The following is a 52,712-nucleotide window of genomic DNA, read 5'->3' as shown; positions in this document are numbered from 1 at the left end:
CTAACATAAGCTAAATTCAACTCAAAATGACCTCGAATAACACAGACGACATCAAATTCGAAATCTCTGACCTAATTGGACCATAAAACATGTGTCACGTGACCGACGCATGATATAATATTTTCGTGACCTGTGATGACCTGACCTTGACCTGAAAATCAAAGTACAAGTTTGGTACCCTCAGGGTAACTAAAGCATCTGTTCCCGAGTGTGTGCTCAAAAAATGAGCCTGATCTGACTTGTAAGACGGCGGCCAGAGCCCAAAACGTGATCAAGCCAAAATGCTAATAATTTTTACTTTGACCTGACCTGTGACGTCATTGGTGACCTCGAGGTCAATGAAATTAGGTTTCGCTCGACAGTTTTTCCGGGGCTATCAGACGCCGTTTGAATTTTGACGATCGGCCCAGTAGTTTCGGAGTTAGGAGGGGGGGGGGCTATGAATAGCCCCCCCCTCCCCCCCCCAGTAGGGCGTGTTATACGCAGACCCCAGTGGGGCGCGGGTTAAAAAAAAACGCAATGAAGCTAATTTGACGAAATCTACACCAACCTTGCACCAAATCAAATGTGTACCAGATAGCCGTCTGTGAAAACGGCTATTACTTTCCAAGCTCTCTTCTTTCTGTCTGTCTCTCTCTCTCCCTCTCTCTCTCTCTCTCTCTCTCTCTCTCTCTCTCTCTCTCTCTCTCTCTCTCTCTCTCTCTCTCGCTCTCCCTCCCTCTCTTCGTCGGTGGTCGTTGTAAACGCATATATACCTAAATAAAAGTCACGACAAGCGAGACCGCACCAGAGACTGCATGTTTGAATGAGAGTGTAACACCAGTGTCCCGGTAGTGGTGACTGCAATGCTGGGTGGCACACTAGCACTGCTGCCGAAACGGCGGCGGGCAAAAACGCATGTCAGACGGTGCATGTTGAGGAAGACATGGAGGTAGGGGAGACGAGGGCTAAGCGGCTACCCTTCGTTTAAAGGTAGTGTGCCACCTTTGAAAGATTTCCCATTTTATTTTTCCTAGGATAAGAAGCTTCTGTTTTTACCTAATATCGCAAAGAAAATCACAAATGGGCCTGGAATAGTGCCTTTTTCGCCTAAAAGTTTATCGGTTTTTCGATATGTATAACAACTGTAGTGGGCTGAGCTGCAAACAGGCGTCGGCAACAATCGCGAATGCGGCGCACATGTGACAATAAGCAAAGGTCATTATAGAGTTACGACGTACGGGAATGAGTTATCAGCTGTCTAATCGTAGACAACACAATGTCGAGCCTTAAACTGTAAGCCTGTATTGGTATTGTTTCTTTTATTTGGCTGTCGAACATTATTTATGGTTTGAAATGTGATTTTATGTAAAATAATTGATATGAAAAAGCCGTCTCTTAGTTATGACCCCATTTCACCACACGCAAGTGGCAGAAATGACAATGATCAGCTGACGCATTTTTCTTGGCCGAAGTCAGAGCGCGCGGCCCGACGCACCACCACCGCACCACAAAGTATGAGCAGAAGCCGCGCCCAAAGCCAGGGCCCCGGTAACGTGAGGTAGCCGAGTCGGGGCAGCGTGCGCTGACCCAAGCCGGGGCCGCAGCTTTGGGCGCGGTCTACCGCATCCCCGCGGGCAGCCCCGGGCTATCACATGACACCGGGAGGACGCGCGGCCCCGGCTTGGGTCAGCGCACGCTGCCCCGACTCGGCTACCTCACGTTACCGGGGCCCTGGCTTTGGGCGCGGTCTACCGCACCACCTAACAGGCGTGTTCGAAACCGCAGGAGATGATGATGAACGGGTTTATCGAAACTTGATTGGATGAGCATATCGGTAATAGCGATTTCAGTGTGTGCATTTATTGTTCATAGTGGTGTGAAATGTGGTTGGGGTACGACCGACAACCCGTCGGGGCGAATTTCGCACTGGGGTACTCAAAATTTGAAGAATTTAAGACGTTTCCATGAGTTTTGAAGGTATGGATAAGTTCTAAAAATCCGGTTCTCCTTATCTGGGCCATTAACTCCATACGGTCCAGGAAAGCTGGCACACTACCTTTAAGCCCAGCACAACTGGTGTCAGCTTCAGTTCATGGTTGCCAATTATGCTTCTCTTGGTGGTTGTTCGAATGAGAACCGGAGCCTCGACCCGTTGCTATTTTTCCGTGACAGACGAAAAGGCATATTTTCTCAGGCTATTCTTTTCATCCCAATATTCTTACGCTTTTCAAATGTTAGTTTATGCCATAACCGTTTGGAAGCTTATTTATTTAAGTGTTCTCATTGTACAATAAGTGGTTATCACACATTTCTTCTGCCAACTTTAATGCGTTTTGTCCACAGGCGAATCTTTTAAAGTTTATAACTCAAGCGTCGGCATGACAAAGCAGGCATATAAGGAATTAAAGCAGCCCTAGCTGATAGCTACTAAGAGACACACTGAACCTAATTTGACCAAATTTGCACCTAATCTGCACCAGATGTGCACCAAACTTATACCAGATGGCCGTCGTGGAAACGGCTATTATCTCAATGCCCAGCTGCGACTTTCATGACACCAGTCGTAGGTCGTGGGACCAGCGGAGCGGGGGAAAGGCGGCGGGGGGGGGGGGCGGAGTGGGCTCGGGGGCGGGGGGGGGGGGGGGAGTGGGCTCGGCAGTCGGCGGCGGAGGTGGGGGCGCCACCCTGTGTGATCTCCAGTCCGCCCGCCGCCACCCTGAGTGATCTCCAGTCCGCCCGCCCTCTGCCCTGAGGCGATGTCGGCCCGAGCTCTGCTGTTGGTCGGTGCGTCGGACTGGCGTCATTCCTGCGCCGACCGCCGCCGACAGGGCACGAGTCCCTCTGAGTTCCCGACCGCGCACATCTACACTTCGAGGTGAGCTGTGAATGGTAATGACTCATATGTATACTCATATGTAGGGAACTGTGGAATATATTGGCCTTTTTTAGAAAACGGTAAATCCGCTCAACACTTCAAGCATAGTTCTGAAACTTCTAACGCTAGCGATTCGAATTTGGCCTTTTATTCATAAGCAATAACGCTTGCGGTAAGATTTCAGTTAAATTTGAAATGTTGGATGATTGCTCATGCTATTGGTAATTTTGACATTTTACAAGGGCTTGAAAAGTGGCCAAATAAACCCGCTAGCAAGATAATTTGGCCAATAGAGTGGGTCTATTTGGCCTGTGTTAATAACAATCCCAAAAGAATATATAAGGCACCATGTAAACAGGCTGTAAAAGTAACCATTTTAAGTACAAATTCATGCGAAATGATTTCGAAGAAAACTACCGAGGTAATTGCAGTTTTGACTTTTCCGAGCAGCGGCAATACTGATGGCAAAAGTTTGGCGGTAAGAGTCGTTTATCACTTGCGTTTGTATCGAGAGTACATGAACCTCCAGGCTCCACGAATCAAACTATTAACCCTCGCCCGCACATGCCATTTTCCCATCCTAGAACGCACATGGGGGGGGGGGTGGTTGCCACCCCCCCCCCGCGCCATTTCGTTCCTGTTGGAGATAGAGCTTAGCAGTAAAGACCAAAAAGATTCTTTGGGAAGAGACGAATCCAATGATACCCAGTTTTACCTTCTCAGGTCAGTCATTGACCTTCCAGGTCAGGTCAAACTAAAAAATGTTGCTGTTTTGGGTCACCGTTGGATATCAAGTGCGCTGCTTATCAAATACCGATGACGATGCTGTTTTCTGGTGCCAAGCCAGCTAGAACCTCTTTGTCACACTATCCGACCAGAATTTTGCTGCTGAGGTCATTTCAGGTCAAGTTAGGTCAAGGTCAATTATATGTGTTTGTATGTCTGTGTGTGTCTGTGTGTATACTGATGTGTGCACCGATTGTTTTTGGGTCCATATCACATGAAATCATGATCTGAGAAGCTTTTACCAAAAATGCAGTCAAAAAAACTTCACAAAAAGTAAATTCAGCTTGCCTAAAACGCAATTATCTTAGATGACCTAGGTTGACCTTGACCCTGACCTTGACCCCTGTACATCGTCGAACAACATGTTCCATGATAGGTGGGAGGTAAGACTGGCAAAAAAGGCCGAAATCAGGGTGTCAAAAGCTCACAAGGCCCATGGCAAACGCAAGATGTTGAGAATTGGCCATTTGGGTCATGACATGACCTGAAAAACAAGGTCATATCTCCGAAACCAAAAATCACAGAAACTTGAAATTTTCAGTGGACATCAAGAAAGGATAGACGAGCAGCTATACGAAAAATCAGCCTTCTAGCTCTAAAAATGTTGAGTGCAGAGCAGAAAGACTGCCTGGGGGGGTGGCAACCACCCCCCCCCATGTGCGGGCGAGGGTTAAAACAGTTACATTTAAGGCGTACCGGTTTCGTCTATTGACTTCTTCAGCGCCGTATAGTTTGATTCGTGGAGCCTGGAGGTTCATGTACTCTCGATACAATACTTGTCCATTTATAACTACATCACTTGCGTTTATTGCACATGTGGGAGCAGCCAATTTAAATTACCAATACCGGCCAATCCACCCACAGTCTCCCCAGTATGCACTCGCTCATGTGTCTGCGCCTATTGCTAGCCCACTCGATGTTTTTTTTTTTAAACATACTAATGAGGTCACCAGTCCAGTACCTTCAATGTTGTTACCCAGTACGCACACTTCAAAGCAAACATTAGCACCAGTGTAACATGCTAATTGTCATAACTTTTGATAGGCCCGGTTCCAGACCAGTGGTGTTCTTTTTGCGTTTGCAGATGAGAGGGATTCTGCTTTCCATCTGTCTGATTGGTGTGATCCTGCAGCTGGTGACCGCTCACCACGGACCAGAACATTTGAATGGTGAGTAATCAATCAGCTTCAATCGACAGTTACTTAGGTGGGGTGTAATAAGAGCTGACGAGTAATCTACCAACGTACCTAAAAAGGAGAGTGGTGAATATGCCTTGCCCTTATAATAAGTAAATTTGCACACACGGACAATGTTCTTTTTGTAGCACGATTTCTACTCGGTGGGTATTTTTATCTCTCTTGGATGTTGATGTCAAGATCTAGATCGGCTAGCTATTTCAAAGTTAATCGTATCTTATTGGTAGATGGAGATGATCACAGCCAGGAGGCCAAGTTTCTGCTAAAGCCGACGACAAAGACGCGCACTCGGACCCGTATCGCCACCACGACCACCGCGGCGTACTACTCCTGCGTGCCGAGTAAGACGAGCTTATCTGTAACTAATAGCATGTTTATCACATTTTAATGTTGTAGCATTAGCTCATGAGCCAAGTATCAACCTTTTAGCCGTCTTCACCACAGCCATCTGGAACTTACACATTTGGTGCAGATTAGGTGCAGATTTGCTGCCAATTTGGTAAAATTAGGTTCAGTGAGTTTCTTAAAAGTTATCGGTTTGGGCTGCACATATGCTTATATACTTCTTTTTAAAATATCAGACTTTATTTTTGATTAAAACACTACAGTAAATTCATGATACGAAGATAATTATTGCAGAAGAGATTTGGTGCAGATTTGGTCAAGTTTGGTACGTTCGCCAGATAGCCCCAAAAGAGATTTGGTGCAGATCTGGTTAAATTTAGTGCGTTCGCCAGATAGCCCGTCAAGCCGTTTTCACGACGCGCTATCTGGCGAACGTACCAAACTTGACCAAATCTGCACAAAATCTCTTTAACAACATATGTAATATATTCATATAATTAATTAATTTCAGTGTTTTAATCGAACGTAATGTCTAACAATGAGAAAAATCAGGTGTATATGCAACTGTGCAGCCCAAACGGATAACTTCTAAGAAATGCAATGAAACTAATTTGACCAAACCTCCACTAAATCTGCACCAAATGTTTACCAAAAGTGTATCAGATAGCCGTCGTGAAAACGGCTATTGTTAACTAGAGCCGTTTTAACGACGGACTATCAGGCGACTGGCGAGTGCACCTAATTTGACCACTGTTGCACCAAAACTCTTTAAAATAAATATCTTCGTATCATGATTTTTTTTTAGTGTTTTAATGGAAACTAACGTCTAAAAATTTCAAACAAAATGAAATATATATTTATATAAGCATCTATCCAGCCCACACTGATAACTCTTAACAAAGACACTGAACCTAATATGACCAAATCTGAGCCAAATCTGCACCTAATCTGCACCAAATATTTAAGTACCAGCTGGCCGTCGTGAAAACGGCTTATATCTACCGATCTAGGACTATCTCGCTTCTGGGAAGGCAATTGTGTTGGAAGTTTTTTTTAATTGTCAGGGTGCCGATCGCTAGGATGCAAAAAAAAACATAAGAATGTGCACTCGGTGTGGTCTTGATTCATTCGTGTACCGTTTTTTCTCTCTGTCCCCAGTAGCAACATCCGTAGGTTCAACCGCCTGCACTCGCCGTCGACGCCGCGCTCTGAGACCAGTTCACGTGGCTCCGTGAGTACTTCCCTGTTGGTTTTTGGTATACAACATTTCAGTTTTTAATCAGCTAACCCCGGCGAGCACCACGAACAGATGCTTTGAAAATTTGGTAATAACTTAAAACAAAGCGTAATTTACGCCATAGGGGAAGTTGGGGGAACGCCGAATACTTTTTTTCTGACGCCCGTAGCACGCAAGGTAGACAACATAAGCTATTCTTGTTGGCGTCATTCGAGAGGCCAGTCTTTTGCCTTTCAAACATACCAGGCGCATTTGATGAATTCGCATACCGTTAAGCGCACAAACTAAAAATATCAAAGAAGTGACTTTTTCGGCGTTGCCCCGGACTGCGGGGAAAGCCGAAAATGGGAGAAATGATCTACGGGGAATGCCGACATTGATGTTTTGCCACTTTATCTCAAACTTTATCCAGAATTTATAAAAGCTGACACGCGTTTTAAGAGCTTGAGGACGCTTGGTGCACACTGGAAGTTATAATTGTGTGATATAATAAGAAAATGCCAGGTAAATAATTCCTTATAGGTAACAGGCCGTTGTGTCGGTTGAAAGTGTAATTTGTGTGACTAAAAACTCGCGTTGCTATTCTACAGCAGTAAAGTCCACGTAGCGTGCTTTAACGTGCGTAATTGCACGTTTTCGGCATTACCCCAGCCAGCCATACTTTCATTTGCAGGCCCGCATAACTTTTCAACGTGCCGTATAAATTTCAAATAGGCAGCACACTTATGCAAAGACATGCTGAAGATTACTTGACCGAATTGGCCAGACAAACGGTAGCATAATGAGTAAGAAATGCAGCTTCAAAGGCGCATGTAGTACAAGGAACGCGTACCTTGAAAACGCTCTTGGCGCCCTCACAGCCGAAGTATTCCGAATGACGACTCGTAACAAACATGCGATAATTGTAGTCACTTAAGCCTCAGAGCATCACTGAAAGGTGGCATCCATGTCTTACGGTTTTCGAAATATCTCGAATTTCGGCTTTGCCCCAACTCCGGCATTGCCCCAACTTCCCCTATAACTACACAAACATGGAGGCTCATAAGAGATGAAAAGCTTCGAATGCTCATTGCTCACGAAGTACATCGTAAGCCGCTAGTAAGGCAAGCGTACATGAAATTGCATTTCAGAAGAATCCATCCTTATACCACTTTTTACTGAAGTTGAAAAATAAACTACGCCAATACCTTCCCTCAGATGCCATGCATGCAGGAAACCCATCATTGATTAACTCAGGTGTAGGCATGGATATAGATTTAAGATGTAAGCCAGCAATATTTGAGGCGAACCTGGCTTATCCAGACAAGATAATATTTAAATGCCTTTTAAGTAAACGTAAAGGTTAATTTACAATAGCTCTGAATTAAAAGTATATTTACTTATATTTGATCAAATATCTACATTCATTCTTTATCTGTGGTCTGTAAATATTACAACATTTTTGTAACGTTCTATCGTCTAAGAAATACAATTGCGAATACGGAATTATTTTCGTGTGATTTTATTTTTTTTCAGGAAAGAAGGACGACTGATGTCCAGCCAACAGGAAAACATTGACGTGAGTGTCGCATAGTTTGTGTCTATCTGCTTCTATTTCCCTCCCTCGCTCCCCCTCTATTCTCCCTCTTTCCCGTCTCTCTCTCTCTCTCTCTCTCTCTCTCTCTCTCTCTCTCTCTCTCTCTCTCTCTCTCTCTCTCTCTCTCTCTCTCTCTCTCTCTCTCTCTCTCTCTCTCTCTCTCTCTCTCTCTCTCTCTCTCTCTCTCTCTCTCTCTCTCTCTCTCTCTGTCTCTCTCTGTCTCTCTCTGTCTCTGTCTCTCTCTGTCTCTCTCTGTCTCTCTCTGTCTCTCTCTCTCTCTCTCTCTCTCTCTCTCTCTCTCTCTCTCTCTCTCTCTCTCTCTCTCTCTCTCTCTCTCTCTCTCTCTCTCTCTCTCTCTCTCTCTCTCTCTTTCTTTCTCAGGACTAGGTACCATGTAATCATACCGTTATATTGGCGTGTGAATATTTCACACTTTATATTACATTTTATATTTATATATTAGGCATTTCAAATATTATATTTTTCGCACTGAATATTGAAATTTTAACAATCGAGCGCAAATTTGACTCCTCGGCATCATGGTGGTGACATGTGCACCTGTGACCCTGAGGGTCAGCTGAGCAGTGCCGTGTGACCTGACCTGTGACCCACTCCGGTGTGATGTGCTGCTGCAGGAGGTGGACGGCGCGCGGGACGGCCGTCTGTTCCACGGGGCTGTGACCGTCTACACCACCGAATTTACCACGGTCACCGTCACGGCCACGTCCACCAACACGGCCTTCACCGTCAGCGTGTCGTACGGCTGCACATTGACCGGGATGGACCTACCGCCCAGCTGCTGAGCCAAGCAGAGAACCGCATACGGAGCACTGACGGATGGCTAACAGTACACAAGTATATCGTGCATACGGATGACAGCAAACAGATGATTGCAAAGAGAGAAAATGACATGCTGTGGAGAATGGAGGACTACACGCAATACAATCATGACTGCACAAGTGCACAGTTCTGGATACGGGTACGGAATGTTCAACATTCGGTCATATGGGTGTTGTTCGACATGTCACGTGCTGTCTTTTATAGTTGTTGGGTTTTTACGAGCTGTTTTATTGTTTTGTTGTTATTTGTTAATTTGCGAAATAACAAACGACCTTTATACTAACGACTGTTGAAAGCAGCCACTTAGGTGCCCTTTGTACATCGCAGTGTCATTTGTTGAGTGTTGATTTCTTTAATTTTGATAATACATCACATTTGTTGAGCTTGCAGCTGATTGTGCAGCTTGTATGCCTAATATTTTTCTTGGGTTCACCTAAGGTCAGTTCAGTCACGTGACCCCACCGTTATATATAATGGAAATGGGATAACCAAGCACCGTTATAAGCAATGGGAAAATATGAAAACTATTATTTTTACACCGAAAATGAACCAAGACTACTCAAGCACATGGACGCGTGATTTCATTTACTCCTGGCAAGACCCGCTGCCTAACTACTCGCAGATCCAGAAAGGTGGTCTTGAACGCTGCGGGAGAAGGGGGAAAATACCCCAATTTTTTTCAAATTGAAAACACTCATTAGATGCTGATTCCTTACGCACTGTTGTGCCGTTGAAAATAAGCTTTTCCTAAAACAAAGTTGCCTAGTTACGGAGCGAGCGACGCGAGCGGAGTCTTTCCTTAGATTAACGGAAATTTCTGAGTATGAGCGGCCGGCCGGCCGGCCGGCCGGCCGTGCGGACGCTTTTGCGAGGCTTATATCTCAGCAACCACTTGACCGATTTACATGCGGTAATTTTTTTAGGGTAGCTGCATTCCTTCCACCAAGTATTGGACTATTCCCGATGCATGTGGATGACCCCTTATGCACGTGCCACGTGCAAAACGAAGAGGTGTCAGTTTTGTAATTGTTGCAATATCTCGGTAACTACTAGGCCGATTGCGCTGAAAGTTGGCATGTAGATAGGCACCCACTAGGCACTGCATATTCATGTGCCAGAGTTGGGGTGCTGCTGCACGTGCGCACGTGCAGGGGTCGTTTTCAGATCTCGGGAACGGCTCGACCGATTGCGCTCAACTTTGGTACACAGTTAGGGACCAGTTAGTAGGGTGCCGTGCACAAGTCAGTTGGGACCCATTTTGCACGTGCGCACGTGCAGGGTGCCGCTTCCAGATCTCGAGAACGGCTGGGCTGATTGTGCCCAAATTTGGCACATCGCTGGAGAGCGGTTAGTAGGGTGCCGTGCACAATTCAGTTGGAGGTACCCACTCGCAATTTCGCACGTGCAAGACCCACCCTCTCGCTCGCTCCGTTAGTCGACCCAAAAGGCGTTATACTGGTTTTAGTTGTATCATTTATTCTAAAAAAAAACACGCACATTTTCGCCGATTTCGGCGCTGGGGGAGAGGACATTTGCCCCAAATGTTCCCCTTGATCCGCCAGTGTGCCTATAGCTTTGTCATTGTTAAATGTCGTGAATTCATCTTTGACGTCACCTATAGTCTGTTCCATATCAAGCTTGCAGTTGGAGTTTCTTCGGCAGATCGCTCCTCTGCTCAAGAATTTGCGTCTTAAAATGTAAGAGCTGTACATACAGAAATCATGCACTGCTTTCAGCAGGGCACTTTGGTGCAAACTTGAAACGGAACAGAGTATAGTTCATTGGAGTTTTCGTTAGTAGCTCCCGAAAAAGTTGAGTAAGCTAGTGGGGAAAGTTACTAATGAACTCCGGAAAATATGTTATATCGTATGATATCCATGTGAGCTCCTTCAAACAGCTTTGCGACCTGTGTGGCTCTTACCTGACCTTGACCTGATGTCAACACCGTACGTTGACCTCACTCAATATTAAAGTATGCTACTCGACGCGCCTGAACGTGAAAAACACGATGGTGTCAAGTTGGCGGCAATGTAACCCTTTTGGGCGACGTTATTCACCAAAAATCGCATAATTACCCTGAGCTTGACCCCAGAAGATCTCAGAAGTCACCGGTTGACCTGAGACCTAAAAACCGGATACCAGTCACTGCGTTCCAACAGCGCACATGCTGTTCATTCCGCAAGATTCTAGCTGAATTAGGGGACATGGGTGACACGGTGAAGAGTGCTTAAGTTCAGCAGTACACTTACCCTGAGCCCCGTGAGCGACAGGACCGATCGAACCGACCGAAACGGCCCCCTCTCCGAAAAGGAGGGGGTGTTTCCTCCCCCCTCCCCACCACGAATAGGGCCAGAGCGCAGCTGAAAAGCACGCCCGATAGCGCTTTTAGCGCTATTTCTGGATTTTGCCTTCAATTTGACCTTAGGTCAAGGGCTTACTCCAGAGGGCAAAAACTAAAAAAAAGCCGTTTTTACGAAACACGTTTTCCTGCAATAACAATGGAATAACAATAAAAAACACATTTTCTGTCGCGTCTAGAGAGTCACGGCATTAGTTTTGGCCAGCGTCGTGTTCCTCTCGTCGAAAAGCGTCGAATGAATTAACCCGCGCACCGACGGGGGTCTGCGCCAACTTCGCACCGACGGGGGGGGGGGGCGGATGACCGCCCCCCCTGAGATCTCGAAAACGAAGCAAGATAGCGACAAGCGGTAAACGGCATCGGATACGCACGGCCAAGATCTACAATTTTTACTAAGGTCATTTTCAGGTCAGGTCAAAGATGACGTCACAGGGGTCGAAAAAGTCAAAATGGCGGCGCTAGATATGGAGAGAGTTTTTCTCGAATAACTTTCGAATTAGTCAAGATAGGAACAAACTAAGGGCATCATCGTGATCCTCTCGTCAATCCGCATCGAATGATATATATGTTGACCTCGAAAGGTCAAGGTCAAAGGTTGACCTCAGGTCACGTGACCTCGAGGTCATCATGTATATCATTCGATGCGTCTTGACGAGCTGAACACAATGAGACCATCCACGCGTCTGTATCTTGTTCCTGTACGGAGTTATTGGCCAAAAACCTTTGGTGACCTTTGATGACGTCACATGACCTCACAGCTGCCCAACAGCAAAACAGACCTCAAGGTAGTGAAGGTTGATCGTATATGAAGTCATGTACGGTATATGGGGCCATTCCGACCCGTTTTAGTGGTAAAAACAGGGAGTTGATTTTTCCCCCATTGACTTATAATGGGGAGGTCGCGAAATTGACCTGACCTTAGGTCACCGATATAAAAATTCCGAGATATACAAATTGTAGCTACTAATGACCTAATAATATCCTGCGACTTTCAAAGGCCTCCGACATCTACTGTAGCTCTGGCACGGTGACAAAGTTGCAAAAAAGTGACTTGAGGTTGGGTCATTCAAAGTGACCTGGTGACCTGACCTTAAAAGGTAGGAGGTTCAAACTTGCACACCATGTGTAAAATTGATGAGGTTATAGTCATACCAAATTTCGCGGCGCTACGCGCCGCGGTTTTCCCGCTATTCGCGAAAAACCTCAGGGGGGGGGGGCGGATATCCGCCCCCCGTCGGTGCGAGGGTGAATTAAAATTTGACCTTGAAATGTCATTTTGAAAAGTTGACCTCAGGTCAAGGTCATGACCTGACCGGAAAGGGTGATGCTACACACAAGTCGATCCGTATCGTCGAGCCGAACACGTCAGTGAGGTGTTTACATCGCTCTAGCATTCTCTATCCAAAGTTATAGTAAAAAAAAAACTGTTGGGGACCTTTCATTCCTGATATGACGTTAGCTAACCCGCGCCCTGCTGGGGGGGGGGTGTTTGAACACCCCCCCTTGTGGTTTTTTGCGAATATCTCAAAAACGGCGGCGCGGAGCGCCGCCGTTTTTGGTACACCTTATCATACATCAATTCTACACATGTTGTGAAAATTTCAGACCAAGGTCATTCAAGGTCAGGTCACCAGGTCACTTGAAGTGACCTCACCTCATAAAAAGTTTCAATGTCTGTCATACCTATGTACACCGAGTGACCGATCGCTTTGAAACTTTCAGCGATTGCTAAGAGCAATAGCATGTACAAAATGTATATCTCAGAATTTTGATATCGGTGACCTAAGGTCAGGTCAATTTTGCGACCTCCCCATTATAAGTCAATGGGAGAAAATTGAAATGCGCCTCCTTTGGACGAAAGACATTATAAACACTCCCAAACACTGAATTACAAGTGGTTTAGACAGACTGAACATGAAAATGGTGTCCGTGACCCCTGTTTATGCCCTGAGGTCATCTTAGGTCACGAATGGTATCTAACAGTTTTTCGCAAATAACTTTTGATAGAGGCATGCTAGAGCGATGAAAACGCCTTAGATGTGTTCAGCTCGACGATACGGATCGACTGATATGCAACATGACCCTTTCCGGTCAGGTCATGACCTTGACCTGAGGTCAAATTTTCAAGTTGACCTTTCAAGGTCAAGTTATAGTTCATTCGATGCGTCTTGACGAGAGGAACACGATGCCGGTAAAAGTAAGCTCGTACAAGGCTTGGGTCAAAAGTTATTGCAGAAAAACTGTTTCCGAAAAAATCGGCTATTTTTGCAGTTTTTGCCCCCTGCAGGCAAAACCGTTGACGTTAGGTCAAATTTGAGAGAATTACTCAGAAAGGGCGTTAATAGGGCTATCGAATGCGCTTTTCCGCGGCGCTGTATCTCTATTGGTTCCCGAGTTATGCGTTGGCTTCTTGGAAATTGTCGACATTCGACCTGGAAATCGGCGAAATTTTGCCTTCAATGACCTCTGGTGACCTGACCTTTGACCTGACCAAAAAATTGACCGAAGTGATTTCCTCATTATTTTTGACGCTCTTTCGAACGCCGCCTTCCGCGTATCGCTACGTGGCCCAGGAGCCGAGTTAGAAGGGGGGGTGTTCAAACACCCCCCCCCCAGCAGGGCGTGGAAATCCAGGACCCCCAGCAGGGCGCGGGTTAGGGGCACTACGAGCGGTCAAGGGGTGTAATTTTAGGATTTAGTGTGCCCAATTTTTACCTGTAGATTAATATTCCAGTGTGTTTAGAACAACGCTCGTTCGAAAGAGGCACATTTCAATCGTCTCCCATTAACTTATAATCCGCGCCCTGCTAGGGTGGGGGTGGGAGATGGGGGGGGGGGGGGTGCACCACCTCCAGTTTTGCTCATCTTTCCTGCACATTCTGTGAAACTTTCAGACCATGGTCACTAAAGGTTAGGTCACTAGGTCACCTCAAGTGACCTCACCTCATAAAAAGTTTAAATGCCTGTCATACCTATTCCGAGTGACCGATCACATTCATGTTGCAACTTTCAGCAAATAATTAGAACAACAGTATGTAAAAAATGCTTGTCTCGGAATTTTATCTATCGGAATATCGGAATTTTATCTGTCGGTGGTCTAAGGTCAGGTCAACTTTGAAACTTCTCCAATCTCCATTATAAGTTAGCCCGCGCCCCGTTGGGCTCTGCCGAGCAACGCTGGGGGGAGGGGGCATTTTGGCCACCCCCTAAGATCTCGAGAACCACGCAACCTAGCGACAAGCGGCAAACGGTGTTGGATAGCCCTATCAGGGAACTACCTTGTGACCCAATTTTATTGACCTAGGTTAAACCGATGACGTCACAGGTCAGGTCAAAGGTCCAATTTTCACCGTTTACAGGCATTTCAGGAAATGCGTTGTAAAATCGAGTAAAATGGATTTCATTGAAAATCATCGATGGGGAAATGTTCTTCAAACACATATTTTGCTATTTGAGGTCACTGATACCAGGTCAGGTCACAGAGGTCAGGTCACTGGGGGGTCACAATATGAAAGTGTCGTGTGATAAATGTTTCATGGTCCATTTTACATGACAAATGCGATTATGTGGGTCAGGCAGCCTTCGGGGCCAGCTTAGGTCACGTTTTGGTCAAGGTCAGGTCAAGGTCAGGTCAAGGTCAGGTCAAATTAGGTCAAATTTCAAAGTTGATATTTTTGCATAAAAGGGTATCGAATCGATGCAGCTCGTCACGGGGAGTTCAACGGTGGTCTTTGTTTTGGCGTACGTGGTCTAGAATCGCTAAAAAATTGAGTTCAAAAATTTGACGTCATCATTTTTGAACAGTTTTTTTCGCTATAACTTGGCGGCTTGGCCAAAAAACGAGATATCGATCTGAAATTTGGTATGTATATAGAAGAGCGCAGGGACCATATCACATATATTCCGGTTTTTCCGTAATTCGGAAAATTTTTGATTTTTTTTAGTTTTTCTAAAAAAATCATTTTTTTTTAATTTTTGGGGGTCAAAAACCAAAAATTTTGAAAATCTGAGATAGTAGTTTTGTAGCGCGGCTTTTTGTCTACCAGACCATATAAAGAACTTTGAAATTGCTTGATAACTGTAGATTTGGTGAGCGTTTCAAGATTGCATGTTTTTTGCTCATTTTTGCTCGAACATGACCTCAGTTTGACCTCAATAACTCCTGACCTAAGGTGAAGTAAGACTTGAAATTTGGTGTGAAGGTGTCAAATTGATGCCCGAGAAGGTACTGAAAATTTGGCGGCGCTGCGCGCCGCCGTTTTCTTGCTATTCAGGAAAAACCACAGGGGGGGGGGGCAAAATGCCCCCCCCCCCAACGGGGCGAGGGTTAGATAACTGAAAGGTGCCTCACAATCCAATCCCGAGATAGGTATATGCAATGTGCATTTTATACATACTGTTACTTTACTCTTATCAATCGCTGAAAGTTTCAAAGGGATCGCTCAGTCGTGAGTCGGTGTAGCTATAGCGAGCAACAAAACTTTTTTGAGGTACCTAAGGTCACTTGACGTGACATGGTAACCTGACCTTGCATGACCTGCCTGGGTCTGAAATTTTCATACTAAAGGTGGCCGGCCGCCGTTTTTGAGATATTCGCAACAAAACTTGAGGGGCTGCTTAACCCTCCTCCCCCCCCCCCAGTACGGCGCGGGTTGCTCTGATTGCTGATATTAAATTTATCACAAGATTTCGATTGTATGGCACATAAACTGCTTCATCTTTTATACGGTAAGATCAGCAAGATAAGGCTGAATGCGTCATATTTGCCCCGCCTCAGATATTCGACTGACTGAGAATCCTGAAAGTATTTTTTTTTCAAAACGTGACGTTGTGAGCTAACGTTCCCTAATTTACGAAACCTGAATAAACTATGCATTCCTCCACCAAGAAACGCAAGGAAATTAACGGTATTGCGATGAAGAAGAAAACATCAACAAATTTGGAGCTACAGAAGAAAATGAAAATACTCCAAGATCAGCTAACCAGTCAAGGTGATATGATCGCAGCAATGAATGTCCAAATGGTGGAGCTGGTGTGCGAGCTAAAAGCACTGAAGGAAGACAAGCTCCTGTCCGCTGATCTTGCTTCAGAGCAGCTGGACACACATCAACTGTACAGCATCGTTAAGAGGATTGATCGGGACGTGAACGAGCTGAAAGACCGACATGTCAACTGTAAGAACCTCACCAAAACAGTTGATGAACTTGGGGCACTCTGCGCGGCTGCTATGGTAGCAGCTGGGACAAAACTACATCAGACGATAACCGAGCAACAGAGCGCAGCTGATTCCAACGCAGCTGAGCGGCCGGATATGCCTGTGCCAAAAAACACATCTGCAGGGAGAAACGATTCTGCAGTGAAGCCTCAAACAGCTATGACCACCGAAGAACGAGAAACTGCAAAGAATTCGCAAATGATGACAAGGGCCACCAAAGACGCCGCCACCGGTAAAAAGGCTCTACCGGGCAACAACGGAGATGACGACTCCGACTGGACTGTAGTGAAAGGGCGTGCACGGAGTCGGAAGGCCTTTCCAAGCGGAGCCATTCTCATTGGAGGCGAGAATGTACGCCGTATAAGTGCAGCAGCTAGAGAAGAATTCAACTTCGAAAAGAACGTTGTTTTCTCGTCTTCGCCTGACACTAGCAGCGCAGAGATGAGCCGGCAACTTATCTCCGCCGTAAGAAAAACCAACGCTGAAGCCGTGGATGTAGTCATCCACCTAGAAGGGAGCGACGTTGTCAATTCTGAGGTAGACTGCATACTAGAAGGACTCGCTCATACGATAACAACGGCAAAAGAGCGACACAACGTTCGCGATGTTATTGTTTGCTCGCTGCTGGAAAGACGCGACTTGGGTCTAGCTGCGAGCGAAAGACTCCATCTCGCAAACGATGAACTACCATCTCTGTGTCAAACATATGGAGCGCGGTATCTGGATATGCGGGCACGCCTCAGCGAGTGTGCTCACAGAGGAATAAACAGAACCGGCTGTTTGTACACTTGGGAAGGGGCAAGAAACGTGTCTCAGGTGATCATCAGCGAGGTGAACGGTTTTTTAGATTAGACGGGGGAAATGAAAGCGAAAAGTTTGAAATCGGGACATCCAGTTCGGCCAATACACCGGCCCACCAGCACTTTGAGGCCCCGCAACAAGGACAGAGAATCGAGGACAGACGTCGTGAGAACCACAACGACGAGGAGCACAGCGCACAGATCCCTACCACTTTGACGGCAAAGGGACTTCTTCTCGGGATACTTAATATCCAGTCAATCAAGCCCAAGCTGCTAGAGCTATCTGACGTCCTCGACTGCAATCAAATTGACCTGCTGTGTCTTTGTGAGACATGGCTACGACCGGCCACTCCGAATCGCCTGCTGGTCCTGCCGGGCTACAATCTGTACCGCGCCGACCGTCCTGATAACAGTGGGTATGGAGGGGTGGCACTGGTCGCCAGGGAAGGGTTGAATGTTAAGTTGGTAAAAATTTCCACCGAATCGGTTCCAAATAGTAAACTGGAGACACTGTGGACAATTGTAAAGGCCAAGAGCAAACGGCAGCTAATCATTGGCATATTATACCGGCCTCCAAGGAAGCTTGTGGGGGATGTCGAGGCCGATTTTATGGATCTTGACAACCAGTATCAAAGCATACTAAGTGCTTATCCACTCACTAAAATTGTGCTTTGTGGTGATTTGAACTGTGATTTGCTAAAACCACGCTCTGACCACTGTAAAAGAAGTCTTCACGATTTTATCACAGACTACTGCCTAGTGCAATGTGTGACTGATGCGACGTATTCTACAGGATCATTGCTTGATGTTTTGATGACAAACTGCAGCCAGATGATTCAGCATTGTTACACTAGTTTTTGTCATTTTAGCCCTCATAAGATTGTTTTCGCCTGTATGCCTATCCCTCGTGTCCGCCAGCCTCGTCGTATCACTAGATCTCGCTGTCTTCGTCGCATCGACTTAGATGCATTTAAGCTTGACCTCACTCTAGCTGATTGGGATCAGGTATTTGCTGCACCAACAGTCAGTCTGAAATGGGAGTACTTTCTCCAGTTATTTTTATCTATTCTCGATGTACATGCTCCATTGAGAACATTCCGTATCCGAAATGTTGCAGCCCCGCCAGTAAGTGTGGAAACGAGAGAGCTCATGCGTTGCCGCCGTGCAGCACTCGCCACCGGCGGTCATACCTCATCTGAGTACAAAAATCTGAATCGCGCTGTACGATCGGCCATCAGACGCGACATCCGGCTAGACATTCAGCGGCGGATCAATGATGGAGGTCCAAATTCCACATGGCGAGCAATAAGGTCTGTTGTGGGCACAAAACAGGCTGATAGAAATTTACCTACAGCAACGGCTGATCAGCTGAATGAATATTTTGTTAGCGTTGGCCCACGAGCGGCGAGCGAGGCAAGGAACTCAGGGCCGACCCCTGACCTCCCATGTCGCCTACCGCGGGTGGGTGCCTGTGCATTTAAGCTCACCCCACTGACTCTCCCAGAGCTGCGTGATGTGATATTTCAGATGAGCGGATCATCTGCCAGTGGCCAGGATGGCATCAATATCCACATGATCCGTATATCTTTTGCTGCAATTGGCAATGTGCTCCTGCACATTGTCAATTCTAGTATTTCTCTATCTGAAGTACCTTCTTCTTGGAAGCATTCACTTGTTTCTCCAATTTTTAAGTCAGGAGAATCCTCTAAACCATCCAGTTATAGACCGATTTCGGTAGTTCCCGTGATCGCCAAAATCGTAGAACGAGCCGTTCACCAGCAAGTTTACAGTTATGTTTCTAGTAATCATCTTCTTTCCTCTACTCAACATGGTTTTCGTCCACGCCATTCAACCGAAACAGCTCTGCTGACCGTCTCTGATTATATCCTCTCCGCTAATGATCGAGGAGAGCTTTCATTCCTGTGCATGCTTGATCTAAGTAAATGCTTTGACGTAATTGACCACTCCAAACTCCTAACAAAATTACAGCTACATGGGATTGATGTCTCATGGTTTTCAAGCTACCTTATGGGCCATATGCAAAGTGTCACATTTTCTGACAGCTTGGGAAACCTCCGATGCTCCAAGCCGCTCCCTAATAATATCGGTGTATTTCAGGGCTCAGCGCTAGGTCCATTGCTTTACTGCATTTTTGCAAACGATCTCAGTCTATTTGCTGATGATGCGATGATCGTGCAGTATGCAGATGACACACAAATTTTAGTCAGTGGTAAAAAGGCGGAATTCAATCTTGTTGTTAGCAGGCTGGAACAAGTGTTGGAATCTCTGGGGTCATGGTTCCGAGCTAACGGGCTCAAACTTAATTCTGAGAAAACTCAATTAATGTTGTTAGGTAGCCCACAGAATTTGCGAAACATTTCCAGCTATGTTGTAAAATTTAATAATTGTAATTTGACTCCTGTTTCCGAAGCGAGGAATCTTGGAGTTCATTTTGACTGTGCCCTTAGCTGGGACACTCATGTTTCTGTTGTTGTGCACCGTTGTTTCGGAATTCTTACCGGATTGTCGCAATTGAGGGGCCATTTACCGCCATCTACCATTTCTATTCTAGTGGATGCCTTAGTTTTATCTCATATCCGCTACTGTTTATCCGTTTATGGTAATACCACAAACAAAAATCTTCTTCGGATTCAGAAAGTGATCAATTATGCCGCCAAAGTCATTTTCCGTCGCAAGAAATTTGACCATGTGTCCGATCTGCTTCAACGTTTGGGTTGGTTGAAAGCTAATGAGCTCGTCCAGTACCACACTATGTGCATGGTTCATAGAGTACGTCGCGCAGGCGAACCTGAAGCACTGGCTGAAAATCTCATTAAAAGCTCAGAGACCCGTGACCGCAATACTAGACAAAACAACACATTGTACGTACCAATGTCACATACAGAGATGGGACGAAGGCGTTTCTGCTGTCGTGCACCTCGCCAGTATAATGCGCTGCCACATGATCTGACGTTACGCTCGACGCCAGCTTTCCGGAGTCACTTAGTAAGCCACCTATGTGACAGTCGCACCGTGACTGGGCAAGAGTGACGTGGTCCGATGTCCGAACTATTAGAGCAATGACTATCGAGCGATTGTTGTTAAATGTGGATGATTCGTCTCGTGTGTGTATAAGATGTGCTATATTTTACAGCAACCTAGGCGTGGTTTATGATAGGGCAGGAAATGCTGTGTACATATGTTGCATGCTTTGTACTACATAACTGAGACTGTAATAGCCCCGAGTACATCGAGGATTGTCTCATTAAATACATTACAATACATTACATATGAAAAGATGTCATTCGCCGGACTTAAGCGTAGCTGAACTCTAACGATGCCCAGAATTCAGAAGGGCGCGGCTTTTGCCAAGCTTTTGCGGCTTTTATCTTGTGCACGGTAGGGTTGTTCAAAAAAACCGAATTTTGGAAAAGTATATGGGCTCATGGCTCATGTGGTGCGGTATTCTTTTCTGAGTCCAACCAATGATACCCTTTTTTCCGAAAAGTATTACTGCTAGGCGCTGCTCAAACGGCTTAAAGAGGACCATGTTACGCCCGCCGACCGGCCGGTGTCAATAAGGGCGAGAATTCGACGCCGCACGGCGGCGGCAGCGCCTTATCGGCACCGCGCGCCACGACATCTGCCGGGCGGCCGGCTGGGCGGTGGGAAGTTATAAGTGCGTGGTCTTATTGCACACGATCGGGGTGAGCTATCCCATGTTTTCGGGGCGGAAAGTTTCAGTGCAGCATCGGTGCGTCTGCCACGGTGGTCTGTGTCGATGGTATAGAAAATAACTCAAGCAGAGCTCAGAAAAGAATGAATGATTCCGGGTAGTTGCCTCGAAATAATCCGTTTCAAGAATACAGCTGCCTTCTTAACGTACTGTATCACTTGTTAATTCTTCAAAAAGCAAGCTCTGAGCAATAACAGACTTCTTTGCATTGCTGTTGACAATTTAAGTTGATTTTGGACGGTGGCTCGCAGCCCGAATATGCTGCCGCGTAACTCTATTCCAACGACGAAACGGCAACTTAGCGAGAATCGAAAATTTAACGAAGTAGGTACAACAGGAGCTGGCAAGGCTCCTGCATTGGTCTATCCGTCATGAGTGACACACCGGGGTAATGTGTCGCGTCAGGGCAGATCTGTGTTCTATGCCGGGTCTGGATTCGGGTCTTGATCGGCATCGGTGGGCACGGCCGCCCTGGCCGGACTGCCGGCGTCGCTTATGCTCGAAGGATTGAATAAACGGCGCTTGATTTATATGAGTAGGTACTCCGGCTAATGTCTTTACTCATGTCTCACTTCGTCACACTGTCAGGGTGGCCACTCTGTCATTCCCAGACATGTTATGTTTTCTTTCGACCCGCTAATCTAAGTTACACCTGGCGTCGATTCTGTTGCCCCAGCATCTGACATCAACGTATCTGAATAATGACATTGGTGACGCATATGCTCGTCAAAGCCACCCCCAAACTTGGGCCGATGACTGTCGGGTCTCCTCCATATTCTGTCCTTGTGCATACTGCATTGCCAGCCCCTGCTGTACGTATATCGTGAATTTTCGATTCTCGCGAAGTTGCCGTTTCGCCGTTGGAATAAAGTTGCGCGGCAGCATATTGGGGGTGCGAGCCACCGTCAAAAACTAACGTAAATTGTCAACAGCAATGCAAAGAGGTGTGTTATTGCTCAGAGTTTGCTTTTTGAAGAATTAACAAGTGATACGGTACGACACGTTAACCCGGCGGCCGCTGGGCCTCCGCGCCACCCGCCGGCCGCTGGGGGGGGGGGGCATAAAGTTGCCCCCCCCCTTTACTTCTGCGACGATATCGTCGCAACGCGAAAAGATAGAGAAGCGAAACTTTGCACACATCTTCCTGAATACCTAGCCGAGGTTGTGTCCAAATTTGGTGTCGATCCCATTTGAAATGACGTCACAGTGACGTCATAAGTGAAATTATAGATTTGCGACTCTCATATTCCTCACGATACATCACATATATGGGACCGAATATAAAGGGCCGATTATTGGTCAGAAACTAGATGGAAGTGTAGTAAGATGTTTTAGGATGACAGCAGGTGCTGTCTAGTTCATTTACAGTCGAGTTTCACGCTCAGCGTCATCAGAAACGGTCCATATCGGAAAACGACAAAACTTTATGACGTCACTGTGACGTCATCTTAGGTGCTACAACCACCAAACTTTCCTCAAACATTGCCTAGGTATTCATTTGAAGCTATGCCAAGTTTCACGTTCGTAGCTCATCAGGTTTCGGAGATATTTCACGAAACGTAAAGGGGGGCAACTTTATGCCCCCCCCCCCCCAGCGGCTCGTGGGTTAAGAAGGCAGCTGTATTCTTGAAACGGATTGTTTCGAGGCAACTACCCGGAATCATTCGTTCTTTTCTGAGCTCTGCTTGAGTTATTTTCTATACCGTCGACACAGACCACCGTGGCAGACGCACCGATGCTGCACTGAAACGTTCCACCCCGAAAACATGGGATAGCTCACCCCGATCGTGTGCAATAAGACCACGCACCTATAACTTCCCACCGCCCAGCCGGCCGCCCGGCAGATGTCGTGGCGCGCGGTGCCGATAAGGCGCTGCCGCCGCCGTGCGGCGTCGAACTCTCGCCCTTATTGACACCGGCCGGTCGGCGGGCGTAACATGGTCCTCTTTAAGCCGTTTGAGCCTTGAGGAGCCCCTAACAGTTAATACTTTTCAGTAAAAAGGGCATCATTGGTCTCAGAAAAGAATACCGCACCACATGAGCCATGAGCCCATATATTTTTCCAAAATTCGGTTTTTTTGAACAACCCTAGTGCACGGCTCAGCGAAGAAAACGTTTGGAGAAAAACTTCATCGCAACGCCAGATAGTTCAAACTTTCCTTCATATGGAAGTACAAACTTCAGAACACGTCGGCGAATGCGGTGGTGGTACTGCGGCGAATGCGTATTTACAAATTGCAACCGAGCTCCGCCGTAGGGTATTTTTTTCCGCCGTAGTGTATTTCACTTGGGGGATTTTCTACCATACATCTGCCTGAGCTTAGGGTAATTACAATTTGTCCGCGACGTTCAAAAATGATGCACCTTTTTTCGCAGTATAGGATATCGCATGTGCATATTTCTGCCTATTTGGGTGCGCTTAATCGGTTTTTCGTGAGTAACTCGCGTAAAAACCGTCCGATCGCGACGAAACTTTCAATACCCCCGATTTTATCAATTTTACACCTACCCTGAAAATTTCATGACCCTGACCCAAATGACCTTTGACCTGTGACCTATTTCTCGAGACCATGTTTGGCCCGAATCGCGATTCGGCGTATGTCGGCTCGCATTAGCCGCGCGGTTGCAGTCTTCACGTGGTTTCAAGCCTTGAAACATGTGATATGATGCTGGTCCCATGCATTAGGGTGGGTGTCAAGGTCACCTGAAGGTCAGGTCAGCTCAATGACCTTTGATGACCTCGGTTCACTTTTTCGAGTTTTACATGTTTCTAGGCTAGTTTTTGGAGCTGATTTCGAATTTAGCAACCATTTGAACATCACAGGGGGTGTAACGAAATTATCCGGACACCTTTCTTCCCGCTGTAAAAGCAAAACAATCTGGTACTTTTTCTTTTAACTGAGCTTGTAGCCACCTTTCATAAAAAAAACACAGTTTACTCACCTCGTTTACTCACCTCGTTGGTTTCTGCATATCTTTGGAGTGGTTTCAAAGGACAGTCAGAGAGGAAGTGAGGAACCCACACAGTGGCGAATGTTCTGGAGCATTTCAGCCCAATGGATTCTCCAGCACACGGGCTTTGATGCGGACCAACGCCGTCTAAGCCTGTGCCTGCGGTTGAGCAGTGCTTATGGCGGGTGTCTCTTCATATACCTCCTGCTAAACAAGAGCCCACAAGTTTTCGATTGAAATGGGATCGCGACTTTTTCCAAGTAATAAGCGTTAGCCCAGAATGATTGAAGGTTCTATCGGCATCACCGTTCTTTTAGGGACTTTTAAGTAGCGCGCCGCCACGCATGAAGACAGCGTGGCTGGAATCAGGCATCAGTGCGCGTTCAGAAACCGTGCCCTCCTATGCCATCTGGTGGAGCGCCTCCAATCATGCTCCACCACCTTCCCTGGAAAAGCTCCACCCTTGCCTATGGGGCAAAATATAAGGGACAGAAACACAAAACAAGACAGATAAGAACAAAGCAAAATTAACTCATTACCTAATGAAATTCAGGCTGGAGCAAAAACATAGGTAATAGGTATCTATGTCAAATTAGAATGAAAGATAAAAATCAACCTGACCAGGCCTTACGGTCTGACCGGGTCATAACCACCTTACTTCGCCTAACTTGACCCAATTCAACCTAGGCCTACCACAACACCTGCAGAGGTACCTTCCTGGAAAAATGACGCCAAGGGAGATGGCTGTCCAACTTATTGGAATACTACCATGATTGCTTGTCAAAATGTGTGTCATCAGACATCAATCATCATGCTCTTGTTTGACAAGTGATGAATAATAAATGTGATATTTAATAATTATCTCCTGACTGTTGACTGTTGAGTGATCAAAATATTCAAATAATCAGGGTACAATGCTGTGCATAGTGCACACTAATCATGTTGTTTTTGTGTAGGCCCTCTGCACATTGTTGTGTGCACTGCTATGTGCACTATAAAAAAGTGACTGGTGGTACATGACAAAAGGTTGAGCAACTGTGAACTTCATGCCCTTGGTCTTGCTGGTGCCAAATGCCTATAGCTATAGCAGGATCAGTGAGGGTTGTAGACATGCTACATACATTGTGCATTGAAGATATTGGCACAAAGTTCATCCGTAATTACTATGCTTAACACCTAATGTAAGAAGCGACATAAATGCCCAGATGATAAAGCTCTCTGGTCAACATCACACAAATTTATTGACATACTTTGCAGGTACATATTTACATTCATGGCAAACACTTTCGATTTGATTCAGAAACTAGTTGCTAGTAAGGTTGCATTTTTGTAGGTACAACAACGACCATATATTAAATCATAAAAAAACCTTCTCATGGCATTCATCACATACCTTTTTACCGAACAAGTACCTTATACCTAGCTACCATGCAATGATTCTAAAATTTGTCCGCAATCCATCTATATCTCAACTGACACAATGAATTTCAAATACCCTAACAAAACCTATAACTGTACATAAGAAGAATGCAATACTACAAGAATTATGAATTTCTGAAGTTATTATCACATGCTGGAATGTTGAAACTCTACTTTTGTTGTCCATTTCCATGTTTGATTGAGCCATCATATAGAACTGCTTTCGTTCTTCAGTCACAAGCTTTCCCACAAATCTTGAATTTTTACACATCATCTTGAACCATTCTCCAGTCTTTCCAACAAGGTACTATGTAACATCAAAGCAATTTTGATTTGTTACAACAGCTTCAGATCATGATAGGCTTGAGGTTTGTTACACCATTTGCCAGACAAACTATAAAATGTGTATCAATTCCCAAACTAAGTAATTGATCATATCAGTATTTGCAGTTTCCACACAATGTTTCATAATACTATTCTATGTTTATATAAAGAAACTCAAATAATCCACAAATTGTTATTGAAACACTCCCACTTCAAGAATTCACAGCAATAACAGTACAAGTTCAGAAGCAAACAAACATTGCGCCACATTTCGTATGAAACGCGCCATCGTCCTGAAGTTTCTACCACAGACGGTAGTTCAACCGCAGCCGTAGTGTGAAAACCCCTGCCCACCTTACCCCACGGCGGAGCTCGGTTGCAATTTGTAAATACGCGCGGCGAATAGTTCACCGGGGGGTGAAAGCATTTGTTTTGGGCTCTCTCTATCGCCTGGATAAAAATAGGCCCCGCCCATCCCAATCAGCTGCTGCATGACGAGTTGATGACGACAACCACTACTTACCAGCAACCAATCTAGGGATAGCGTACGTGACAGTAATGGTGCAGCGGTTGCAAAATATTACATTGTTATTCAAACGGTTTTTGCTATTAGGGCCTTGTTAGATGAGGATGAGGTTAGATTAGATGAGGTGTTGATGAAGGCAGGTATTTTTTAAAAATATTTTTTGACAATTTTTTGCCCTTGTTTTACTTAATAGCTGAACCCGGGACCACCTGAAGTCTAAACCTTATTTTATATAACATGTCAATGCTGATGCTGTCTTGAAATCAAAATGTGAAATTTAGACAATGGTAATAGGAATAATGAATAGCAATTTCACCAACAACATTTTAATCTCTAGGAAGTGCAATTAAAATTGAAATCACTGTCTGCCACACTGCTCCATCCTGGTCATGCAACCAACGTTCATGGGTGGTGTTTCACGGCAGAGCACGCACTGCAGTGCTCAGCACTGCAGTGCGCTGCGTGTGTCAGAGCATTGGGTTTCCATGGCAGTGTCAACAAACTTCACTGTGACGCTAAGCTATGACAGCATCCCAGAACGCTAGCACGCTGCGGTACCAGCACCAGCAGCATGCTAGCAGTATTTGAACTCAAACCTCTGTTCTTGGTACGGTTTTTCAGAACCTCTCACTCTGTTCCAAACGCGATTGATCATAAACTAAGAGGTCACATGCAACGTCATTTGAGTGATGCTATGGTATGCCGTAGCTACCAGTGCACACAGTGTCTGGATGGTGAAACAGGGCCATTATTAATCACATTTGCTTTGCTTTGTTTCAGCAGAAACCTGTCTGCACATGGGAGGAGCGCAACAAAAGCCCATCAAGTTCATGCATGGCAGTGGATCTCAACAGGAGAAAACCAGAAAGAACATGGATGCTTGTAGATTGCAGTTGTACACTGCTGTTATCACCTGATGTGCGTGGCTGGCATTGCTCCTGGCAAGAACCACCTGCAAGTGATGAGATGGTGCCTCAGTCGTTGAGTGTGCTGCAGTGTGAGAGGCGCCCTGATCTCTACTTTGTGATGGGTTTCCATTGGAGGTTCAACTGAGAAGTGAGAACTGACTGTGACCATGCTTGAGCATGCCAGTGGAGCTTTACATGCTTAGGGCAGCTTTTGAACAGATGCTGACCATGGCATGTCCCATCCAGTTATCACGTGCACAGAATGGTGGGGGGGAGGGCAACTCTGGGCTCTTGAGTCAGCCCTACTGCACAGGGGGTACAGATGGCCGCTTACGTTTGGTGTGTCCTGCACTGCATTATCAAGCCCAGTCTGCGCCACAGGCAATGGGTCGGGCTGCACTATGTTAAAGGCAGACTATCTTGCAAAGGAGGCTGGCATCCTCTCCCATAATGACACACCAATTGGCAATCATCGCTGCGATGATCACGAGGGTGTCCGCTTATCTAACATGGTGAGGTGGAGAGCCAGTTCAAGCTGGCCTGAGGGATGGTTTTACTTCATCTGAGGCCCCCTTTCCCCGCCTGCCAGGTCCGGTCAAACGACCGCTTCACAGTGAACGACTTGCAGTGGATGCCGTCCCACAGCGCAACGAGCTCGCCGACCAGAGGCGGCGGCCAAGAGGCGGCCGCGCTCCCCCAGTCGACGGTCCCGGTGGACGTCGGCAACGCCCACCGCGCGACCATCAGATCGGCTCGCGACAGCGCCGTCGCCGACTGACCGCATGACTGGTATCTGTTCTTGATGTGGGACCGACTGCCACCGCCGGTCGCGGAAGGGCATCGCTCATCGGCCATCGACGTCCGCCAGCTTCGCGTGGGTCACTGTTCGGGCTGCCACCAATACACCGAATCGGATGGAACCCTGTCGGCGAATGCCGGCGGTGCCCCGACATCGACTGCGCGGCGGCCAGTGCATCGCGTGCCGGGAGGAGGCTGGCACCCCCGATCGGTCATTGGTCACAAACCGTGTCCCAGCTCATGACTGCATCCAGCGCAGCTCTGTGAGATGTTCTGCAGCTGCTGCAGTCTGCCGCGTGTGTTGAAAGAAGAATGAACATGAGAAAACCTCAAAACTTTATGCCTATTCGTAATTGACCAGTATTGGAATAAGTTTGGATTTTGAGAATTTGTGTCCCTGTGCTTGTGCCTGTGTGGAAAGGCATGCTTTACGGTGTACCATCTCAATGTCAAATCCCGGCTGCGCTGTGCGGATTTGTGCGGCTGCTGACAGGCCACCTGGGTGCCAACGTATGTGCGAATCCGCGAATACGTTGTGTTTCGTCAGTCAGTATCGTTCTGAAAATATTGACTAGGCTATATAATAGGCTATATAGCGTATGACGGTTCAGCCCAGCAGTAATAACTGACCATTGATTGGGCGAATTTTGTGTGGTGGTTCGCTAATACATAACCTAAAGAGTGTTTTGCCGGAATCGTTTAGTAGCAGAACTGACCGGAATATAAGTAGAATGCAACGGTTTGAATCGTTAATTTGTTGAAACGATTGTTCTCTGAGACCACTGTGTAACTTTTGACCTGAGAATCACCAATTATAACGACAATGGGGAAGCAGTAGGCTGTACTGTAGAGTGTAGGCAGGCAACACTATATAGTTGGCACACTTACGAAAGCACACGACTTACGCAGTGGACATCTGCATCATGCATGTTAAGGTTTACTGGGAAGAGTGAGAAATTAGTCAGAATATAACTGACTAAGGAAAATAGGCGATATTTCCTATTGAGCTGGGGCGGAGAGGGGGAGGGGACGTGTGGTCAGCTATGCTAATAATTCATTCTCTTTATGCAGCTGTGTAAAAGGGCGTCCGTTTTTGGGTGAGACCTTCCCCATCGGCCATTTCCAAGTTAAATCGTGGTGGAGAGTCTGGAGACCTCAGCCTCGGTAGTCGGTACCCTGCGCGCTGCGCCACCTTGCGAAACATAAAGCAGCAGTCCTGACATCTACAGGCGTGACTTTTCATGAAAGCGCGGATGTGTTCGCGCTTATGCGAAGAAAGTTCTTCCGAGTATGGTTGATAATGAGATTAATTGTTGTCATTTATTTATTAATTCATTGGCAAAAGTACCCTAATAAATCGGTAAAATAGCTTGAACTGTATCGTATTTCCTTCGGAAAAAATGACGAACTCATCCTAAGACATCCAGATTATTGGATGCGTTCGTCAGTTGTAAGTAGTTCAAGTTTTTGGGAAAATTTGCTTGTGGAAAATCATAATATTTCAAAGATATGCCTATTTTCGAATAATTTATGCATTTATCTGCATTGAAAAATGATTGTAAAGCAAAAGTGCAAAAGATTATTGTCAACTTATTTTCTCAAATCACGATTTACGAACGCACAAAACTCCAGCTTTTAATTTAGTGCGTGTGCGAATTGCGGTCAAGAAAAAATATTTAAACTGTCTATATTCCTCTTAAAACAATGAAGGATGAATGAAGAAAACGCTGTTTTGAACAATTGTATATTTATTTTTTCTTAATTAAGCAAAAGTACAAAATTTTCAACTATTATTACATTTGCTCTCACAAAAACCATCACTTTTTAGCATGACGTCATGTCAGCCAAATTTACTAGCGCCATCTCTGGAGAGCATCTTTCGAAACCTCCAGACGATAGAGAGAGCCTTGTTTTGATTGTATGATGTGGGGATAAGGCGCTTTTGAGACCTCAAGAATATTTTAGTTGCATGTATTAAGTACAGGGAGTGTCCTCATTTATTAGAGATAGTGATTTTACATTCTCAAGAGCATCATCATGCAGGGTTTACTGGGTGTACTCGTAGTCCTGGCTGGCCTGATCGATGTTGAAGCCATCATGTTCCAATTGCATCCCAATAATCACAAGTGTCTTGTAGAAAAAGTACATGCGAAGACCTTGGTAACCGGAGAGTATGAAGTTACAGAGTTCCCTGGTCAAATTGTTGATTTTCAGGTAAGCATTTATTTCCAGCTGTTGTAGAAAATCAAACATATGGAGACTGTCGCAATAATTGCACCGGTGACTGTCTATAGTAGGAACTTGCATTTTTTTATGTGAAGGTGATCCCCATTAATCAAAGAGCAGTCTGAACCACTTTCATGATTCATTTACATTTTGCTCTTTACTGTGTCAGTGTGGTGATTTGAATGTGAAAGTAGATGCTAATGCACTCATAAACTCAAACTTCTTAAGCTCTGGGTTCAGTATAAGTAGACATCAGTAGGCGGAACTATGGTCAAGCGTACCCATTTTCGGGAACGCATTTTCGTTCCCATGTTTGGGAACAATAAACCCAAATATGGGAACGCCATGTAGGCATTATTCAAAACAAGAAAAAGAACCGTTAAATGACGTCCAAAAAATATAAAACGATTGTGAACCGCCTGATATTTGCCTCAATATTGTTGGGAAAGAGTTTGATATTGTAAGGCCCATCGTAGTTTCAAATCCTTCCCCTATTTCTAAAGCAGTCCATCATCCGGGCCGCGAGCCCAAATTTGGGAACGCTCTCGTACACTGGCGCTGCAAGCGTTCCTTATTATGGGAATGACGTACCCAAAATTGGGAACGATTTCACCGACGCCTTTCAGGGGCTCTTTTCATTAACAAGCATCACGTCCAACGCCGTAAATTATTGTTAACGCAACAATCATCAGATGACCTTTCCGGCAAGACCGTCGCATGTTTTGCCGGGTCTTCTGCGTTCTTATTCCCGTCGATCCCGCAGGGGGCACGCCCCCCTCTGCAGGATTACGTAATTTGCAACGCTCGGCGATGCTCAACAAGGTCTTCCATACCTATATCCACCGTCCGCGCCGAGGGTGGAGACATGTCAAGCACCCGTCTGTTTATCACCGATAGTTGACGAGCACAAGGAAGTATCCAAAAATGGGAACGCTGAATATGTTACACCCTCAAAACACCTAGTCCCACTGAAAATCTAGTTTTTTCCTTTCTTAATGAGTGTAAGTGGCAAAAGGCCTGGTAGGATGGGCACGAGGAATGATCGAAATCAGCATAAAAATTATAAATAAGCCACACAGAGCGACCTATATAAGAGAAATTTTCCCAAAACGATCATGCTTAGAAACACGGAAGACAAAAACCACGCTCATGACGCTCCTTATAAAACAACGCTAAATAGCTAGCATCCAAATAAAATATGTCTTTCCGGGCTGATGAAATACAGCTGAATAATTTTAAACCACTGAAAATGAGTTTACAACAGTAGTTCGGTAAAATCACTGACGTTCCACGCGGTCGTGCGCCCCGACACCAAAAGTCAACAATATTACCTCGGGACTGTCCGCGTGTTCGCTTGCATATGTCAGCATCTGGTGTCGCTAGTATGAAACTTCATAACCAGGCGAAAATTATTATACTTGACCTCAAAATGTAAAAAACGCTTCATTTTCCTTTAAATTGCATGTTAAATGTAGTATAAGCGATGTTTTCACCATTCCGTGATTTCAAAAAATCATTAAAAATATCATTCGACGGTCAATTTCCTTGTTCAACGGTCAGATTAAAGATAATTTTATAGAGACTTAGTAGATACTTAAATTAGCGTGCACTTTTTTGAGACGTGATGCACTAATGAGTTTTAGTGGGCGAACGGCCGAAAAATAACCTTCCGTTCTCATAAATGGGAACGCCCGTTCCCATATTTGGGAACTCCGTTCCCAAAAATGGGAACGTTCCTATATTTGGGTACTCATGACCATAGTTCCACCTACTGACATAAGGAATGTAAGACTTTGCCTTAAATATGATCTTATATCAATAGTATCAGTTTTATAACTTGGCTGTGCACAGCTTCTATAAAGGTCCTTAAGGATTTAATTATGAATGATTCCCGTATTCCTTTATATGTACCTGCATCCTGGAAGTTCAGTGTAAAAGCACAATGCACACCATTTGGAATGCATGTACATTAGCTTGTCTATCAATTTGTCCATGTTTTTACAGGTGGTAGATCAGAATGGCCATGTGCTGGCGAACCGGGCAGATGCCAAGGGCCACGGCAAGTTTGCCTTCACCACTGACAAGGACGTCACATATCAGCTGTGTTTTGCATCAAGAGTCCAGCAGGGCCAGTCTGCCATGGTCCATGATGTCACACTGGTCACCAAACATGGAGTGGAGGCCAAGAGCTATGAGGGGGTGAGTGAAGTCTGTGGGATGATGTTTGCTGGGCATGGTGTTTGTTGCATTAGATTAAAGATAATCACAATTCACAGCTACTTTGTGAGGCTCAATTTAATCCAATGATAATATACTGAGATGTTCATGAGGGATTCTGTGTTACATGGAAGCAATGTATGCCTGACATTAATTGTTGCATCATATGGGTTTGATGCATTTTAGTTAATAAATTTCAGACTTAACACCTTGTCTGTTTAGGATAAGCATTGTGTTTTCTGTTAAGCTGAAGTATGTTTTATGTTTTGTTTTACTGGTGAGGTGTAGCTAGTTTCAGGCTGACTTTGTGCTTTCACCATTGGCTTATTTTCAGACTTGTTAATTTAATATGAGGGATAGATATTATAATAGGCTGTGAATATTCATCTATTTTCTATCATTTGTTATATTTTCACTGCTTAAAATTTCACCTCAATTCTGCAGATACAGGGTGATCCAAAAAAATTGGAACCCCTAACTTAAAATGACTTTAAGTCAGAAAATTTTCACTTTATTGACACATTGCAAAGACCATTAGAAAGATCGTTCAATTCTCTATAAAACCATGTTGATTGAACTTGATTATTATTATAAATATTGCCCTAGACATATGCCTATAAAATTTGTGTCACGAAACTGAGTGAAACGGTTTTGAACATTATGCGCAAATCAGTGATTGACGGTTTGCTGTTCTGACCATGTCGCTTGTTGGAGGTTCATGAATAAAAATAGCTCATTCACGTGCTATTGTAAGGAAACGAAAGGCTGACGGCCTACTGGGACCACTTGTCCCAGAGACTGCTGGTCCGCGCAGTCGGAGCTGTCCCCAAGCAACTGCAGGCCTGGGTGACGGCCCACGGAGCTCGCGTTGAGCACATGCTGGGATAAACAACGGAAGCTAGGACGCGTATATCTGTTCTACTGTTTGCTTCTGTGTAAACTTTTATGAAATAAAATTGAATTTGGATGTGGTGTTGTTCGTAAAAAGACAACAGATAGAGTGCTAACGGATTTCAGCGCATTGTTAACATTTGGCGATTTCGTTTCACTCAGTTTTCTGACGCTCATTTCAAAAGCTAATAGTGTGCCAATGCTTTACAACATACATGCACCAATTTGACGGGATTTTATAGAGGATTTAATGCTCTTTCTAATGGTGTTCGCAATTTGTCAATAAAGTGAATACTTTCGGACTTATAGACATTTTAAGTTAGGGGTTCCAATTTTTTTGGATCACCCTGTATAATCTCAGAGAAGTGGTTGTGGAGGATTGTCTTGTCTGATATTTTAATTCCTGTGCTTGTTTTCTTATACTATGCCATTATCTTTACACTAACCCTTATAGTACATGGTTTTTTTTTGCATGGATTATTTAGCTGTTGCTCGTTATTTGTTAGTTTCGTCGAGCCGTTCAGGCTTTCAGCCATTGGTCCGGATCGTGCGTCGTGTGATGACGGCCTGTCTGTCTGTCCCCAGCTGGCTGACGCTGCCAAGCTGAAACCGCTGGAGATGCAGCTGAAGAAGCTGGAGGACCTCTCAGAGGCCATCGTCCAGAACTTCGCCTACATGCGCGAGCGGGAGGAACAGATGCGGGACACTAACGGTGAGAGGGGTGCCCTGGAGGGCTCAGGAGCCGGGGGCGCGGCCGTACTTGGGCTAAACGTTTAACTAAGAAAATGTTGAGATGGATACATGTCCAGCCAGTGCCTATGCGTCATTCATGTAATCTTGTCGTTTTTATTATTTTTGATTTTTTGTAAGTCGTCTTGTCGATGAGTAAGCTGAATATGTCGGCAGGTGTTGAATTTTGGTCGTCAAAACCACTATTTATGCACATAACCTGTGATCAGCCGCTTCCTCATTCTAGTCGCTCGATACACCACTGTTGTCGACTTAGCAACAACCTGAAGCTGCTTATTTTGACTGTGTCTTCATAACTGAGCATCGTGCTGCATTGAGGCCCTATGCATACGATTATAGCCGTCAGGCGAGACTAAGTTTCCAGTGCCTTTTAGCGCTCAGAATTTACCTCTAACCTTGTCGCCCCTCCCCCAGAGTCGACCAGCTCGCGAGTGCTCTACTTCAGCGTTTTCGGCATGTGCTGCCTGCTCGGCCTGGCCACCTGGCAGGTGCTCTATTTGAGGCGCTACTTCAAGGCGAAGAAGCTCATTGAGTAGTCTGTGGTGCTAACTAAGCGCCGAGGGATACATCTGGTGGCGGGCGGTCACACCACGAGTGCCGAGATCGGCCGCCAGAGCGACGCGCAGTGATCAAATGTTGCGGCGGCATCGAATTAGTCGCGTCGGGGAGGGAGCGAAGGGGGACCCTGGATGCACATTGGTTACGTGGTGTTGCGCGTGAATGCGTGACGTCATGGTGTGAGTGACGTCATTATTCCTCGGCCCGTCCGTGCGTCAGGAGCGGAATGTGCTGCCTGTTTGCGTGCGGATCCAGTACTTCGCACTTTCTCAAGGCGGTTCGAATGTGAGTTATATCCCCGAGCAATTGCCGCTGATCTTCTGATTCCGGGAGTGGACGGTCGCGAGTGCTGTTTTTGTCCTTAGGACGGAGTGAGTGTCGACAGACAGTTCGCGAATGTTCTGGAACCATGCGTGTGACGCGATCGTGGAAAAGCCGAAATTGGCCCGCTTCGGAGTTACTGATTAGTTTGGTGTTCGTAGAGGGTGCATTATTGGTGGGCGGGCAAGCTTGAGTGCGACGTACTTTCGGGAAAATACACTTCGTCTTAAGTTATCACATTTCGTTGTTCATTTATGCGTGACGAATGTCTCCTTTTAAACTTGTCTCCCAGTGTCCAGACTGTGAATGCCAATAGGCAATTCCAGGTAAACTAAGTCATTATACACTGAGTTTTCTCTAAAAATTGAGAAAGAACTTCAGGTTAGGTCAAGTTAGAATAATTATGAAGTGCTGACTGCTGAGTGCATTTTGTCCTGCCTCTGGCGCATGGCTTTCAACGCTGCAGCACGAATTCGAAGAAGGTAAAGCCCCGTGTGTTTCATTTTCACAACATCCCGTTGGAAGTATGTTCATTGGAAGTACAGTCCACAGCAGAAGTATGTAATGTGCGGTTTCATTCATGGGTAATGGGTATGTTCTGCTTCTGAAGCTTAGGAACGATTAGCCAGACCAAAATGAAACTTTGAACGTAGCTTACATGTATCGTCACCTTTGCAGCTGTAATTTTGTCTATTGACGTCTTCTTTTCGATCACTTCGCATTTAAAAAATCGCCAGTCAAAGCCATCCGTTGAGATTGGTAAAACCGCACTGTACTTTAGGCGGTGGGCTGTACGTACGTTTCTAGGGAAGCTAGGTATTAGCGTAGTGTAATCTGATGAAAAATGTAAGTTATTTATTAAACTATGGTATAAATGACTGACCAATTGCATTCGATGTTCCTAAAGTTACACATCCATCAAGACTCGCCACTGCGGTTATTGATAAATTGTCTCCACAAACGAACACTGAGATCTCTGCATCCCTCGGGCCTCGCAACCTCTGCATTGACAGTCTCAACAGCTGGCACCCTGAATACTGTATTGACAATCTCAACACGCACCCTGAATACCATTCCGCCGCGCGCACCTGTCCCGCTCCCAGCCCAGCCGCATCACAGGAAACGCAACATCACTGATATGTGCAGGGCCGGCTGCACTGCGGGTCAGGGTCGGAGCTGCTCCTCCGCACCCCGGCGAGTGCGTTTGGCGAATCTAAGGCGACGCATCTGCGCCACGCGTATCTACGCCGTGAGACCAGGCGGCTGTCTCCCACGCTCAATACGTAGGTATAGGCTACGCTTGATTTCAGACGTGTGTTTGAGGAGGGGGAGGAAAATGGAAATGCATTGCGACGATTTTCGGGACCATGTAATTTAACGTTATTTTCAAGTTGTTAAACGGAACCCAAGCCATTTTGTTCTGATCAATCAAAATGGAATGAATTTTCAAAATTACGTGAGATATGGCAACCCACAAAAATTGGCAAACCCAAAGAGTTTGTGACGCGGGCTCTGCTGCCTAAATCTCTAAACTCGCAGGTGGTATAAGGGGTGTATAATATTCGGGTGCTTGTGACGTCGGTAGACGTCGTTTCGTGCGTAGTAATTTGAACCATCTGTCATGACCGATGATTCATTGCTTCCAATGCCATTATTAGACGCCCCTGAAATCGTAACAGTTATGGATACAACAGCGGAGCACAGGTTCACGGGCAAGCACTGATATGAACAAAATACGACCAAGTGCGGATGAAGAGTTTGTCATAATTTGTTTTAACCACGAGCATCAGCGCTAACCACGATTTCGACCAGAGTTTAGGCGGGTAAGCATACTAGCAGAAGCCACAGCTTATGCCTCACCCCTTTCCCCCACATGCACAATTCCACGGGCAGCCCACCCACCGGCGACCCCCGCGCCCCGTCCCGTCCCCACGCCGCGGTCCGTGCAGCCAGTCCGGCGTCATTCCCGGGCGCCGGTGATTACACCCGTTTGTATATTCATGCCGGCCATCAGCGGAGCCGGCAGCCACTATGCGTTCCTCGGGACGGCAGAGTTGGCGTTTGTGAGACTAGTGAAAAGCCGACAGTGTGCTCAGAGAAGGTATTAGGCGGTGTTCCGGAGCGCCTGCTGCGGAAAGGTTCGTTCCCGTAGGAAAGGCAGGTAAGCTTCAAACTTAGGTATAATTATCATCCTCCTGCCCACACATTCTATAACTAAAAGTAAAGTGCAGATGAAACGTATTTCAACACGCATTTAAACAAATTTCGCCGGAACATTATACACAGACGACATGGCTGGAATCCCTAGGCTACGTAGGTCACTAATAAACTGTAGGCATACAGTTGTGAAGGTACTGGTATGACTATGAAGTTTATTTGGTAACCATCCAATCATAATTCAATAAAAAAAGCGATGTGGGTACAGGCTACAGGTCGGGCGCTTTCCCTAGCTATTTTTCGACTATACGAGTATCGAAGTCGATGCATCGTCGATGGTCTGCGTATAAAGTTGGCGGCACTAAACGGGCTCTCAGAAGTCGCGACAGCACAGGACTTGTCCAATAAATCCACCAGCAAAGTCTCACCTAATGCAGCTATCTCGCCGTCCCGGCGCGATAGGCGCGAATATCTAAATACAAATATTGATGAAGAGCTAAACCCGGGGAAAACTGCCGCTCGGTATGGGCTCCAGATCGCCGGGCTGTTGGTGTTTCTTTGACATCGACTGCGACGTATTGGCCCATTTCTGGGTGATGTATCGACAGATAGGCGCCACACGAGGCTCGGACGAATGGCAAACGGCACCTCTAGTCGGCGGCAGCGACAGAAGAGACGGAAATGAAATGTCAAACGGGCCGCTGATTGCCGTGGTTATGGTTTGCTGAGGGTACGCTGGTGGGGCTCTTATAACGTAATAAATATCGGTAATGTCTTCAGTATGCGCACTTTGTTGACGTAACAAACAGAAGGGTGGGAGGGGAGAGTTGAAGAGGTAACTGAAGATAGGAAAAATGAAAATAGACATGAAGTAGATTCACTGATCTGTGTGACCTGTATCGGTGTGGAAAGTGCTTTACTCTAAAACAGTTCGTAAATATGTATACCTAGAACGTGAATCATGTTATCTAGTTATTAGTTCAATAGGTATTATCAATGACAAATATAACGTTTACTCTGAAAATTTAATACAGTATTTGAGCTATTCGCCTAGAAGCCATCCTCGGCATAAATTTGACATATTCTATGATTTAGTAAACCAAATAGGTAAGACCATAGTTATTTATCATTTAGATGTACTGAGGTCCGGGAGTTTAAGACTGACTGTTTTTGGCTTGATCTGTAAATTCTACTCCAGAAGGTGAAAATTAGTTCTAGAAGTCCAGGCTTCAATCTAACCCGCGCCCCGTAGGGGGGGGGGGGGCGAAACGGCCCCCTGTCCTTTTCCGTCAATATCTCCTAAACGGCTGGAGATATCGCCACCAAACGTTCAGGACCCCTCCGGGCATCAATTTCAGACATTGTGACCAAAAAATTTCCAGAGGCTACTATAGGTTGGCCACAAATGACGTAAGAATGACGTCATGTTCTGCCATTTTCGGCCGAAAAAAGACCTTCGCGAGAAGAGCTGTCAGGCCTACAGCTTTGAAGATACAGAAAAATAATCAAGACGTAAAAGGTGTTGAATTGACAGGACTACAAAACTGGCATCTCGGATTTTTGAAATTTTTGAATTTTGACCCCAAAAATCAAAAATGCATTTTTTTATATATTAGCCAAAAAAATAAAAAAAAATTAGTTTCGAAAAACCGGAATATATGTGATAGTACCTACCGTCTTCTATCTACATACCAAATTTCAGATCGATATATCCTTTTTTGGCGAAGTTATAGCGAAAACACTGTTAAAAAAATGATGACGTCAAAGTTTAAAACTCAATTTTTTTTTTGGCAATTCTAGCCCACGTAGGGCAAAACAAAGACCACCATTGGACTCCCCGTGACAAGCTGCATCGAATGGATACCCATTTAATGCAAAATATCAACTTTGAAATTTGACCTAATTTGACCTGACCTTGACCTGACCTTGACCTGACCTTCACCGGAACATAATCTAAACTGACCCCAAAGGCTGCCTGACCCACATAATCGCATTTGTCATGTAAAGTGGGCCATAAAACATGTATCACACGACACTTTCATTTTGTGACCCCCCAGTGACCTGACCTCTGTAACCTGACCTGGTATCAGTGACCTCAGATAGCGAAGTATGTGTTTGACGAACAATGTACCATCGATGGTTTTCAATAACTTACCAATTTACTCGATTTCACAACACATTTCTTGAAATGCCTGTGAACGGTGAAAATCTGACCTTTGACCTGACCTGTGACGTCATCGGTTTGACCTAGGTCAATGAAATTTGGTCACAAGGTAGTTCCCCGGTGGGGCTATCGAACGCCGTTTGAATTTTGAAAATCGGCCGGTAAATTTCCGAGATCTTGGGGGGGGGGGCCAAAACGGCCCCCCCTACGGGTGGTAGGGTCCGCCGGTAGCCCTACGGTGCGCGGGTTAAGTGAGTGTTATTTTTAGTGTTAGGATCGAAAATCGTGGAGCCATTGATAAGGTAGTAGCTAGTAGGTACCAATGAATAGTTCTTACGTCAATGCACTTAGAAACTTTGAGCCGTCAAAAGTATAACTAAATCTATGCACGCTATTTTTACCAACACGAAAGCACTTGATGTAAATTGTCAGACATGCAGTTATTGAAGATATAGGTATATTTTCGAGCGGGTGACAATATGCACGAAGGATTTTGCGTTCGTTGTCATTCGCTCAAATGCCTATACAAAATAGCCATTGATGAAGCAGAGAGGCTTCAGAGTTCAGACGGACACTGGTCCATATAGATCTTATATGTATATAAGATATACATATAAGATATTATAGGTACCCACTGCACTGCACTGGTCATCTTTTGGAATGTTTGAATCTGTAAAATTGGCTGAATCGCAGTACCGAGTGGCTATTGAATGTTGTAGGTTGTATGTGTGTAGAATGTAAGTTGTACATATATGCCGAAATATCTACCCCATAAAACCGCTGCTCATGCAATGTTCCCAACCGCCAAGAGTGGTTGCATTTCCGCATCATAATGCCATGTGGCTGATTTACGGGCACATTTCTGTAATAATTTTGACTGATTGCTCCTTCATAAATCTGTGTGACCACTGTCAAGCAATTTGGGACATATGGCGTCAGCCTTCTTGTCCAATTTCAAACTCCAGTGCAGTGGGTGCTGAGGCTAGAAATTATTTCTCTTGCTTCTTTTCCAATAAAATGTTAATTCGAAATTTGAAGAATAATGTAATAAACGTTGTGCTAGATTTCCGAGGACAGCTTAGCTATGTGCGCACTTGATTTCATATCTCATCACTTGCGTTGACATATTGTCAAGGGAATAATTAAAGGTTAAATAATAAATTAATTAGGCCATTTAGTAGAATGCTAGGGCCGATCGGTCCCAGAAATTGGTTATAATGCATATGAGCCTATGCAGAATAAGTGAAGCTAAGAACCCTAACTTGGTTGCGGCGCATGGCGTGCCGGCTATCCGATCAATCAGAAGTCAAAACGGGATTGACATTATTGGTCTACTCGCGGAATTTCACGCGCACGTACTTAGGTACGGCTGCGATTGAAAGCGTATAAAAAAACGTTGCAGTTCGGCCTGGGATGGGTCACAGTGCATCACATCATCATGCAGCTCCTTTTTTGTTGACACTAGCGGGAAAGAATAAATGATACGCTATTTTAGCCGATTATACACGTGGTCAAGGTTCCCAACTGCTCAGGTGCGACTGTCGACATAAATACGCATTTTTCTTTGCCTTTAAGTATATTGTTCTTCACACGGGATGTTCACAAACGCGCTTGTTTCCGTGGGTCGGAAGCATGCAACAGGGACTTCAAAGACATCGAAAACCATTGCATTACATATTCCTACATCATTACGAAAGCGTCGTAAATAGTTTCGCGTTTTCAGACCGCACAATAATCCTCGGATGTCCGGTCCGGGCGAGGTAGTGCGTTGGAAGAAAACAGAACTACAGACATCTGGACCGTTCCAATTCGGAGGTCCAGTCGGTCAGAGGTGGGCCTAGATGCCTCCGGTGTCTAATCGCACTCGTCTGACTGGCTGATCCACACGCACGTATCGAGGGATCCGTCGAACACGGTGCCGGCCGCGCACACCTCCTGCGAACAATAGATCAGAATGGCGTCACAATGACGTCACCAAGACGCATACGGACGCGACTTTCATGGGGTTGTCACCTATGGCTGCCCAGTGACACACCCGGACCTGTCAGCGGCAAAACAATCGTGGTCGCATTGATCAATGAAGCCGTATCAACAAAGGAAGCCATATTACAGAACTGTAAGGAAAGGACAGCGTCGATTCTGGTGGAGAAAAGGTAGCGACCAGTAGGCAACACTGCCGCCATTCAGTTTTTGTTCCATTAGCAACGGTACAAAAAGTGAGTGACGATAGCTACCACGACGATACATCTTAAAGACGACATAACACGACCTTTTCCTAACCACCAAAACGAAATTAAAAATCAAAATACGATAATGTTCAATAACACCGTGTTTGAAATGTCATGAAAATGTGTAAACACGGACGAACACTGAGTTTTAATGCAGTGCACAAATACAATGTCCTGTTTTACTCAGTTGTCACGCTAAGACACCGTTCCATTTATAAGACCCAGCCAAACTCTTTGACCAAAGGTCTTACCATGGTGACGATCCAGTGGTCGCCGTTCTGGACACAATCGTAGAAGATGGGCGAGCACTTCTTCACCGGGTTGGGGTTCAGGCCGGCCTTCTTACAGATTTCGGTGGGAGACATGGTCGGTTCCGGCGACGCAGTCTGGTGGCAAGGTATGGGGCATCAGTATCGCATTGTCGTGCCCCACTTGCTATACAGATCTGCATGCGCCTCTGCTGGCCTTGGCGGGCCAAGAAGCGCCGCCGGTTTATGATGTATCCAATCCCCTAACCATATTTTCTCTGTAAATTCAGTCAACTTACTGGCCCGGTGGGCCGCGGGGTGGTGGTGTGAACTGTAAAACTCATCGGTTCCGTGGGTCTCGGCTCACAGGCATGGACACTTGCCGGTCCGGTGGGCCGCGGGGTGGTAGAACTGCTGGGGATATTTACCTACCGGTCCGATGGGCCGCGGGGTGGTGGAACTGCTGGGGATATTTACCGGTCCGGTGGGCCGCGGGGTGGTAGAACTGCTGGGGATACTTACCGGCCCGGTGGGCCGCGGGTGGTGGAACTGCTGCCTGCTGGGATATTTACCGGTCCGGTGGGCCGCGGGGTGGTGGTGTGCGGCACCGGCGTGGGGATGTCTCCGTTCAGGTTCGTCCAGATGGCCGTCATCAGCGGGTTCTTGGTGCCGAAGCCGCAGAGGCCGCGGAAGTCGTCAGTCTCCACCGACCACACCATGCTGCCGGCCAGGCCCAGCGACTTGATGTAGTCCGTCTGGGGAGGTGGGCGGCGGGTAACTGGTCAGCCCCCTCAATAACGCAGGACAGTGAAGCGCATGGAAACGTTTACTTCTGAGTCAAATCCATAGCATGAATATGAAACCAGTAAAACGCCTTTTGGGCGAAGAACGAGCGAGCGAGATAGTGAGCCCTGCACGTGCGGAAGGGCGAGAGGGTACTTCCAACGGGCTTGTGCAAAGCACCCTTCTAACCGGTCGCTAGCGGTGTGTCAAATTTGAACGCAATCGGCCCAGCCGTTCCTGAGATCTGGAAGCGGCATTCTGCACGTGCGCACGTGCAAACGGGGTCCAAAATGACTTTTGCACGGCACCCTACTAACCGGTCCCCAACCGTGTACCAAATTTGAGCGCAATCGGCCCAGCCGTTCTCGAGATCTGGAAACGCCCCCTGCACGTGCGCACGTGCAGTAGCACCCTAACCGCAACACATGGGAATGCATTGCCTGGTGGGTGCCTACCTGTATGCCAAGTTTCAGCGAAATCGCCCCAGTAATTACCGAGTTACTGAAATGGGAACAAATTTGGCACCTCTTCTTTTTGTATTTTGCACGTGCAGTGGGGGTCACTCACATAGATCAAGAGTATCCGACCTTTGGTAGAATGGATGCAGTTACCCTATAAAAATTACCGCAAGACAATCGCTCAAGCCGCTGCTGAGATATGGGCCTCTCAAAATCACTACTTTTGCAAAACTGCTTGAACACCCTTGACTTTTCACGTGGCACGTGCCACGACGGGCACTGAGATGTATCAGAAGTAGTCAATTACGGGGTAGAAGGGATGGGGCTACCCAGCAAAAAAGACCGCAGGCCAATCGGTCCAGCGGTTGCTGAGATATAAGCCTCTCAAAAGCGTTACAGGCCGGGCCGGGCCGGGCCGGGCAGGGCCGCTCATACTGAGATTTTTCCGTTATATTGAAAAGACTTCGCTTCGCTCGCTGCGCTCGCTCGCTCGTAATCACACGGGCCGGAGTAGGTACTACGATTGCAAATATATAGTCTTGAAAGCGCATGTCACGTAAAACAATCATTGGCGAAACAAGGCATCGGATATAAAGAAATGTCAGAGTATAGCTGTTAGTTACACGAAGACGACGTAATTTCATTTTCCATCTACAAGATACCTTACAACGCGAACATGTGTACATTTACTGGTGAACATCGAAAGGGAAGCCGCTCTAGCTGAGTTTCTGGGTCTGAAACACCCTGAAAGTGAGCGCCAAACTCAGATCCTAATTTTGCGAGCCCATGTTGCCCTTTCCACCATCTTGTCACCTTGATTTTGACGGACTCGAGGTCGTCGTAGCCGACCCAGATGCGGTCCTTGTAGCTGTAGACCGCCTGTTGGTCCGGGTCCCGCACCGTGGTCCAGCCGCCCTCGTTCAGCATCGTGCAGATCTGGATGGAATCAGGTCATATGTGATTTATCTCGATCAGGTAGCGCAGCAAGCTATGATGAACAGCAGCATTCTTTTTTTTCAGAGCTCTTTCGTAAGTACATTTATTTCTAAAATATACAGCAGTCCACCTTTTCACGTCAAAACGATTCAACGATGCCAACGTTTCTACCCATCTCCCCATTGTCCCATTTCTTCCGATCTTCCCTTCCCCATCTCCTCCCCATCTCCCCCTGACCATTCCCAGACATCCCAGACGAGCTTCTGACCTCGTTGAAGCCGCAGATGCCCGCCTGGCGGGTGTACGGGCAGGCCGGCTGGGGCTGGTTGGCAGGCGCGTACAGACCGTGCACGGCGGGGTCGTTCAGCGTGAAACCGTGGCCGTACAGCGGGATGCCCATGGCCATCTTCTCCTTGGGCACGCCGCCATCAAGGTAGTAGTTGACGGTGAAGTTCTGAGGCGCACAGAACGTGAATGAACGTAAGTATTTCTGGTGAAGGTCGTGTGGAGAAAACGGAAAACCTTGCTGCAAGTGGACTCATCAATATTAGTGAAGGAAACAATAGGCATGCAAAGCAAGAGGAACGAAAGGCATCGTAAAAACGCAGAAGCCCTACCTGCAATTTTACCCAAGAAACATCAGCGAAGCTATCTTACCCTTCCCTCGGTCATCCCTGCGGCAAGTACAGAGTTCCCGGAAGCCTCTGCTGCAGCTACTCACCACGTTGAACGTCTCCATCTCGTTGGTGATGTCCAGCGGCGACATGTAGGGTGGCGACACGTGGCCCGTGTACGTCTCCCACGAGCCGTGGTAGTCGTATGCCATCACGTTGAAGATGTCCAAGTACCTGACGAATTGGAGAGTGTCCTTAGAGACGTGGAATATCAATTGGAAGAGGCCGTTGTGCTCACTAGGTCGGCATGTGTTGATGCACGTTGATGCGAACTTCAGTCAGTAGCCTTTGTCATTAGCTTACAGTATTTATTTCTGTTTCGAGTCTATGAACGTTTACGGAGTCATTCGACTGTTAGTTATCCCCACACCAAAATAGAAACACATGAACACGTATAACCCATGTTAATAGTATGATTTCGTGTGGAATTCGGCTTACTTAGAATCCCTCCCACTACAAAAAGCGAGCTTGAATGTATTTACCGCCATCATTGGATCTTTCTCAGAGTATCTATCAGCTCACTTGGCCATCTCGGTGAGTTTGTAAGAGTCGTCGATGGTGGTCTTGCCCGGTCCGACGGCAGCGGTCAGGAGGAAGCCCTCAGGCTTGAAAGCCTCCTTGATCTCCTTGATCAGCTGCACGTAGTCCTCCTGAGGATCGGTGCAGAATAAGTGTTGAATAATCCCGATGTTAACTCATGTTAGGAGGCAATAGAAGCTAGTCATTCGTCCGGAATGACTATATAGTTTCTAGTGATGACGGAACAATTTCGGCTGAATGCAAAACAGAGCAGAAACTTCTCAAGCGAAATATTCATGTCTACATTACGAATATACAGTGTGACACTTGCAGACTAAATACACTTCACTTAAATTTAGGGTCTATAAAACAAGGTCTCGAAACAATTATCGACCAACAGCGTTCCACATATCCCTTGCGCAGTTGCCTTATGGTGATGTTCTTCCCGCAAGATGGTGGTCGGTGGAGGATGCGTTCCTTTTCTGTCGCCAGTAGTCTCTCGCTGCCCTCGTTCTCAGTCCCCTGTCCTGCCGTGCAGCATAGAACATGACCCAATGTCACTTGCCTTGTCGATGGTCTTGCCACCCCTCTCGGCGGGGTACTCCCAGTCCAGGTCCAGGCCGTCGAAGTTGTACGTCTTCAGGAAGTCAACCACGCTGGCGATGAAGGTCTGTCTGAAGGACGCGCTAGCTGCCATCTGTGCGCAGAAGGGGAAAATCCCGCGGATTGGATTCAACTCGTACCGGAAAAGAGGCAGTAAGGTACTTACATGTAACACGTTGCTGAAGAATTTGATTTGAAATATGAGTATACGTCTAGGGCAACTTTTCCTGTGTAATATAAGTGCACTTCATTTATGTAAACGCTACATTTTTTTGGCATCGATCACATGTGCGTGCTGGTTTTTCGTGCACGCTATGTGGTTTCATTTTCAAGTTGAGAGATCGATAAGAGCCAAATGCTTGCTGTGGATGTGCTAATGCACATTCATGGTCCATTGGTGATTCTCATTTCTGCTTTGACATTAACCCGCGCCGTGCTGGTGGCCTGAACTTTCCGCCGAGTGCTGGGGGGGGGGGGGGGGGGCGTTTTCACGCCCCCCCGTCTAACTCGGCTCCTGGGCCACGTAGCGACACGCGGTAAGCGGCAATCGAAAGAGCGTCAAAAATAAGGACGAAAACACTTCGGTCATTTTTTGGGTCAGGTCAAAGGTCAGGTCACCAGAGGTCACCAAAGGTAAAATGTTGACTATTTCAACATTTTGGAAACTGCCAACGGCTATCTCGGGAACCGATAGAGCTACAGCGCCGCGGAAAAGCGCATTCGATAACCCTTTTACAGACCTTTCTGAGTAATGTTCTCAGATTTGACCTCAGGTCAACGGTTTAGCCTCCAGAGGGCAAAAACTCCAAAAATAGCCGTTTTTACGAAAAACGTTTTTCGTCAATAACTTTTGACTCATAAGCGCCATGACATTACTTTTGCCAGCATCGTGTTCCTCTCGTCGAGACGCGTCGAATGAACTATTTGTTGACCTTGAAAGGTCATTTTGAAAATTTGACCTCAGGTCAAGGTCATGACCTGACCGAAAAGGGTCATGTTGCATATCAGTCGATCCGTATCGTCGAGCTGAACACATCTGACGTGTTTTCACCGCTCTAGCACGTCTCTATCAAAAGTTATAGCCAAAAAACTGCTGGCGACCGTTCATGACCTGAGATGACCTCAGGGGCACACAGAGGGGTCACAGGTGCATTTTTCCTATTCAGTGTGTCATGTTTACCTATGAACCGATGTTTGAGAGCGTTTTGAACGATATTCGTCCAAAAGAGGCGCATTTCAATTTTCTCCCATTGACTTATAATGGAGAGGTCGCAAAATTGACCTGACCTTAGGTCACAGATATCAAAAATCCGAGATATACATTTTATACATACTGTTACTCATATCAATCGCTGAAAGTTTCAAAGTGATCGTTCAGTCGGTGTAGCTATAGCGAGCCTTTGAACTTTTTCTGAGGTAAGGTCACTTGACGTGACCTGGTGACCTGACCTTGAACGGCCTAGGTCTGAAATTTTCACAACATGTGCGGAAATGATGTAGGAACACGTGTACCAAAAACGGCGGCGCTGCGCGCCGCCGTTTTTGAGATATTCGCGAAAAACCTGAGGGGGGGGGGCGTAAAAACGCCCCCCCAGCACGGCGCGGGTTAAAGGAAGTGACATCCATCTCTTAAAATGGGTAACTGCTTTTTTCTAGTACATGTCAGGGAGGGAGGACAAGAACAGGCCAGAGAAGCCAAAATTGTTTATCATGCATTAGGCATCTATACATTTTTAGGTGACTATTGATTTGATAAAAATATGAAGTTTCTTTATAACAGGTATACTTCCTATCTATTGAGGGTCTTCAACCAATTTATTTTGAAGGAGATCGTGCAGTTGGCATACTTTACCTACCTCCGAGTATTTGGTAGATCCCTCGTTCCAGCCTCCGATGCCAAGAAGCGTCTTCAGCTCCGGGTTTCTCTTCTTCAGATCCGTGAACCTCATGTAGGCACCTGCGAGACATACCGTTTAACCCTATTCCTGGCGGGCTCCGCCGGGACAAGAAACTGGCGGGGGGGGGGGGCCGATTCGGCCCCCCTGAGATCTCGAGAACGAAGCAAGATAGCGACAAGCGGTAAACGGCATCGGATACGCACGGCCAAGATCTACAATTTTTACTAAGGTCATTTTCAGGTCAGGTCAAAGATGACGTCACAGGGGTCGAAAAAGTCAAAATGGCGGCACTAGATATGGAGAGTTTTTCTCGAATAACTTTCGAATTAGTCAAGATAGGAACAAACTAAGGGCATCATCGTGATCCTCTTGTCAATCCGCATCGAATGATATATATGTTGACCTCGAAAGGTCAAGGTCAAAGGTTGACCTCAGGTCACGTGACCTCGAGGTCATCATGTATATCATTCGATGCGTCTTGACGAGCTGAACACAATGAGACCATCCACGCGTCTGTATCTTGTTCCTGTACGGAGTTATTGGCCAAAAACCTTTGGTGACCTTTGATGACGTTTCTGACCTTCTGGCGGTTTTGCAAACCGTTTAGGTGCATTATCCGATTCCCTCGACATAAATCTTTATTCTTACTTTCTAAATGATATCTATTGTAAATGTTTCACGATGTTTACGAATTACTTGTCACTGGCCGTCGTACAATATTTCGCAGAACTGCACAGCAAGGGATTTCGTGATCTCGATAAGGCCTTCGAGGATCGACTTTTTTGACGCTACGTTTGTTACGTAACAGTTACAACGAGTACCACTTCATCAGCTGCGTTATTCAGTTACACAACCATGATTCTTATCAAGAAACTTCTCAGGAACATTTGTCTCTCATGCTCTTCGAGCTCACCGCGTCTGCTTTCTTAGGCCTGGTGACAGTTTTTCATCACTCCTATCATCTGCGCTTTTCACTATCTGAAGGACGACGAACCTTCGGGAGCACCTATACCTTTGCTATCTGAATAGGGCATGCGCCCTTACCAGACGTGTAATCGAATAACAAGCACCATGTGTTATTTTCCATGCAAGGCCCATAGGGGCTAATGTTAAAATGCCAAAATCAAAGGGGAGCACGGTGCCCCGGTGCCCTCCCCGTTCCGCCGCCTATGACGCCACGAACAAAGACAGATGCATTTTTCACATTTTTTTTATCTTATTGTTCAGACGTGCTTAAGATTTAAGAAATCAGTTGGTGTGTGCGACTTTGAAAGCTTGCAAACACTTCCAAAGGCCGAAAGCTGTTTGTTCACCAGAATGGGTATCTACCATATAAAAACAGTCATCACAACAATCATCCAGCTAAATAACTATGAAAACTATGAACTGACACGCATTAAACCGATAAGATAGTCAGTTGATCAAATATCCAGTCGGTTGAACGTCCAACCGGTCAAATATCCAGTCTTTCAAATAGCTGACAGGTCAAATACTCAGCAGATGCTCATTGTATAGATATCCAACATATCGATAATCCTAATACCCAGTCAAATATCCAGACAGTCATCTGGCCCGTCGACTCACCCTTTCCGTAGTTGTCGTACAGGTCATTCCAGGGGTCCAGCGATTTGATCTTGTGCGTGGCCTCATCCAGGCCGGCGAACCCGTATATTCCGTGCGTGCAGAGCATAGGGTCGAAATCCTCGACGTCGAATTTTCCGTCTCCGGGCCGGTAGACGGCCCAGGTGCCGTAGTAACAGGTGGCCAAGTAGTTTGATGCACCGGCCACCTCTGAATGATCGCGTGGGGGTACGTTAAGGTACGTTGGGGAGTACGTTGTATAAGGTAAAAGCCTGTTTTGGGATTGTTTATCATAACGATGAAATGATGAGGGTAAATAAAAAATGAGCCAATAAAGCATTAAATGTATATGATATTGATAAATAATCATGTAGGTATACAAGGTACAAAAGTCTAAGTACAAAGTTCTCTGTCATTAGCATTATGTAATACTTTTGATTTTGATGTCATACAGCTGACTATAATAGTTATAGTCACCATATAGTCGCCATTTTTTTAGTCGCTATCTAGCCTATCTAATGACGGTCTTGCCGTGTGAAAAAGTTTTCTTACCATTGACCGCTACCCCGATGGTCACAGCCACCAGGGCTGCAACTGCCGCGGCTCTCATCCCGTTCTTCCTGTGGGGTGACACAAACTGAACTCTAACTGTAGCAGTTCAACAGTACTGAAAATACATGCTGTTATTGATAAAAATATCTGCTTTTCTATTTTCGGTGAGGAACATCGTTGAAGGGAAAAAACACCGCACTTCGTATGGTTCTTTGTATATCGCAGAGAAGTATGTACAGCAGTAAAATGCTATGTAAAAATGCCACAAAATTAAATAAAAACGACAATAACATCAAATGAGTTTAAAGCTCGTCAAATTAAGGAAAAAGTAAAAATATAAGCAATTTAACATTCATCACCTACCGTTGTGGTTCAGAGGAAATTGACCGATTCGAATTCCATGTAGTTAGCCTGCACATTCCAGTCTTATTTTTATATTTTTTACTCACCTGGCGATGCCTGTTCTTTGTTCTTCTCAACCCGTGTCAAAGTTTCTGTTGTAGTGTCCCTCCCGGTGGTCAGCTCGCTTGGAAGCCAGCGGACAATCTGAGGGGGCCGCTGCGTACATTTCCTCACATATTGGACGGCGGACGCCTCTGATAAAAGGCTCTTTATCGTTTGTGGGGAGGGGGCCGCCAGCTCGCCACACGAGCCCTCGTGCAGTGCCGTGGAGACAGCCGCCACAGGCTCCGCGAATCACTCGGAGCCAATCACATTCCGCATAGCATTCAGGTGATGTCATTCTTGATAGGCGGTGGAACGGATGTCCCCCGATAGCATAAGCCGAGGAATAAACAAACCGCGAACGCAAACAGTGACAAACGATACAGCAGAAACATTGGTTTTACTATCGTCGTGTGATGTAATTTTGTTTTTGACGAGTTGCCAAGTGCAAGAAAAAAGATCGGTCGCCTTAACATCAGTAGGTATGCAATAACGCAAAACTTTTCCATGAACAGCGAAACAAGGTCGCGCGGCCACTTCTGAACTTGAGGCGGCGGACTTTGCACCCGATGGCAGGTGGCTGTGTGATAATTCCTGTGAGACGTTCACCACTGACCACCTGTGATGGTCCCAGACTCCCGCCCACTCGAGAATGAACACCGAAAGCCCGGACTGAAATGTGAAACATCATCAACATACTGACTTGTGTTCAGTGAACCCTGCAAGCACATTTATATCATATCTGTACGCACTTGAGTGTAATTAGTTGTCCGTTACGCTTTTCGTATACATAATGTAACAGCAAGGTATTATCAAAATAACCCGGCAGTTGCTGGGGTATTTCGCCACCCACCGTTTGCTGGGGGGGGGCGTTAAACGCCCCCAGCCGATAACTCGAGAACCAATAGGCGCAGCGAAACGCACGAGGCGGCAAACGAAAGAACGCGACGAGACGCTTCAGATGAGTACTTTAAAGTTGAATTTTGAGGTCACAGGTCGGGTCAAGGTCAGGTCAAACACCTGAAATCGGGCTTTCAGTAGCATTGACTTCAGGACTTCGCAATGGGCGCCTCTCGTCATAAACTCTGTCAAAACGGTGCACAATCCATCATATAAGGCCTACAAGAGTGTCAGCTCCATGTAGGGGTTAGTCAAGCATAGGTCAGGGTCAAGGTCAGGTCAACCGGGTAGGCACATATCCCCAAAAATCAAAACTGATATTCGCAGCCTGTGACACATGTTTTATGGGTAATTTGGGGCGTAGAACACGATGGTGACATTCATTTTATCATATGTGTACGTGTTTGGCTCAAAAAGTTCAATTTAAGAAATTCATGTATCATGGTCGTGAAGTAGTCAAGAGAAATTGCCAAGATTCAGTTCAAGATTTTGGAAAATGCGGAACGATAATCAATAATCGAAGATAGCCATTTGATTGTTCATAGTATTGGCAGTCTAATGGCGTTTACGGCATGTCTGTATGTCTATTCTGTGATTTTATATGATTTTTTGAACATATGCCGTTTTTGGTCGAAAACTCAGAAATCATGACGTCACTTGAACCTCGATATCTCAAAAATTTTCCGACCGATTTTTTTGAAACTTTGTACCAATAAACATAAATCAATTCCCTACAGGTACCCAAAATTTGGCGCGCCTGCGGCGCGCCGTTTTTATGCTATGGCCCGGCGAAAAAAGTGGGGGCGTTTAACGCCCCCCCCCAGCAACTCGCGGGATAAGGTCTCATTGCGCTCAGCCGACACAGTATGTAAGAAGGCCCTTCTTGACCCGTCTTTCGAAGTTACTCTAAGATGTTCTACAAAAAGTGAATAAATAGATACATACTTAAAAGGTAAATAAACAAATAAATAAATACATAACTAAATAGTATTAGTTAAGTAATCCTGGGTACTAAGTATCCTCGTAAATATACCTATAAATGAATATGAAAATATGTTAAATCTTACAATAAGAAAAACAACAAGAACATGATAATAAATAGCAATACATACCTAAATAGCGTAATACACACGCTTACCTAGTACTTTTCATACAAAGTGCTTAGCATCTCGACAAGTGGCCCAATAATAAATGGACATATTGGTGCATTTATTGTTGGGCTAGGCTGACAATGATGTGTTGATAATGTAACCTACCTTTGTGATTATCAACACAGGAGATACGTCCCCACTCAAATGGAACGCCGGACTTGAAGGGGTCCATCAGCAACAAGCCCTGCTTAGCTGGTGGGCCCTAGAAAGTCTGGCTGTTGACCTGCGCTCGAATTGACCAGAAATGTTTCCCCACTGGATTGCCATTTGCTGATTTTTCTTCTAGGAGTGAAAGGCTGAATGCACTCTAATAACCAATTATGTATGCATGTATGAATGACCTCTTTCTTAGATGTAGTAGAACAGTCATCCGCTGCTTTCAGCAATGACTACTTTGGCTCTCTTTATTTATTAACCGGTTCCCGCACTTCTTTTGCTTACTTTGTTTTTTTTTTTCAATTTTCCTAGCTGGGAGTGCCGCGACTTATCCTTTTTTATTTTTATCTGGTGTTAACGTAAGGTGCTGTGAGTCGCTGGGCTGAGGGTGGGGGCACTCCTGGTCACCTAATAATGGGTGGC

At 45.9% G+C, this 52,712-nt stretch overlaps 3 protein-coding genes across 5 annotated transcripts; 2 read left to right on the top strand and 1 right to left on the bottom strand.

Moving 5' to 3' along the window:
- The first annotated feature begins 2,738 nt into the window (after positions 1 to 2,738).
- LOC122387102 lies at positions 2,739 to 9,219 on the top strand. 2 transcript variants are annotated; one of them, XM_043376951.1, is made up of 6 exons: positions 2,739 to 2,857; positions 4,728 to 4,812; positions 5,067 to 5,180; positions 6,343 to 6,415; positions 7,937 to 7,979; positions 8,633 to 9,219. In XM_043376951.1, the coding sequence occupies exons 2-6, from the start codon at positions 4,728 to 4,730 to the stop codon at positions 8,798 to 8,800; spliced, it is 483 nt and encodes a 160-aa protein (XP_043232886.1). In that variant the 5' UTR covers positions 2,739 to 2,857; the 3' UTR covers positions 8,801 to 9,219. The 2 variants fall into 2 exon arrangements, with proteins under 2 accessions (XP_043232886.1, XP_043232888.1); XM_043376953.1 differs by having other exon boundaries at positions 2,760 to 2,857; positions 6,346 to 6,415.
- A 16,831-nt stretch (positions 9,220 to 26,050) lies between these two features.
- Positions 26,051 to 35,074, top strand: LOC122387101 (transmembrane emp24 domain-containing protein bai-like). The gene is made up of 5 exons (XM_043376950.1): positions 26,051 to 26,069; positions 29,782 to 30,088; positions 32,105 to 32,299; positions 33,794 to 33,920; positions 34,373 to 35,074. Exons 2-5 carry the CDS (start codon positions 29,912 to 29,914, stop codon positions 34,492 to 34,494), a joined length of 621 nt encoding a protein of 206 aa, XP_043232885.1. The 5' UTR covers positions 26,051 to 26,069; positions 29,782 to 29,911; the 3' UTR covers positions 34,495 to 35,074.
- Positions 35,075 to 40,715: 5,641 nt separating this feature from the next.
- On the bottom strand, positions 40,716 to 50,214 carry LOC122387100 (acidic mammalian chitinase-like). 2 transcript variants are annotated; one of them, XM_043376949.1, is made up of 12 exons: positions 50,088 to 50,214; positions 49,639 to 49,723; positions 49,090 to 49,296; positions 47,464 to 47,564; positions 45,570 to 45,701; positions 45,008 to 45,135; positions 44,533 to 44,659; positions 44,080 to 44,265; positions 43,689 to 43,811; positions 42,207 to 42,389; positions 41,638 to 41,772; positions 40,716 to 41,093 (listed from the first exon to the last, which is right to left on the bottom strand). In XM_043376949.1, the coding sequence occupies exons 2-12, from the start codon at positions 49,694 to 49,696 to the stop codon at positions 41,013 to 41,015; spliced, it is 1,461 nt and encodes a 486-aa protein (XP_043232884.1). In that variant the 5' UTR covers positions 49,697 to 49,723; positions 50,088 to 50,214; the 3' UTR covers positions 40,716 to 41,012. The 2 variants fall into 2 exon arrangements, with proteins under 2 accessions (XP_043232884.1, XP_043232883.1); XM_043376948.1 differs by having other exon boundaries at positions 49,639 to 49,706.
- Positions 50,215 to 52,712: the final 2,498 nt, after the last annotated feature.

Source organism: Amphibalanus amphitrite, unplaced genomic scaffold, assembly GCF_019059575.1.
Source record: "Amphibalanus amphitrite isolate SeventyFive unplaced genomic scaffold, NRLGWU_Aamphi_draft 000273F_arrow, whole genome shotgun sequence".
NCBI lineage: Eukaryota > Metazoa > Arthropoda > Thecostraca > Balanomorpha > Balanidae > Amphibalanus > Amphibalanus amphitrite.
Note: the sequence above shows the minus strand (reverse complement) of the source record. Positions and strands in the feature narration are given on the sequence as shown.

Bases quoted from the DNA above. Each gene is read 5' to 3' on its own strand.
- LOC122387100 (XM_043376949.1), bottom strand. From the start codon at position 49,696: ATGAGAGCCGCGGCAGTTGCAGCCCTGGTGGCTGTGACCATCGGGGTA. The intron at 49,297-49,638 runs GTAAGAAAACTT...GCGATCATTCAG, and splicing joins CATCGGGGTAGCGGTCAATG to AGGTGGCCGGTGCATCAAAC. The intron at 42,390-43,688 runs GTGACAAGATGG...CCACCTCCCCAG, and splicing joins TCGAGTCCGTCAAAATCAAG to ACGGACTACATCAAGTCGCT.
- LOC122387102 (XM_043376951.1), top strand. From the start codon at position 4,728: ATGAGAGGGATTCTGCTTTCCATCTGTCTGATTGGTGTGATCCTGCAG. The intron at 5,181-6,342 runs GTAAGACGAGCT...CTCTGTCCCCAG, and splicing joins GTACTACTCCTGCGTGCCGA to TAGCAACATCCGTAGGTTCA. The intron at 7,980-8,632 runs GTGAGTGTCGCA...GTGCTGCTGCAG, and splicing joins GCCAACAGGAAAACATTGAC to GAGGTGGACGGCGCGCGGGA.
- LOC122387101 (XM_043376950.1), top strand. From the start codon at position 29,912: ATGCAGGGTTTACTGGGTGTACTCGTAGTCCTGGCTGGCCTGATCGAT. The intron at 32,300-33,793 runs GTGAGTGAAGTC...GTCTGTCCCCAG, and splicing joins AGGCCAAGAGCTATGAGGGG to CTGGCTGACGCTGCCAAGCT. The intron at 33,921-34,372 runs GTGAGAGGGGTG...CCCCTCCCCCAG, and splicing joins ACAGATGCGGGACACTAACG to AGTCGACCAGCTCGCGAGTG.